The 72,089-nt window shown below is 43.8% G+C and overlaps 1 long non-coding RNA gene across 1 annotated transcript; it reads right to left on the reverse strand.

The window, feature by feature from the left end:
• Positions 1 to 22,130: 22,130 nt before the first annotated feature.
• Positions 22,131 to 43,863, reverse strand: LOC128424375 (uncharacterized). Its single transcript, XR_008332998.1, has 4 exons — positions 43,744 to 43,863; positions 28,311 to 28,450; positions 25,295 to 25,518; positions 22,131 to 22,523 (listed from the first exon to the last, which is right to left on the reverse strand). It is a non-coding gene; the product is annotated as an uncharacterized LOC128424375 (long non-coding RNA).
• Positions 43,864 to 72,089: the final 28,226 nt, after the last annotated feature.

The following is a 72,089-nucleotide window of genomic DNA, read 5'->3' on the forward strand; positions in this document are numbered from 1 at the left end:
GAAATTAAGAGAAATCTGGGGATCTGAGTAGTTTGAAATTACCCCTATGGGGACGGATATCAATGATTAAAATGAATGCCCTGCCAAAAATGCTCTTCCTTTTCTGATCCATCCCAATCTATGTAATTGGCAAAAGGACATATCCAAATTTATCTGGCAAGAACGAAAGCCTAGAATAAAACACACTTTGTCAATTGACATTAAAGAAAGGGGGGCGGGATTCAGACTACCAGATCTAAAACTTTACTATGCAGCAGCCAGTTTCACATGGATTAGGGAGTGGTGTTTACTCCAGAATTCGGATTTGCTGGACTTGGAGGGGCATGACAACCAATTTGGGAAGACTAAGATACATAAGGGCTTCCTTAACCATATTGTAAGAAAAGCGTTATACATGACATGGGTTAAATATAAAGATTTAATTGAACCAAAAACAGCGTGGTGGATATCACATTTGGAAGTAAAGGCGGTTAAGAAAAAGAATATGAGAGGAGGTTGGCTGATGTATAAATCACTGTTGAAAGAGGAAGGGAATCAATTAAAGTTAAAGAACTATGAGGATATCAAAGAACATCTCGCAGGATGGCTACAGGACCATCAACTTAATGAGACCTTTAAACAAGATTTAAAAAAAAACAGCTTTGCCACAGAGCCCTCAAAACTGGAAAGAGATTTGCTAAATAACAAAACCAAGCTACTTTCCAAAATTTACTGACTCCTCCTTGACTGGGACTTTGCACACAGCATTCTGATGAGCAATTGGGAGAACCTTTGGAAAGTAAATATGATATTTACTGCCTGTTATGCCATCAAGGAAAACCTCATGAAGATGCAGTATAGATGGTATTTCATGCTGTCAAAGTTATCTAAGATGTACAAAAATATTTCAAACAAATGTTGGCAGTGCAGGGAATCTGAAGGCAACATGCTCCACATGTGGTGGACATGGACATGTAAAAAAAAAATCAAAGAGTTTTGGAATGTTATATATGACAAACTGATTTTTTTTTTTAAAAAAAGTAACATTTCCCCAAAAACCCAGAGGCCTTCTTAGTTGGAATCATAGGCAGAGAGATACAAAAAAACCTAAAATAATTTTTTTTGTATGCAACTGCAGCCGCAAGAATTCTGATTGCAATGAACTGTAAGGGGAAGAGGGTTCCTACAAAACCAGATTGGCAGAATAAATTATTAGAGTTTGCTGAAATGGCTCATATGACAAATAGGCTGAGAGGCAATATAAATCAAAATTTTATTCAAAAATGGGACAAGTTTAAGAAATATTTAATGAAATACAATAGTGGTGTGGTGTCTATGGTAGCTTTTGAATGATTTCTGTGTATATGAATAATAAAAAGTCAAAAGGGTGCAAAACTTGTAAGAAATTATGAGATATTTTAAATAGAATAAAGTAATAGTTATTTGTATAATTGGAAAATAAAAATGGTAAATACATTGGGGGTGTCAGGAAGTCGTATGTAGTCAAGTATGACTGTATGGTGAATTGTATTGTATACGAATGAATTGACTTTTATTTGTAATTTTTTGAAATACCATATATAAGAATGTTTTGTTATCAATTAAATTCAATTAAAAAAGAGAAAAAGAAAGTGGTTTCAACTAAATGAAGTTAAAGGAGTTCAAGGTCACCAATATCCAGATAACTTCTTATTGCTTTGCTTATCCAAACTCGTTTCTTTTTAGGAGCTTTGATTCTGTGTACACACTGTTCATCAATGAAATCCTAAAGATTTTATTGTCCCCGCAAATGGGACATGAAACCATATGGCTTCTAACTTAACGCTCCAAGCCGTGCTCCATCAACCAAGCGTTAATGGCTTCAAAGTTTGCCAAAAGTTTAATTTAGATCAGTCTGTTCCAGTTGTGTTAATATACCTGAAAAATTCACCTCAGTGACATTGTGAAATATTCAGCTCCAGTGGCATTTAGAAAATAAAAAATACCTTAAATAATAGCTGCTTCAGATTCATTCTTATGTCATTATGTCACTGAAATTTCCTGCTCCAATTATAGCCTTATAATTATAGCCTGATAATATATGCTTACCATATATTCATTATTTTAAAATTCTCATTCAAATTATTAAGGTTCTAGTTCCTGAAGGCATCTAACGTGACAGAGATATATGCAATGTTTAATGAGGCCTGTTTAGCTTGTCACTAGATAAGGTAAAGACTCCTCCTTTAGCTAGTCCATAACTATGGTATTCTTATACCTTACCTGAAACTACATCCCCAGTGAACATAGTGGGACTTGGAAGTGGCTTACAGATAGACCTCTTATGGAGTGGCTTACAGATTGTTTCAAACAAGACAGTCCTTGTCCCCAGGCTTACAACTGAAAAACACAAAATACAAAGGGAGAACGGGCCAAGAAGGGGAGGAACTAAGCAACACAAGTTGGGATCGGGAGAAACCTGGTTCAGTTTGCATTGGAAGGAAGCCCACAAAGGGACTTCCACTAACACAATGGGGATTCCCCCCTCTCTTAGACTTGTGACCCCTTTCCTGGGCTCAGACATTTCTTGGGGTCCTGATTTCAAGGTCATTCAGATCCAGCTACTGGAGCTCATCAAGATCTGACCATCTCCCCCATGACATCTCCATGTAACTCATGCCATAGGCAGAGGAGCCCAAAGCTGCTGATCTCTTAGCTGTGTTTTTCTTTCCCTCCTCTACCACAGGCTGATGGAATAGCTGTTGCCAGGTGACAGCTGGTGAAGGGAGGAGCCTGGATTCTGTTACTTCAGTTTCTGTTGCTTCAGTTTCTTAATCACTTCAGTGTTACAGCTTAATACTTTGGTTCTTTGGTACTTTGGTACTATCTGTCACTTGCCCAACCTTTTAACAATCACACTCCTGAGGTACTTCAAATCATGTAACAGACCCAGGGGATCACTACACCCCTTTTAACTGGTTTGGGGGTCTTCTCTATCTAGAAGAACAGTCTTCTCCTGACAGGAATGAGACGCAAGTAGATGGTATCCTCACAGCTTCTACTTCTCCTTGCTCAAACTCGGCCCTCCAATTAACTCCTGTTTCAATACTCTCACAGGACGCTACACATTGTCCTTCCTACCTAAGCTCAGAGACTCTCTAGCTTTAGATATTCTCCTCAGAGTGAATGCTATACACACAAAACCTGTAACTCTCCTTCCCAAAACCATCTGTCCCCCTCAAACTCCCTTAGAAACTGCTCCTTTTATTCTCCCTCCCAAAGTGCTGGCTCCATCCCCCCTGTGACTGTCTTGGTAGCCAATCAGAGAGAGTTTCCAGCCCTTTGGTGGAATTTTGAGGCACTGCACCACCAGACTCTGGTCTGGCTCAGCTGTTCATCAGAAATACACAATACATCTAGGATGTTTGTGGATTGCATTGAAAAATAAGTATTCAGTCTCCATCGGTTCTAAATTAATATGTTGTGAGTATGCAGCCCATGCCTTTTGAACTGCGGTATTTGCAATGGCTTTGTGGCATAGCAGAATTAGTCTTGTAATAGATCCAGGAGGAAGAAGAACCTGCTAAAAGCCTGGCAAGCTACCGAGTCACCATTTATAAAATGCAGGAAATTGTTGAAGCCTAACTTCCTCTTAGGAAGCAGTTTCAAGAGTAGGTCCTGTGCCCTATGCATGGATGCAGTACAGCCGACGATGGAGCCGGTGGATGACAGGGACTAGTAGGAGCTGTCTGGGTGTAGCATGATATACTGCTGCTATTAAATATATTAATGCACTCTCCATCTGAGGAGCATAATAAAAAAGCTAATAAGATCTGTACTTCTCTGGTCTCTCTTTTTCTTTAAAATCCAGCAAGCAACAATGCGGTTATTATTAAGCAGCTCTGTTGGGCCACACCAGAAACACTAATAATAATAATAATAATAATAATAATAATAATAATAATAATAATTTATTTATACCCTGCCCTCCCAATAATAATAAATAATAATAATAATAATAATAATAATAATAATAATAATAATAATTTTTTATTTATACCCTTGCCGCAGAGTAAGTCTTGTTGAACTCAATGGGGTTTACTTCTGAGTAGACATGTCCAAGTGTCCCTATTTTCCAGGGACAGTCCTGGATTTACAGAAGACATCCCAGTTTCAGATTCACACCTTCCAACATTACTCTGATGAAAATAGGGACGTCTCATTCCATAACGATAATTTACTATTTATACCCCACACATCTGACTGAGTTGCCTAAGCCACTCTGGGTGTTTTCCAACATATATAAAAAAACCAAACATTTAAAAAACTTCACGATAAAGAGCTGCCTTCAGATGTCTTCTAAAGGTTGTGTAGTTACTTATCTCCTTGGCTCAGGGGTTGGGCAACTCCATACCTGCCATTGTTTCTCTGATGGACATAGGAATGTCCTAATGAAAAGTGGGACATTTCAGGATCAAATCAGAAACCCTGGATGGCTTTGGTAAATCTGAGAAAATAGGGAAACTTGGAGAGTCTGCAAGAGGAGCTCCACAATATCCCAGGGGCGGTTAATGCACAACTTCACAGCCCCTTTCAACAGAGTTTGCCTTTTCACACATAACATGTGCAGTGGGTTTGGGGCACACCAGACAGTTGAGAAGGCTCTCAAGAATAGAATGGGATAGGACAAAGGTAAGAAACCCTTTTCAGCCTGAGGGCTGCCTTCACTGCTGAGGACAACAGGTCTGAGGGTTGTGAGGCCATAGGCAAAAGTAAGCAGAGTGATTAATGAGTCTCTTACCTTAGGCCGTAGGCTAATTTCTACACACATCTTATCTTTTATCTCTCTGAACAAGCAAGAGGTTTGGTCGGAGATCAAGCGCACATTCCGGCCAGGCCAAAGCACTCCAGGTGTGGGTCTTTGGGAGATGGTTGGGCTGGGAAGAGTTCTGAGGGCCAGATAGAGAGGGCCACATTCTGGCCCCCGGGCCTCAGGTTCTCTAGTCCAGGATTACAATGGATATTTGTCTGTAATCCTATCCACCAGAGCCTGGACTCGCTGTATTCAAGCAATTATTGCAGTTCAGTTCAGTTTTATCTGGGCATTAGAACAAATTTCTCTTAAATGGAAGAATGCCTCCTTGCTTTGATGATTAAATAAATAACCTTTATATTATTATTATTATTGTTATTCACTCCAGCTACTCAGGGCTTACGATCTCATTAGCAATTGGTATTTGATAAGTGTGGTGGCCATCAAGAGCCTCTAAATTAAAACATTTCAGAAGAAGAACATCTTGTTAGGGAGTTCTCTTTTAATCAAAAGCAAAACAATTTCTCCTTCCATTCTTTACCATTTACCTTCTGGTTTATTGGTTAATGTTTAATGCTCAGATGAAAACTTAATGATCTCAGAATGTCATGTAGTGTGCTGTCCTGATATGCTCCCAGCCTGGTTCCTTCTGTCTGCCATGTGAAATTCCTGAGCAAAGGTTGATACCTTAAAATCTCTCCCTCAGCCATTGTTCAAAACTCCTCAGAGTGACTGGACAATAAATTTTGGAAGCCAATGTCTACCTGAATGAAAGTCATAATGATCAGTTGCTTCCGTGACCATAAGAGAAGATTGCTCAATAAAATGTTTCCCTTTAATTCAACTTGTGGGGCGGGGTGGTTGGTTTTTTTGAAAAGAATCATTTGGCACTATAATCTTTATTGTCGTCTGAGAAATCTGTCTCACTCCAGATCCTTTAATTGTTGTTAAAATGATGACGATAATTTGACTTAAATACTGCACTTTCTCCTGAAGGAGCCCTGGGTGGCAGATACAACAATGCTCAAAACTGTTTACAACTTTTTCTCAACCAGAGATTGTCAGGAACATTGTCTTTTAGCCATCAAATGCCCGTGTAATAAAGAAGATGGCCCTTGATTTCAATAAATCAATAAACCAAACACTTTCTTCCCATTTCTGGAGTAGAATTCCCACCCCCCACCCCGGTTCAGACAAGAAAGCATACAAATGAGAATTATTGTATGTAACGTTGATGTAATCAAACTATCAGGTAATGCCAGGTCTGCTCCTGCGGACCTCGCATTTGTTCCACTAAAGGAGACTACAGGTGCCTTTACGACAGAAATTCTTTTTGGACAGCTTGAGCAAATGGGACTACCAGTTGAGAATCTGTGTAGTCAAGGTTATGATAATAGGAATAACATGAAAGGCGAAGAAAACAGAGTACAGTGGTACTTCGGGTTACATACGCTTCAGGTTACATTTGCTTCAGGTTACAGACTCCGCTAACCCAGAAATAGTACCTCGGGTTGAGAACTTTGCTTCAGGATGAGAACAGAAATCGTGCTCTGGCGGCGCGACGGCAGCGGGAGGCCCCATTAGCTAAAGTGGTGCTTCAGGTGAAGAACAGTTTCAGTTTAAGAACGGACCTCCGGAATGAATTAAGTTCTTAAGCCGAGGTACCACTGTACAAAGAGAATCCTGGACATAAACCACATGGCTTTTTGTGCATTTCAGTGTACACTCTTTAAACTTGATAGTCAATGAAGCTGGCAAGTATTGTCTGGAAGAAACTAGTTTCTTCAGTTTGTCTCAACAGATCTATCATTGATAATTTCTCTCTATAATTATTTCTCTGCATCGACTCAGCATTGGCAAATTCTAACTAGCCATGTATCAGACTTAGGCACGACCGTTAAGCCTTTGAACAAAACAAGATGGGAGGGTTGGATCAATGCTTTGAAACCACTGAGATGTCATTTTGATAGTATGATGCTTTAATAGACATCTTTGATGACACCAGCTGAAAAGGTTTATCTGGATATGCTTTCCAGATTGAAGTTAAGGTCCTTGCTAATACAATTTGTAAGTTCAGATTTGTGGTATCCATTGTTACACGGCACAACATCCTTGTCAATCATACAAGCAAGCTACTACAAAATAAGGAAGGGTTGTGAGGATGAACTGCAGAGGAGGAGAACTATGCACATCATATTGAATTCCTTGGAATAAAAGGTGCTATTAAAATATACTAATACTAAATTCAGCTACAAGCCTATTGCAAGTGACGAAGAAATAGCTTGTGGGCTGCAAATGTGATAAGGGTTTTCAACAAGTTTTGATAGTTGCTACTGAGATTGCAAAGGAGCTAGAAATACTAGCAGACTTTGAGAAAGAACAAATTAGAAAAAGGAGAACAAAACAGAAGTTTGAGTATGAGGCCCAAGAAGAGGTACTGCAAGATCCAAAACAGAAATTCAGAGGAGATTTCTAATATGCTGTAATAGACATGGCCATTCAGTCTGTTGAAGACCGACAGCAACAACAATATTTGGCTTTCTTTGGTTGATATACAGTATCAACCAAAAATCTACTGAATAAAGTCCTGCAAAAATTTGGAAAAATCATTGATGCGCAATGGAAACAAAGATATTGATGCTGGAGTTCTGTGCTGTTAACTTGTGAGTCGAGGACCTGCTACCCTCTTGGGGATAAATAAGACACATGCATTTTAGGTTAATGGGCTAAATAAGGCCACAACTTTATTGGTTACAGCATGTGAGAGGTATTGGCTTAGGCATTGGATCAAACAATCTATGTATGACCCCACCCCGCGCAGCGGGGAGTCATTTGAAGGTTAACACCCAGTGGGAGGAGCTTGTTGATGCAAATACAACTGGAAGCTTCCCCTGATGTCACTGGGCGTCGTGCCATGGCCCTAGCCACCAGCAGGGCATCGGACAGGATCCACGACTGCCGGATTCCTTTAACGGAATACCCAACAAGGGGAGGGGTAGGTGATGGCCACAACCTGCCCTCCAACACACAACACATATTCCAATGCCTAACCACCAATACCTGGAAAGTTGTGACGATTTGTTTTGAGGTAGGCAAAGGCACTAGACAGCAGAGTCTAGTGGCTGCTTGAATGTGGCTTGACCCCGCCCCCAAGCCAGCCCTATTGGCTGGCCTGATGGGCGGGGCACGGCAGCCGGGACAGTGATGTAGGGGGCCGAATATGCCCCCCCTGCTGAATCGGGACCAGCTCCCACTCACAACACCTCCCCTCTGGGAGGAGGAGTGGCCTTGTAGCAATAGCTTGAAGACTTCCAAAGTCTATGCCACCACAAGGAGTGCTTCTCTTCATATCCCTGGATAAACAAAAACTCCTGGATAATGGGCCCAATGTTTCTGTTGCGCTGGTGGCATGTGGTGGACACAGTTTCTCGAAGCTCAAACTTCTCAAAACTTGCGTACGCTTGACAATGTTGCAAAAGAGACTGGTTGGCTTGGCGGTTATATCAACTGAACGTGCCCAAGCATCAGCACTAGGGCTGTGCGATAAATCACCATATCGTTGACTACCGTATTGAAATAACATCGTGATAAGTGTTTCAACAAGGCAATATACCAGTGAACAAAAGGTGGAGACTTAACAGCTTCCCAGGGGGTAGCTCAGCTAAACGGATACTTTGCAGATACTTTGCAGGCAGCATTGTTAGCCTTCCCTCCTCCCTTCTAACCAATAAGAAATGACTGTAAGCCCTCACACAAACCAGCAAACTCTTTCAGCTTTACTGGTATCTTTCCACTTAGGTAAAGGGACCCCTGACCATTAGGTCCAGTCATGGATGACTCTGGGGTTGCGGCGCTCATCTCGCTTTACTGGTCGAGGGAGCCGGTGCTTGTCCGCAGACAGCTTTCAGGTCATGTGTCCAGCATGACTAAGCCGCTTCTGGTGAACCAGAGCAGCACACAGAAACACCGTTTACCTCCCGCCGGAGTGGTACCTATTTATCTACTTGCACTTTGCCGTGCTTTTGAACTGCTAGGTTGGCAGGAACTGGAACTGAGCAACGGGAGCTCACCCCATTCGAACCGCTGACCTGATCGGCAAGCCCTAGGCTCTGTGGTTTAGACCACAGTGCCACCTGTGTCCCTATCTTTCCACTTAGAGCTCAGGTAATTAAGCAGAGCTTGCTAACAATCCAGGAGGGACCACCCACGGCTAGGCAATCAAAGAGGCAAAGAAAACAAAGAACCCGAAAGCACTTTTTTCGTCCCTCAGCAGTGAAAAAAAAAGAGGGTGAAGAGTTTTATTTTTTATTTTTTATTTTATCTTATGTTGTTGGTTGCCCCTAAATAGCTTCCCTCCATATTAAAAAAGAAGGGTGTGGTCTTCTTTTTTAATTTAAAGGGGACTATCTTTTTGCTTGCTTGCCGTCCCGCCCTCCCTTTGATAAAAAGGGAGAGATTGGTGGGATGAGGGCTTTTTGGGTTGAGTTGGGTTTTGTTCTGGGGTGAAGATTTAACTGACTGCCTTATGCGGAAATGGGAGGTTGGGTACTGTGTGGAAATGATGCGGCGGGTGTTTTTCAGTAAGCAGTGAAAGCAAATGTATGTCTACTCACAAGCAAGCCCTTCCGAATTACAGTAAATGGGGCTTACTCCCAGGAAGATAGAAGCAAGTTGAGTTAAACTCAGTGGCGCTTATGCATGCACAGATTCCACTTAGGCCTCTGAGTGGGGAAGCAGATGCAACTTAAACTACTCATAAATTAGTTTAAAATATATTAAATATAATATATGGAAGTTTAGTTCATATTTTTATTAAACCTACTCTTTCCTTACATTTTAAGGCCCTCCATCACTGCATGGAGCCTCGCCAAGGCCCTCTGCTGCAACAGGGAAGTGTGGTACACCCTCTGCCACTGTGGGGAGGTATAGTGGATTCCTCTGCCACCACAGGGAGGCCCGGCAAGGCCATGTGCTGCTGTGGGGAAGCATGGCACACCCATTGCCACTACAGCGAGGTATGGTGGGACCCTCTGCCTGCATGGGGAGGCCCAGCAAAGCCCTCCGCCGCCACAGATGTATATCGTGATATAGTGAGATATCGCGATATTTAGCTGGTGATATATCGTGATGTTGAAAACCAGATATCGCCCAGCCCTAATCAGCACTTGGCCTGAAGGAAACGATAGCAAAGTTTGCAAAGGAAAAGGCAGGCAAAGTAAGAAAGATCTTGATGTGCCTGCAATGGAAACTTAAGAGACTTAAATTTTAACACCACAAATCATGAGATTATTCAAAATGGTTTGTGTGCTAAAACATTCTCTTTTGTATTTGAGAAAGATTAGCAAAGATTGTTGTGTTACTTAGTCTTGCCATTTAAAATAAATTTAGCAGTTTTGAGCTTTTCATTTTTTTCTACAAGACATCTGCTTCTGAAAATTGAAGTTAGCAATTTTTGTTAGTGTGGGGTGCATGTAGTTAGCCTTGCCTAGGGTGCAGAATAGCCTGGTACTGGCACTGCCCCAATGCCCCCCGTCCCACCCCATAGAATGAGAGATACTTTGACAAATGGATCTCTTCTCAGGCCTTGCAGGGCTCTTCTTATGCTAATATCCTTTTATTTTCTTCTTCATTTAAAGAAAGCTTGTTGTGACGGAAAAGCTAGCCTTATTCTTTACAACTTAAATTATACATATTTAATCTGAGAAGAAAATAAAGACAAGCTGCTATTAAGATACTATGGGGGGGAGGGAAATGGGCTGAAATTGTGTTTTATCTTTTTTGTGGTTTGTGTTCTTTTTGTCTTTTCCATGCATAGGGATAGCCGAGATGCATAACCATAAACCACAGAAAGAAATACTGGTACACAGGTGCAAGGCTGTTGCTGCTCTAACAGCGATGGTGTGGCTTTTGAGGCAGTTGCTATAGCAACAAGATCATTTATAGAACATGAGCCCATTAAGAGAGAAAAACCATATTTTTAAAACTAAACTAATTGTGCAGGGATATTTTCTGTGTAATCAAACTTGTGTCTGTTTTGTCAGGTTTTGTTTTTCTTCTTTTTCTTCCTTTCTTTTTGTTGTTGTTGCTCAGAACAAATAGGTGAACAGCTTGCCATACATTGTGACACACAGAAAGAAAGCAGGCATACTATTAGATGTATTGTTGTAGAGATTTACAGATTCCGCAGGCATGGCATTGTTAATTTAGGAGTGGAAATGCCACCAAATTGCCTCCAATCAAAACTTAGTCCAGACTCTCTGTTCTTTGTTGCAACATACCAGTTTCCAGGAACAGGAACAGGCCTTGCCGAATTTTGTCAGATTCCAGGTATGTGAGGTGCTGATGATCCTGTACTGCAGGATGGAGAACATGTGCCCTTCAAATGTTGGCCTACAACTACCAAACACTTGAATATACTGGAACAGAGACCTCCTTCAACTATGCACAGAAAGACCTACTGAAGGCCATGGGCTTCAGCATGTATGTTCAGATGAAGTTCCAGGCTCCAAAATTATGCACCCAAGAGTCCAGACTGCACCCCAGAATCTGATTATGATTGGTGAATTGAAGCCAATTTGTTTGATGGTCTCCTAAAACAATCCAGAGGCGAAGTGGGGAGATCTGTACATTCTTATTGAGAACCTCTGGCTAGCAATCTTCTAGGAGTCCTATTTAATGACAGAGGGCTGATAGCACAGGAGCATAGTGCAAAATCAGCTACATAGTCCATATAAATGTAATCACGTACATATTACATATAAATGGCAGATATGTTACATATAACTGTCTACTAGATGTCCACACAATGACATGGGCATCTCCTGGTCAACTCAAACAAAACTTAGGTTTCCACACTCTTGTGAAAAGTCATGTTCTTGAATGTTGTGAAACTTAACCATGAATTGCGATGTGGTCTACATCTCGTAACATAAACCCAATTTAATTATTGCTAGCACACGCTAAGCTGTTGTGAATATTTGCAATCTCTATATAGATTCAATCTGGTAGGCATTTAAACTTTTGTGCAGTGTACAGATAACTTTGTACTGACTACAGGATGAAGGGCATTTCAAAACCTCTAGGTATCTTTTGTCTATGTATGGTACATCAGGGATCAAGGTCTTATTATTGTAAATCTGTATGTGCTATGAAAGTGTAGACTCACACCTGCCTTCTCAGCCCCCCTCCTTTTCCCTACCTTTATGAAACCTAATCTGTGAACCCAGGGGATGCTCATTAAAAAGCAGGCATGAAACTGCATAGCTTGCAAAGAAAATCAGAATGGTTTCCCCTCCCTCCTTCCCTCTTTCTCTCCTTCCACGGAGTTTATTAAAGTACTCAGTTTTCATCCATTCATCTTGCGATGCACGTTCCCCTGCACAGTATTATATCTGCTTTATTAAAGCATTAAAAGTTCCTTAAGCATAATCATTTTAATTTATAAACTTCCAGGATCATTAGTGATTAATTACTGACCACATTAAAAGAGAAGTCATTATGCGTTACGCTAGCATGGGAACTTTGGCAATGCAACGACCACAACAGGTCTGTTTAGAAAGAGGTTCTGGCTCATAGCAGTCTTGCCTGTGGTGGCTGGCTGGTTCCTTTGTTTTGGTTTTGTAGTGTAACAGTGGCAAGAGCTGCCTGCTCAGGGTAAACAGGTCACCTGATCCCACAAATGCACAAACTGTAGATGTGTCCAGTATATCTGAAGGAGCATCTCCACCCCCATCGTTCTGCCCGGATACTGAGGTCCAGCACCAAGGGCCTTCTGGCGGTTCTCTCACTGCGAGAAGCCAAGTTACAGGGAACCAGGCAGAGGGCCTTCTTGGTAGTGGTGCCCGCCCTGTGGAACGCCCTCCCACCAGATGTCAAAGAGAACAACAACTCCCAGACTTTTAGAAGACATCTGAAGGCAGCCCTGTTTAGGGAAGCTTTTAATGTTTGATGCATTACGGTATTTTAATATTTTGTTGGAAGCCACCCAGAGTGGCTAGGGAAGCCCAGCCAGATGGGTGGGGGGTATATATATATATATATATATATATATATATATATATATATATGTATGTATGTATGTATTTCAAGAGTTCAAATGCCAAAAAGAAAAGAGGAAAATAAACCCTAAGGGATAAAGGAAAAATCCCAAACAGTACAATAGGGACTGAGCATGCTCAGTGGACATAGAACGTTAACAGAGCATTGAGGTCAGAAAACCGGGAATGGAATGGTATGAAGTTGTTGGAACAGTCAGCACACCACACCGCAACATTCCCCACTCCCGACCAAAATTCACAATGTGCCAGTCTCAGCCCCCTCTGGCACCTGCAGTTTAGGAAGAATAATACTGTCCTTCTGGAGCCCCAATCCCTTAATCAGTATATGTGGAATGCGTTGAACTCTAGAAAGTGTCATACAGGTGCTAAGCATGAAAGATGAAACATCGCTGAGGAAAGCACAGGAGGATAAGGAGAAGCCTGGCTTTCGTTCTGCTCCCCTACTTTGCAAATAGCATCCATCTTCTCAATAAATATATTTGGTTGTGAACCACATATTTGTTTGTGATGATTTCTCAGGAAATGTAATCTAAGTGTGACTGACTGGAGATTTTTTTAAAAGAACTAATCTGATAATTATGGTATCTCAGGCTTTTCTTTTCTTTTTCCAATAAAAGGGAATTCACATTTTTGAACCTGTTAGGTGCATTCATCCACAGTTTCAAAACATTTCTGCCTTAAATAATTATACAATCTTTCTAGCTTATTTACTCCCTTGAAATTTATTTGCTTCCTCAAATAATCTAATCAGCCATATCCCTGGTCTGCTTCTGTTGCTACTCCCAAAGTTTTTATTTGATCTAAAAGCTGCTATTTTTCTAACTTGGTTTTCTTTCTTATTTTCTTCCTTTAAAAATAAAATAAAATAAAATAAAAACACTCCTGATAGATCATTTCACAGCTATTCTAGATTACTGGGCAACTGACATTTTGCATCATGCCCATGGGGAAATATTCACTTAAGATTTGATGAATGACATTTACCACCTTTTCTGCAACACAAACCAAAAATACAGCCAATGGCCTTTTTTTGCTCAGAGGCAACATATCTCTGAGTACCAGACATTGGGGACAAAGCAATAGGAAATGGGTATCTTGGGCGGTACTCAACTAAATTTTACTCAGGGGAGACCCATTGAAATGAATGAACATGACTGTGGTCTATTATTTCAGCAGGTCTACTCTCATTAATACAGTTAGCTTAGTTGATTGGAGAGTGGTGCTCATAAGGCAAAGGTCATGAGTTTGATCTCCTGACGGGCTGCCTATATATTCTTCCATTGCAGGGGGTTGGACTAGATGACCCTCAAGGTCTCTTCCCACTCTTCCCACTCTGTAAGCTGCTTGGGACATGACTGGGTGGAAAGCCAGAATACAAATAAACAAAACAAAACAAGCAAAAGGTGACCTTGATATGATCCAGGAAGGTGAAAAGAAGGAAGACAAGAAGTTGCCTTCTACTGAGTCAGACCATTGATCCAACTAGCTTAGGGTTGTCTGCAATGACTGATAGTGGCTTTCCAGGCTATCAGTCAGGAAGCATTCCCAGTCCTACCTGGAGATACAAAGAACTGAACCTGGAATCATTTGCATACCTGGAATCATTTGCATGCGATATACATGCACTATGGCCCTTCCCCATCATGTTCTTACCCAGGATGATCCGAATATGCATGCTGTCCTTCGTTAGCATGTGTCAGAGCTGCCCAAGGTCCCAGCTCACAAAGGACCAACGCCGCTTCGTTGTTAAGTATAAAAGTCTTTATTGAAGTTCAGTTTCACTTCCACAGCCGCAGCGCCCAGCCCTACGTCTCAAACTCTAGACCGCCGAAGCTCCATCTGAATCTCCTCCCCCCTGACACCAGTTTAAGATTCTAGCCTTGCTCCACCTCTTCCTTTGTTCTTTCCTCCTCTGGGTCCGCCTGTCCGTCGGGGTCTCGCCCTTCCTAGACTCTTCTGACGCTGAGTCCCCTGAATCTTCCCCCTCCCTCCGGCGGGCTTTAGGACCTGGTTCCCAATCCGGGTTTCCTGCTGTCCCACGCGCCTGTACATTTGAACTTGGCGCGCGCGCCCAGCCTCCCACCTTCCTTCTGACCGTTACACTGCTGCTGTCACTGCTCCCCCCTTCGGGGACGCTAGCTGGAACTGACCTCCCCTCCGTTTCCCCACTTTCCGATGGAGGCGTGGTCAGCCCTGACTCGTCTTCTCTCCCCGCTGGAGGAGACGCTGGTCCTGACACATGTGACTCTTCCCCCCCACTACGCTCTGGTGGGGAAGCTGGTCCTGATCCCCCGCTGCTGCTTTGGGAGTCCCCGCTGGCCCCTTGCTTCTGGTGCGTCCCCCCTGGAACCCCCCTTGCCCTGACCATCGACGCCCCCTTCTGGGAATCTTCTGATTCGCTGGAGAAGCTCATGGAATCTCTCGGGTCACTGTCATATTCCCCTACGCTGCCCTCGGATTCCTCCCCTTCGCTCTCCATTTCCTCTCTTCCCTGTGCTTCTGCTCCTGAGCCCCTGACAGCATGCAACAAATTAGCAACCATGTTTGAAGAATATCATCCTCACTGTGTATCTTGATGTAATATTTGCCACAGTAGGTCAAAGGACACGATGTTTGCTTGAGCATTAACAAAGCCCATAGAGGCTATTCTTCCTTTGGTCTTTGGAAAGGCTGTATGAGCGTCTGACCAATAAGTGAATGTAGCTTGATCTCTCAACCTTGACCACAGTTTTGAAATTTGACCTTCACCAAAAGAACATTTAGGAGACAGGGGAACAGCTTTTCTTGATCATCTTTCCATGTCTATCATAATAACTGAATTGGTCTAAACGGATTACATATCCATTTATATCTCTTTGGAATGCAGTCATTCCCTGGCTAAATGAACATTGTCAGCTCATATTCTCCAGCCAGTGATTTGACAGGTTATGACAGCCAGCTGGATAGTCATTTTATTGTTGTTTTTATTGTTATTATAGGCTTACAACTTAGCTACAAAAATGAACCATGGTTACAATCCCAGTGAGGCTGCGTATGCGAATGTGCTGAACAATCGAAGAAGCAAACTTCAACGATTCTCTTCATCAAACAGCGTGAGAAATGGGGAGCTGGGTATTTTATGTACAGCCGTTGCGGGCTGGTTGTTTTTGATTTTGCCTCTGGCTTTTCTAAATGCAAACAAAATGGACACTTTCCTTTCCATTTTTGTCATCTACCTTTAAATTCTAGAGCTACCTCTTTTAAAGGAACAGAGGAAGCACTTCAGATTGCACGGCTGCCAGCCATCATTTCTCCGTGCTTTTTTCATTTGGAATTGCTAGCCTCTAAGAAACTTCAAGATAAAGGAGAGCAAAGATCCATTTGCAGAAGGCAATGGCAGAATGAAGGACATGCAGAGGTAGGTGAAGAACATTTAAGATACAACCCACTTATATTGAAGAGGGCAGCAACATTCCCTTGGAATTGAATAGCTTGTTATTGGGCCCCATGAAAGCAGAAGCTGGCAAAAATGTGAATTCTCTTTAAAGTTATCCTTCTGAAAATAGTTCAGTGCAGTGAAAAAAGCATACACACACTAACCGAACAGTATATACAAAAAGAGAGACCAAACCCTGGGTAAAAATGCTTACAAATAATACGAATGTTGCAAAACATCGATATCCTATTGCAATCCAAACTATTGCAATATTTTGCATAAAGTAACGTTATGTTGCAACATGGGTGAAATCCAGAAACTTGTAAGGCTGACTTGTGATAATCAAGAGCCGCTTCAGGGGAAACATGCGGAGTCTGTAACCTGAAGCGTCGGTAGCCCAAGGTACCACTGTATAAAAATACTGCAAATAAATAAATAACTCTTTTGAGATGGTCTTTCATGAACCCTAGAAGCGTGTTTGGGCAAACCTTGCCAGAGGTATCAATCCTGATATCTCATCCTGGATGAAATTCCTTGTTGTTGTTTAGTCGTTTAGTCGTGTCCGACTCTTCGTGACCCCATGGACCAGAGCACGCCAGGCACTCCTGTCTTCCACTGCCTCTAGCAGTTTGGTCAAACTCATGTTTGTAGTATCGAGATGAAATTCCTAGATGACCTTTTAAGTAGATTTCTTGTAGCCAATATAAATACTTAACTAACTGAGGTTCTGCCCACCCCAACATAAATCCTGGCTACCCCCATGATAGAATAACAGAATTGTAGAGTTGGAAGAAACCTCAAGAGCCATCTACTCCAACCCCCTGCAGAAATTAAAGCTAAACAATCTCCAACAGATAGCCATCCAGCCTCTGTTTAAAGATATCCTATCAAAGTCCATCACCTTGTGAGGCAGTCTGCTCCACAGTCAAACAGCTCTTATCATCAGAAACTTCTTCCTACTGTTTAGTTAGAATATTCATTCTTGTCCTTTGAATCCAGTGGTTCAGGTTCTACCCTCTGGAGCACCAGAATGCAAGCTCAGTCCCTTCCAATATTTGAAGCTGGTTATCCCATCACCTCTCTGTCTTCTCTTCTCTAGGCAAAACATACTCAAATTCCCTCAGTTGTTCCTCATAACACGTGCTTTCCAGACCCTTTATCATCTTGGTCTCTGTCCTCTGCACATGTTCTAGGTTGTCAATATTCTTCTTAAGCTGTGGTGTCCAGAACTGGACACAGGACTCCAGGTGGGGTCTGACCAGTGCAGAATAGAGTGCTACTATTATTTCCTTTGATCTGGACACTCCCATTGATGCTGTCAAATTGCATTAGCTTTTTTTGCTGCTGCATCACACTGTTGTCTCGTGTTAAGTTTGCAGTCTACTAAAACCCCTAGATTCTTTTCACATATACTGCTGGCCAGCCAGGTGTCCACCACCCTATGCTTGTGCATCTGATTATTCATGCCTAAATGCAGAAGCTTGCATTTGTCCTTATTAAAATTCATTCTCTTAGTTTGGACTCAGGTCTGCATTTCGTTAAGGTTCAATCCCCACATTAGGCAAAAAGATTCCTGCATTGCCTGGGAATTAGACTAGATGACCCCAATTCTGTGATTGCATGCACGCTGTCACTGGGTTCTTATGACCCCTGAAGGTAACCAAGAAGTATACCTTCGATCAGGACCCTGCTGATGTGTACGTTAAAATAAAATTTCTTTCCTTTTTATTTTTTTTAATTTTTATTGCAAAGTAAATACATCAATGCCAAACCATACATAAAGAATAATATAAAGAAAGAAAAAATAGAGAAGAAAAAGAAGAAATGCAAAGAAAAGTAGCCAGTAAAAGAATAAAGAAAAGTATAATGTTTCAATACAATAAACACTATTTTACAAAATAATAGTAATAATAGACTTCCATCACTCTCACAATACTTCCTTTCACATTTCACATTTTATCTGTATTTTGGTATTATTTTCATCTTAATATATAGATATGAATATATGTATATTTTCCCTTTTCCATTCACGAGGTCATTCTAGACACAGCCAAAGTTGTACATTAGAACCTTGTCTTTCTAAATAATCATTTGTGCACTTTCATTCCTTCTTGACTGTATTCATTGGCTTTAGTCTTATTATATCCGTTAATTTGGCCAGTTCCAAATATTCACATAATTTACGTAGCCATTCCTCTTTCATCAGTACCTGGTTACCCTTCCAGTATTTAGCCACCAGGATTCTCGCTGCTGATGTCACATACAAAAACTAATTTCATAACACACAGCGATGTGTTCTCTGGCCATTTATATCTTTTCCAAAACAAATCACATTTAATTTTTGCAAGCAGCAAAGAAAGCCCTCTGCTCTTGGAGTTCTTGTTTTTTAAAAGTATGATTGGGAAAGGTGACAATCATTCAGAAAATGTATCTGTGCACACACTGGGGTCTACTAATGTCTGAAACAGTCCACTTGTTTCTGCTTGCCTTCGTTGCTGCCTTCATCCAAAAATCTGGGAAGAGAGAACCTCTCACAGAAGATTTCTCAAGTCTGGTGCAGATCTGAAAAGACAGGGTAACCTATGACTACATTCACTGCTGGGTCTCAAAAGGGCAGTGTCTGATGTTGTGCAAGCAGCCACTGAGCAGAACAATTAGTCATGACAGTCCCTGCACTACCAGGTGCATTCAACAGAGAAGATTGCCAGACTTTAGCAGTCCAAAGACTATGGGGATGTGGAAGTTACTCTCTGACAAGCAATGATGCACTGATGTGGCATTCTGGGGGATTGCTGCAGGATGACTTATGCAGAAGCAGTTTTAAGGCTTCGTTTGTTTGTTTAATGGCACTGTTCTGCCAATAACTACAAGGACAACTAAACAACAAGGGATGCGGGTGGCGCTGTGGTCTAAACCACAGAGCCTAGGGCTTGCTTATCAGAAGGTCGGTGGTTCGAATCCCTGCGACGGGGTGAGCTCCCATTGTTTGGTCCCAGCTCCTGCCCACCTAGCAGTTCAAAAGCACGTCAAAGTGCAAGTAGATAAATAGGTACCACTCCAGTGGGAAGGTAAACAGTGTTTCCTTGCGCTGCTCTGGTTCGCCAGAAGCAGCTTAGTCATGCTGGCCACATGACCTGGAAGCTGTCTGCGGACAAACACTGGCTCCCTTGGCCTATAGAATGCAACCCCGTGACTGGACCTAACGGTCAGGGGTCCCTTTACCTTTACCTTGTTTGCTTAATGGCACTGTTCTGCCGACAATGAAACAACATGGAAACCACTTGAATACAAAGCCTCCTTTATATCATATTCGCCTCACAGAGCTACAATCCCAGAGTTCCCTAAGGAAGAGGGATTGGTGGTTAAACTACTGAGAACTGTGGTTCTGTGAGGAAAACAGAGGTTTCCTAGCAACTCTCGGAACCCATAACAAACGACAGTTTTCCAGGATTCTTTGGGGCAGCCATGGCTGTTTAAAGCGGGTCATGCAGCCACTAGAAAAGACTGGATGCAGTAACCAGAGAGATGGAGGTTCCAATCCTATACATTCTTACCTTGGAGTAACTCCCACTGAATTGAACAGAATGTACTGTTAAGTAGACATACCTAGGATTCTGCCGCTGCAGTGCATGCTCCTTGGCTCCCAATATTATTGGGGATTTCGTCGATCTCTGTTCAGAATTGGGGTAGTAACATCCCCACCATGTCTGGGGCTACTTAAGAAAGACCTGCACGGAGCGAAGGCAGAAGGTAGATCCTGAAGTTGGCCTGAGAAGGTTTTGTACCACTTTGTTTGTGTTATTATTTTAAATTGTGAACTGCCCCGAGATCTACGGATGAAGGGTGGTATACAAATTTAATTAATTAATTAAAATAATAATATTAATATAAAGTGATTAATTAATTAGTTAATATTATAAAGTGATAGGCTACTGCTTTAAGTCTACAGTGCAGATGGAGCCTAAGATATAAAAACCATAAAGAAATTGTCTGCAACAATGAAAACAAAAACCACTCGGCCACCCCCAAATGAAAGCACTGGCTTAAAAACAGAATGGCCCAGATTACATACACCTGGGTGCATAGGATGGTCTTCACCTGGTTCCTCTGAATACCAGTTGCCAGTAATCACAAAGTCGGACAAGTGCTGCTGTGCTGAGGTCATATTTGCAGGCATCCCATAGTCATCTAGTCGACCACTGTGAGAACAGGATTGTGGATTAGATGGGGCCACTGATCTGACCTGGCAAGGTTCTTCTAATCTTCTTCATTAACACTGACAGCTCTGTATATCCACCATGTCAGTATGTGATGGATGGTGCTGGCTGGTTGAGACAGACTGGTGTCAATCCACGATATTTTTGGATTTGGGATATTTTTGGAGTGTATCTTCACTATAAATATCCAGTTCTCTATCTGCTAAACTCTGCCATCCAGCTGATGCTGAGATAAATCTACAGTGGGTGTGTTCTTGATAGCTTGACAAGCTGTGGGGGAAATTGGGAGCCCAAGCAGCCTTTGTTCTTTAGTGGGCAGGGCATATGACTTGAACCAAGGATGTATGGATTCCAATCCCCACTTACAGTGCAATCCAAACTTTGTGCACTCAGAAGTAAGTCCTACGGAATTCAAGGTGGCTTCCTCCGAGATAGCTAGGGTTAGGCTTACAGCCTTAGTCATGAAGCTCTGGTGTGAGCACACAAGCATCCTCAGATTGCCATTGATGGTCAGCGGTTGCTGGTGCAGGGATTGGGCTGGGGCTGGGGGTGGGAGAAAGAGTGTGCAGATTGAACGGGGTGGGTGGGTGTGTCCCGCTTTCCCATCCTAAAATGTTGGACAGTGTGTGAGTCACTTTTTCTATCCTTAGATAACCCCCCTGACCCAGGCACCCATTGGATGATGCAAACCTTTCCTGACTTTTTCAGGATTTCGGAATTCAAGCTCTTTATTGTTAATATCCATTTTCCTGGGGATTAAAATCCTAACTGTAGCCACTTAGAAAACACACAAACACACACACCACACACACACTACTGATATATGAAGTAAAGGCAATCACTGTCATCTCTTAAGTACCCATTAATCTTTAAAGAGATGCCTTTTGTTTTATACATCGATTTTCTCAAAGTACACAAATGAAAAACACCAGCCACCGCAGCAACCTCAGCTGCAAGCCAACAGTTTCGGTAGGGATTGTGGCTGCTTAAACAAGACTAACAGAATTTCAGAACCAAAGTTGTGTCTCCTATGTGTGATACAGCAGCAGAATAAGAGGGGTGGGTGAAGTCGTTCTTTCTCTAGAGGTTGGAAGCTCAGTAGACATAGTGCAAGCTCCTTGTCTCGTCAGCTCAGCTCCTTGTCCCGTCATCCACCCAGGCCCTAAAGAGAGCTTGAATATTTTACAGAGGAGGTCAAAGGTTTGCTTAGCCTCCACTGCATTTTGGTGCACAAGAGGGCTTGCCCGGTTTTAACCTGCTGTTCCCAGCTCCAAATATTTGTGATGTGAGTCACCGCAACTGAATCAATTGATCGATAAATGCAGAACTGCATCCTTCCCATCTCCTTCCCTCTGACTCTCCCTTCCCATTAGATAAGGGGGTGGACTAGCCACTGTACCTTTTGCTTCCCTCCCCATTCTTCTTTTCCTTTCAGATTGTGTCAATTCGATGATGAGTCTGTGACCAGGGGACGCTTTATTTTATTTTTTTAATGCCACTACAGCACTCATAAGGGTTTAGGCACTTTAGAAGTGTTCCAAACAACAACTTACTGGCACAGCATGAATTCTATTGCCAGAAATTCTCTCAAGCCTCCTGCCCCCCCTCTCTTTCTCTCTCTTCCATTTCTATATTTGAGAGGCAACTGAGAAAGGATTTAAAGCCATATGTGAGTAGAATTCATTTTCATGGTATCCAAATGTTGATATCTTCCACCCAAGTCACAGAGAGTTCATTTTAAGGATACAGCTTTACAAGAAAAAAACAACCACCTCTGGTTCAAAGCAAATAAACAGCAGAGCTGCATTTTTGAGACTAAATCGTCTCTAGCAAACCCAGCCATGTGTAGCACTAAAGTATATGGAGGATGTATGCAGGGAATAACAGTTAGTGGGCTCCTCTTCCTCCGTATCAGTGTCTAGATGTGGAATTCTTTTCAAAGGTCTACTATGGCAGTCTAGAACCCAACGTTGAAAGTTGAGAAGCAGGGCCATTATCTGCATTGCTGAGAAGTCAGACTCCTCTCGCTGTGAACTGTCCTCAGGCATAGCCATTCCACCAGGCTGTAAAAGATGGAGAAGAGGGAAGCAGTGTCGCTCCAATGGTACCTCTAGGGTACCAGTTCCATCAGCCTTCTCCCTCTAACAGCTGACACACAGCATTCCTTCCATCAAGCTACAACAGAGGGAAAGATGGAAAGCAGTGCTCGCCTCTTTCAGCTGCTTCGATCCAAGCTGGTTGTTCTGTAACTATTATTACCACTACTACAATTAATGTATTAATCAACTCCTAAACTGCCGTCTCAAGTACTAAGTTGCCTGAGGTTGCTCTTCCCCTCTTCCTTCCAGACGTCCTTTCCTTTTATGACATGCCTCTCAGATTGTAAGCATGAGGACAGGGGCTGTCTCATCATTCATCTTTGTCAGCTGTATGAGTCAGGGACTGGGCAGAGGAGGAATGGTGGAGACCACCTTCCAATCCTGACCCTTCCAGGGAGGAGGAAGACAGTATAGATTTACAACAGGGGGTTGGGGGAGGTGGCAGCTCAGAGGCATATGAGGGGGAAAGTTGGGAAATTGTGGGAGAGCCAGAACAGCACCCGGCTGACATGTTGTCATTAGAAAGCATTCCAGACCCTCCATCTGAAAGAACCTGGCGAGCCTTGAAAGTAGGAAAGCAAAGAGCTCAAAAACAGAGGGCACATAGCAGCACCCGTACAGGAGATTATGAGAATGACAAATGAGGAAGTGGGAGAGACGGGGTGGTGGTGGAGATTCACTCGGGGCAACGCCATTATCCAAGAGGCTGGATTCTATACCCTCTCTCTGTAAAGATTGAAATAAAAAAGGACTGTAAGAAACTTTTCCTTGTCTTTATACTTTCCAGGCAACCAGCTGGGAGCCAATGACAGCATCCTGACATCCTGGCTAGGGTAAAAATACTTCAAAAAATGAGCAGCACATCAGAATTCTCAGATAGTACAGTTGGATTTTTAAAAATCATATTTAAGGAAGATGATCTACGTCTAACAAAGGCACCAGCCAAACTTTTTAGTTTTACTTTAGTCATTGTCAGGGCCTGTTTAAATATTTTCTCAGCAGTGAAGCTGTTCTGAAAATAACTTCCATCTCGTTGGGCTCCGTGTAGCTGTGAGAAGAGAACATTTGAATCTCCTTCCCCCATGGATCTGCCAGATTGTGTGGGAAGGTGTCCGTGCCAATGCAGCTTCTCCCTATGTGGGAAAGAGAATTCAAACATTCTTGTAGCCACATGGAGTCCTGACCGTGTCGAAGCCATTTTCAACAGCTGCCATGCTAGCGAGAGAAAGTTTGAATCGGGGGCTCAGTTAGATCTTGCCTCAGGTGTAGCTCAGAGCTACGCAGGGAAGCAAAGGGTGTCAGTTTTTAAAATAAATATTCCAGCCTAACTAATTCATGAATTTATGAATATGGTTTCTACCAATATTCTAAATGCCACCTGAAATGCTAGAGAATGAGCTTGCTTCCAGGGTAGACCCTGTAACATACAATGCCAGCCAGTCAAGGCTCCCCACAGCAAGTCTGATCCAGGGGTATATAAAGGCCTTGCCTTTACCACAAGAGAGATACAGTGGTGCCTCGCAAGACAAAAAGAATCCGTTCCGCGATTCTCTTCGTCTAGCGGTTTTTTCGTCTTGCGAAGCAACCCCATTAGCGTCTAAGCGGATTAGCGCTATTAGCGATTTAGCGGCTTAGCGGCTATTAAAGGCTTAGCGGCTAAGCTGTTAAAAGGCTATTAACGGCTTAGCGCCTTTGAAAAGGGGGGGGGAGCGGGGGGGGAATGGCGAGACTCGCAAGACGTTTTCTTCTTGCGAAGCAAGCCCATAGGGAAATTCGTCTTGCGAAGCGCCTCCGCAACGGAAAACCCTTTCGTCTTGCGGGTTTTCCGTCTTGCGAGGCATTCGTCTTGCGGGGCACCACTGTAAATTAGTTCCTCCTCTGCATGATGCGCAAGAAGCACGCAAGGAGGAAATGGAAGCCACAGTTGGTTTGAGGTCACTCCACACCACACATTTAAAGCACTCCTGTACCACTTTAAGAGCCATGGCTCCCCTCAAAGGATCCTGGGAACTGTAGGTTGTTAAGGGTGCTAAGATCCTTCACAAACTACAACTTCCAAGATTCTTTGGGGAGGGGGTAACCGTGACTCTTAAAGTGGTATAAGAGAGCTTTAAACATGTGGTGTGGATGTGACAATGCCTGAAGGCATTAACAGAGGTGAACAAATCTATTGCCAGTTGGCATGTTTTTACCTACAATTCTGTTCCATTCCATTTCTGCATTGATCTGATTTTTTAAAAAATCTAAATCAGTCAGTGGCAGCAGCCAGATTCTCACTCCCTACAATTCTTCTGGGAACAATTCTAAATTATGGGGTAGTAGTGTTCCAAATAGGGACGTGGGTGGTGCTGTGGGTTAAACCACAGAGCCTAGGACTTGCCGATCAGAAGGTTGGCAGTTCGAATCCCCGCAACGGGGTCAGCTCCCATTGCTCGGTCCCTGCTCCTGCCAACCTAGCAGTTCGAAAGCACATCAAAGTGCAAGTAGATAAATAGGTACCGCTCTGGTGGGAAGGTAAATGGTGTTTCCGTGTGCTGCTCTGGTTCGCCAGAAGCGGCTTAGTCATGCTGGCCACATGACCTGGAAGCTGTACACCGGCTCCCTCAGCCAATAAAGCGAGATGAGCGCTGCAACCCCAGAGTTGTCTGCGACTGGACCTCATGGTCAGGGGTCCCTTTACCTTTATTGTTCCAAATGGGAAATTTTATAGTTAAAGAACAGGGTGGGCTACTGACTGGAGGATTTTCTCCACTTGAGGCTGTTTGGGGAAATGCTGTCGTTCAACTGCTTTGCATGCAAAAGGTCCTAGCCTCAAACCCCAGCAACTCCAGCTTGGGCTGGAAAAGACTCTTGCCTGAAACCCTGGCGATCTGTTGCTGATCAGTGGTGACGATGGTGAGCCAGATGACCTGAACTGGCACAAGGCAGCTCCTTCTGTTTCTAAGTAGCGGCACCAAAGCTGTTTGCAAAAATGAAGGGGGGGAAATGACTTAAACCCTCTGCTGCCTCATATGTCCCCAGTAAAAAAATCACTATAATTAACAAACACCACGATATCTATGAAAATGACTCTATATAAAGTGTGTGTGTATTTTCAGTGGAGCCTGGTTACAAAGTCAGCCCAGAGCCACACTATATATTTTAAGTTGTATGATGCCTCTTTAGAAAGTCATGGCTTCCCCCACAGAATTCTGGGAGCTGTAGTTTGTTAAACATGTTGAGAGTTCTTAGTAGACCCCCATTCCCGCCCCTTAACAGAGCTACAATTACCCAAACTTTTAATGTGTTAGTGTTATGTAGTGTTTTTGTATTGTATTGTATTGTATTGTATTGTATTGTTCTTTTTTTTTTTGTAGTGTTTAAATTGTTGGAAAAGTAATAAATATTATTTTCAAAAAAAAAAAATACAATTAGCAAAACTCCCTGTGAAGAAGGATTGACTGCAAACTGTTACTTGGTGAGCGGAATGGGGTCTCCTAGCAACTCTCAGAACTCTTAACTACATCTCCCAGAATTCTTTGGGGGAACCTATGACTGTTTAAAATGGTGTCATAGGGTTTTAAATGTATGGTGGGAATGTGGTCATGTCTCCAGCACTCTCTCCTTCAGGAAATGTGCTACAGTGGTGCCTCGCAAGACGAAATTAATTCGTTCTGCGAGTTTTGTCGTCTTGCGATTTTTTTCGTCTTGTGAAGCACGGTGTCGGGAAAGTTTTGGAAAAGCTTCAAAAATCACCAAAGTCTTTAAAAACCTCAAAAAAGGCTACCACACCGCGTTCTATGAGTTGCTCCTCGAAGTCAAGTCACAACTGTATTAACGGTGTTAAGAAAAAGGAAACAAACTTGCAAGACGTTTCCGTCTTGCGAAGCAAGCCCATAGGGAAAATCGTCTTGCGAAGCAGCTCAAAAAACAAAAAACCCTTTCGTCTAGCGAGTTTTTTGTCTTGCGAGGCATTCGTCTTGCGGGGTACCACTGTATATACAAGTTGTCCTTAACTTCCCACTATTTTGACAAAAGAGGAGCACAAAAGAAAGTAATGAGGGCCTTTTAATTTGTTTGTTCATTTGTTTTATATATTAAAAACCCCCTATTACGAACCTATTACAAATAAGTTCCATGTAGCTGTTATATACAGTACCGGTATGTGCATTTATTATATCTTTGTATGTTTCTTTGGAATTTGTGTAGCTATTATATTACAAAGTGTCTATGTTTATATGATTTAGAACTACGCACAGCTGATGAAGCCCCTTCGGGCGAAACAGGGGGATATTCAGGAAACCTTGTCTTGTTTGCCTGTGCCAGCATCTACCAGTGCCAGTTTCTTTTGTCTACCAACTTTATCATCTTCATTGGACACTTAGAAGATTATTTCATATCACTCTTCTAAGGAATACGTCAGACAGAAAAATACAAGAGAAGATTAAGAAATTAGAAATGAATGTATTACGGCACTGACAAATAGGATTTGTATTTTGTACATACTAGATTTGGTTGTCAGCCGAATAAGCTACATTTCAATATATTATGTCACGATGTTGATTTTGACGCTATGAGAAGCGGTATCTAATTTTCGAGAAGTAGTTTCTAGTAAATAACTTTGCAATTGTTATCATGTAGCCTATTATGTCTATGTGTTTTTTCAACTGGATTTGCGTAATATAGGCATTCTGGTGTCTTTGTTTTTCTTTGTTTTATATGGCAACATAGTGATCTGGCTCCCATATAGTGACATTTGAAGTAAATTTGGGAGGTTCTTCTTTGGGCAGCACATCTGATTGGCTTTGACAGGAGGGAAAGATCAATAAGACCAGCAAATTTTCTTGAGGGGAAAGGGAGTGTTTGTTCACAACCAGCGGCTAACATCACAGGCCACCCATAACATGAGCAAAATAAACATCTCCAGTGACACTCTGGACTGTCACATTTCCCCCTGCAGAATAGCAATCCAACATGGCTGCTCTTCTACCTTCTGCTCAGAATGTTATCAGCAAGTTATTTTTGGATTGCCACCGAGGTTACTCTTTGTCTGCATGACTTGTCCATGCAACATCGTTCAAAACAATATTTATTATTCATACGGCAAACGTATCTCCCACGAAATGGGCAGTTTTCATTGCAATGGAAGCTTTTTAAGGCTTATAGAGAATGATAACAAAGAATGTCACTTGGAAATGCATGTGAGGTGAGGAAGAGGAATGGACCTGGCACACGTTTCTCTCACATTTTACATTTATGCACTTCTCCCTTCCCTTCTCTTTTACTCTATCTTCATACGTTTTGCTTTGGCCTTCAGTGCCAGGAACTGCCTCACAGTCCCTTAAGTTTCTTCTTGCCCATCCTAGAGATGAGTGAATCTGTCAATTTCAGTTTCTCTCATTTTCCCAGTCTTCAATTTGGTGCTGCACATTTCCACATCAGTTTGCTTTTCCTTTCTTTTTTTAAAAAGTCATTGTTGAATATTTCTGGCATTTTAGTGCAAATCCCTTAGCTGAGTGAAGTTCACACACTAAAAACATGCCAAAACTTCAAATCAACAAACAGAGTTAAAAGCCACCCCTATAATCAGTATACAGAAGCAAAATCAAGCACTTCAAAGTAATCCATGAGCAGTGTCCCAAATGGCCATGCTGATTCACCAAACTCCCCCCAAGGCCTATGTGAACTGAAGGCTCTTTTGTATTTCCACTTCTGGAAGCTGTTTCATGCCCCAAATATTGGAAGTACAAAGCTGTAGCACATGGACCTCACCTGCTAGCAAATTCCTACATGAGCATTGCTTCCAGGCGCTACGGATCTGAAAGTTGGTGAGAGCCGAGGGCTAATCCTTCACTTGCTAGCCTTCCCCAGGGATATTGACACATTAGTACTGTAGCTCCGATACAGAGGACCTGGGAAAAGAAAATACCGTGTGTGTTGGCTGTGAATCACTTGTGTTGGCGGCCAGCTTCGAAGCAGAACTGACAGTGATTCCTCAGCTTTTATAGCTGAAGCCTTGCTCATCGCCATTCTGCTGGAAAGAGTCAGGCGCCCAGTGAAGAACATGACCTGCAGCGATCCCAAAGGCTACAATTTCCCAAGCAGGTACATTCTGCAGCATGTCCTTAATGCAATAATGGTGTGTTAGTTCGACACCCCATTCCACTTTCTTAGTTGTTCCACAATGCTTCCCCAAAGTTAGGGTGCCTAGAAGAGCAGAAATGGCTTCTTACACAGTCTGGGGTGGGTGGCGGTTCATTATCATCATCATCATCATTTTATTTGTATGCAGCCTTTCATAGATAAAGCAATGCTCAAGGCGGCTTACAACATGACAAGATTTACCGTATTTTTTGCTCTTTAAGACTCCCTTTTTCCCTCCTAAAAAGTAAGGGGAAATGTGTGTGCTTCTTATGGAGCGAATGCAGGCTGCGCAGCTTTCCCAGAAGCCGGAACAGCAAGAGGGATTGATGCTTTCACTGCGCAGCGATCCCTCTTGCTGTTCTGGCTTCTGAGATTCAGAATATTTTTTTCCTTCTTTTCCTCCTCCAAAAACTAGGTGCATCTTGTGGTCTGGTGCGTCTTATAGAGCAAAAAACACGGTACATAATTATCCACATAACAAAAGTCATAAACAATAAATAAAACACACCAAAAAGCTACACAACCAAATGGAAAACAATTTCCACATCAATAATAAAACCTAAAACTAAAAAGGCAACATTAATATCAATTACAATTTTAAATGACATAGATAAAAAATATAAACAATTTGAAAAAGAAGCCCTCTCTGTTGAGAAGCAGTCATTGTGGAGACTGGCAGGCCGCACCCCAAGCCAGGTGGAGAGAGGCAGGGCAGCGCCCTTCAGGCTCCCAGCAAGTTGCAGCCCATCGCATCCAGCCCCACAACCCCTTGGAACAACCTGTATTATGTGGCTGACAGTTGGAAATCCCTGGGTTGGCCTCAAGGCACTGTGGGGGTTCCCGCTGAACTCCCCTTCTGAATTTGTCCAACCTGGCTAGGCCTAGGCGGCAAGGCTGGGAGCAGACTGGACTACAGCGGTTTTCACCCCAGCCCACATCCACACCATAAAAGCCCACACCCGCACTGCATTCGGCCATGGAGCAACAGAAGAGGATCAACACTGAAGACAGAAGACAGGAAAATGTTCAAGATAACTTTTGTCAAAAACCCAGAAGCTTTCTTATTAGGAATAATAAGAGATGAAATAGCAAAGGGCTTGAAAAGACTGTTTATGTATGCATCGACAGCCGCAAGAATGCTTTTTGCCCAGAAATAGAAGGAAGAGAAAAAGCCAACCAAGGAAGAACGGATGACCAAGATGATGGACTATCCCGAAATAGCAAAAATGACTGTGAAGATTAGACACCAAGAGGATAAGAAATTTAGTAAAGAGTGGGGAAAATGTATAACGTACCTTAAAGATCACTGTCAATATATAAAAACATTAGCAGGGCTGTTATAACACTTATAATGTAATAAGACTAAAGTTAAAAATGGATATACTGTAAAACGAATTTGAGAAATGTAATTAGATGCATTAAAAGAGTAGATAAATATTGGAAACTGGAGTGGGGGGGTGGGGAGTCCAGGGATTCAAGGAATCTCAGATGTGTAAAAAATTGAAAATGATTTAAATGTATAAGAACACTATTTAAAAAATGAAAAATGATTTTTTTTAAAAAAAGACAGAAGACAAGAAGAGTGCCAGGATAGAAGAGCAGAGCGAACAACACCAGTGCAGCAGAACAGAAAAAACACACCATGAGGGGCGCTCTTCCAAAAAGAGCTGAAAGCACCAGGACACAGAAATACACTATAGTGCAATAAAAGTGGGATGGCAAAACCAAGCAAAATGGAACATCTGAGGCAGAAGAAGTTGTAGGATTCCAGCAGTAAGTTTTGGGACAAGCACTGACCGGAAACAAACCACCATATTTCTCATCCCCCAAAATTGCAGGGGCAAACTGTATTGAAAGCCAGCGCCAACCCAACCATGAGCACAAATAATTATGAATGCACGATAAACAGGATATCTGGAGGAGACCTCATTTGCACCAAAGAGCATGGCCCCTGCTTCTCATCTTGCAGATTGATCTTTTGCCCAAACGTTCTCAATCTTTTTCTATCGAAACTGGTAAAAAAGCTCTTTGCCGTCACTTTCGTCAAGCTTCCCCCCTTACTGTTTCTGCCAACGAAGTGCTTCCTTGAAACTTCCCTGTGAGAGAAATGCGATCATACCCTGAGCAAACATGACATACCAACCCAGCAGTGTACGCTGACAATGGAAAGGCCTGTCAGGCCAAGTTGAGGGAAGAGTTGCTCCACATGGTGTGTGAGGGAATTAAAGGGGGCTTGCGATATAAAATATTAAATAGTGGTTTTAATCAGCAGCGAGATATGTAAGTTAGCTTAATTAGAAGTACATATTATTATTTGACTTTAAGGCGGCCAATAAAATATTAAAGCAATCTTTGAGGATATGTAATCAGTGAGGAATAATATGTTGGAAAATGAGTCTGATGTTGTAATTGGTGTATGCAATTAAAATGAATTAATTGGAGTTGGGACGTATGCATACAAATACGAAATCAACCAATTTCCAATATTAAACTCATAATTATAGAGGCTCTAGTAGAAGAGCTTTAAGAGACAGCGGCATTGACTTTCAGAAGTGAGCTTGGTGTTCAAGTTGGAAGGTGTTTGCATGCAAAACCTGAGACTCTGTGCCATGAGAATGAAGGCAGGGCTAGAGTACACACTTTGCATGTAGAAGCTCCCAAGTCCAGCTTCTGATAACTTGAGTTATAAATCAACAACCTCAGATATGCAGATGACACAACCTTGATGGCAGAAAGTGAGGAGGAATTAAAGAACCTTTTAATGAGGGTGAAAGAGGAGAGCGCAAAATATGGGCTGAAGCACAACATCAAAAAAACGAAGATCATGGCCACTGGGCCCATCACCTCCTGGCAAATAGAAGGGGAAGAAATGGAGGCAGTGAGAGATTTTACTTTCTTGGGCTCCATGATCACTGCAGATGGTGACAGCAGGCACGAAATTAAAAGATGCCTGCTTCTTGGGAGAAAAGTGATGACAAACCTAGACAGCATCTTAAAAAGCAGAGACATCACCTTGCCGACAAAGGTCCGTATAGTAAAAGCTATGGTTTTCCCCGTAGTGATGTATGGAAGTGACAGCTGGACCAGAAAGAAGGCTGATTGCCTCTTCAATCGCTGAAGAATGGTTGCCAGCCAGAGTAGATCATTGGTTCCTAAAAAGAGGACATTAAGTTCCCTAGGTCAACTCTACTATTAGTCAGAGTGAGGTTTCTGAATGTCAGGGACTGGCTGGATGAGGAAGAGTGGTGGGAGCCTTCTGACCAAGACCCTCCTCACTGGAAAGCACAGAGGGAGAGGGGTTGGATTATGGATCGTGGTGGTGGAAAACCAGACACACCCCAGAGGAATGGAAGAGCTGGGAAGTACTGGAGGCTGGGAGCTTAGAGGATGGTGGAGGAAACAGGCAGGTGCCCCAGCACAGAGCAGAGACAGGAATCGGACATAGCAGCTTCAGTATAGAGCCACCCGGACAGCTTCTCTGCGGACAGTATGCAGCCGCAGCCACCCCCCGCTCCCAGAACAAGCTGTCTATTGCATGTTACAGAACAGAGAGTCAGGCAGAAACAGTGAGGGTGTAAGAATGGGGTCTGGGGGGATTTTTGTCAAAATGTCAGGGGAAACCCAGATGTATGTCAATGTGATGGGGAAAGCAGTGGAAACAGCACCAAAAGCTTAAAAATCACAATTTTGGTGGGTTTCTAAAAAAACAACAACACCTCAATGATTTTGGTGATTTCCTAAAAAAAAAACACCTCTCAACAATTTTAGGGTCTTCCTAAATATGGCAACCCTATTTGGGGCTCACAGTAGACAGATGGAGGGGTCTGACACAGAGGGCTAGGGAGTGAAGGGGGAGGTATAAAGCAGTCCAAGCAACAGCTTCATCTAGACAGGAGGAACCCTTAGATGTCTCTGTGTGTTCTCTGTTCTGCCTCTTTAATGAAGAAACTAGCTGTAAGTTGCCAGTGTTTCCCTGTCTTTCTCTGATCTGTGAAACCCTGTTCTCCTTGTCAGCTCTCTGACACTGAATACCAATTGCGGGGAAACATGAAGGGGTCTTTGCTATTGCCCTCATGTCCTGGGGGGGGGGCTTCCCATGGACACCTGGTTGGCCACTGTGAGAGCAGAATGCTGGATTAGACAAGACTTTGATCTGATGCACCAAAACTCTTCCTATGTTCTTGTTAAACCAAATCCCTCTGCCCCCTTGGAAAGGATTTCTTGGTCCATCTGAGGCTACAGGTATTTTTTTTTTTGGCAATGTCTGAACAGCACAGATGAATGAGAGTTTCAAAGTTTCTTGCATGACATTAGCCCCCAAAGAACAGTGTGTTGCCAGACACCATGAAATATATATCGGGTTTTTCTTTTCACAGTTCCCACTTCAACGCAATATGTACTTGTCTCAATTTGATGTAAGATTTTCAATAATTCCATATTTTAAACAAATCAATAACAATTACCCGTCCCACATTTGAAAGAAAAACAGCTGGAAATGGAATGGCAATTCTGCAACTAAAATGCACATCTCAGCAGTCCATTGAAATCAGGTCAAAGTTTTCTGCAGCTCTCCTCAAGGCACAGACATCCTGGCTTGTTTCTATGATTCTCCAAACATATCCTAGTTAGTACATCTCTTCTATTCTGATGGATTGTGGAGGGCAATTTTCATAGGCACAGAAGGCTATTATTGAATTAGTTCGGGGCATACTTCTATTTATTTGCCTATTATTTAGTACACCCACACCTAGAAATAAAGAAGTGATGAACCTGATTGTGGGTTAACTAGAGCTACAGCTTGATTAACTTTCACTGTAGATCTACAATGGATCTAACTGCACTGGTATTTGTCAATGCAAATCACCCTGGACCTCATCTGTGTTATCCTACAAATCTGAGCTTGGAGACTATTGGTTGCTGAAGATTCTAAGAGGAGACCAAATCCAATGGGGTATCCATTGGAGCCCTTTGCTTCGCCGTTTTACCCACCTGCTCAGCTGTGTTACTCATCAAAATCTATATATCATAAGTACTAAAGCTTTATTTATGAACAGGGTTGCCATGTTCACATTTGAAAAAGAGGCCCTATGTCTTTAAGAGCCTGGCTGTGTGGCTGCTCCTCCCATCTTTGACTACTACTGAACAGCTGTTGAGGAAGGAGATACAATTCATGCTGTAGTGGCCTGGTTAACTGCACACTTGATTTATTTATATCACTGATATCTCTTACATTTCCTCCAGGGGTTCAGGGCAGAACACATTGTGGTTCTCTCTTTCACCCCATTTTATCATTACAACAACCCTACAAAGTAGGGTTTGCAGAGAGGTAGCGACATGTCCAAGGTTGCTCAAGGAGAATGTGCAGTGGAGAATGTCTTGTTGAAGTATGATGCAAGTGTGGTGTAGCAAGAGTCTGTGTGATGGAGTGGTAAGAATGTCCTACTAGGACCTGGCAGGCCAGAGTTCAAATCCCAGTTAGCCATGGACCAGTTTCTGTCTCTCAGTCTAACCTATCTTCCAAGGTTGTTGTGAGGGTAAACCAACTTGAGCTCCTTGGAGGCAAGTAGGATATAAATGCAACAAATGAATAAGTAAATGCTAGACCAGTGGGCTCTACATGGAATAATGGGGCGCCATTTGTCTTTGCAGTGAAATGTCCTGGGCCAGCCCTGGCACGGGTACAGCATCTGGGCAGGATGAACCAGGTTCTTCCTTTCGCCCAACCTCCTCTCCCATTCTGAGGAAGGGCCTTCAAGGTATGGAGGTTCATTTGCATCAAAAGGTGGCATGGCAGAGAGGTGCAGGCATACATACTGTACTCTGTTTTGAAAACATCGCCTCAGATTACCTCAGGGCCTAACCTATTCCTGATTAGCTCATTCATTACCCAGGCAGGGCTTGTCAAGACACAAAGGTCAGGAGGGAAAGGGGCTCCAATTGCTTGCTTCAATCCCGTCTTCTTCTCCCTTTGTAGCTGCAAATGTCTTTGACATTTATGGTTTACTCTGCTGACATTCATTTTGCCTTGTTAACATGTATTCTGCATTATGGATTAAATGCAAATGAACATCATCATTGAGAGAGAGAGCGCGTGTCTGGGGGTGAGAGAAGAGAAATGCCTGTTAAATACCATCCCGACACAATTTCGGTTCAATGTATGCTGGTTTCAAAATGGCAGCGTCCTTTGATGCCAGGCCATGAAACACAACCCGTTTCTCTGAGCCTTGCAACTTTTATCCACCCTGTGCACAACAGCACCGGGGATCAAAGCCGCTAACTTTCCCATCATCTCCAGGACAAAGATGGCTATTCAGACTTCAAGGGCTGTGTGCACACAATCACACCCCTGGCGGCGGCAAAGGCACCAGAAAGAAGCTTCCACAAAGAAGAGAGAGAGGCGTCAGCCTGCAAAGAAGAAAAAAGCAGACCGAGAAGGTGAAAGGGAAATAGGAGTGAGGGGAGAAGAACAGGGTTTTTTTGGCAGGATGCGGGCTGGAGAGGTAATTCAAAGGTCTGTAAGTAGAAGGACAAATTCAGTGAGACACTTGAAATGAAGGCAAGAGGAACTCTGAAACATTTCAAAAGCCAAGGGGGCTATCACATAGGTCCAGACAAAAAGCCCAAATTTAATTAAGAGGACATGAAAGAAGCAAAGGGAAATGGCAGTCTGTCCCATGATGCTGTTTCGCACAATGGGACTGCAGAGACCCCTTTGGTTTCCGTGTTAATTCATCAATGGGGGGGGGAAAGACGTCAGAATTCATACAAATCTTGGCCACCCTAGCATTTTGGAACATGTCATTGTGTCATTGCAGGGAATCAGGTGATTGATGCAGGTAGATTGGCAGGCACATTTCAGCACTTAATACTACTGTTATGGAATAATATCTTCAACAGCCAACCAATGGCCGTTTGGTAGAGCCTGGTATGGTCCTCACTGGATAGCGAAGGCAAAGCTGGGATATTCTGTACCTAATTTTGTCACTGCATTAATGAAGATTCTTCCCTTCCACAACCGCTCCTCCCCAGGGACCAAATTAGGAGAAAATCCATATTAATTTTTGCAAACCAATCCAACTATAGGTAGACTCTGAAAAGGATACTGTTCACTTAATGATTGCATTAATGCCATAGACGTACTTAACCGTTTGCCTGAGCACACACAGGGTTAAAGTGGTGTTAGCAGAAGGCAGGCAGGCAGGCAGGCAGGCAGGCAGGCTCCACCCCCAGCGTCGCCAGGCACAATTAACGAGGAGATCTGAAGAGTTTTTAAATGTTTCAATTAAACACTCATAGAAATTATTCCTATGAATGGAAACTCTAGCAAGCCAGGGTTGCCACTCACAAGGAAGTGTCTAAGTACATTTAGTTTTAATGTGATTTAAAACTCTCTTCAGATCTTCGCACTCATTGAAAATTTTAAGAGCAGCTGGCGTGCCTGGTGACACTGGGGGTATGGCATGCATCCTGCCCCCAGTTTAATCCTTTACATATTCATACAAATGCCTAAACGCAGCTCATCATGACCTGAGATCTGAGTTTTTCATCACCTGGTAACTTAGTTTAATTTCTGTGAGAAGAGATCCTCTGAACCAACTTGTAGGAGAATTTGCTTTAAGATGCACACCCCAAACTCCACCATATACGAATCCCTTCTTGTTTAGAGATGCTTCAAACCAAACCCTAGCATTTGAAGCTTTCTCGGTTTTGTAACTAAGGTCAGCAAAAACATGTTTGATATCCACCTGACAGAGGAGGAAAACTTGAGAATGTACCCATATACAGAGGATTAAATCCTATAAAATATGATGTGTCTCACTTCAGTGCAAAGTTACACAGAATCAGGCAGCTAATGTTGGCTATAGAGTTGCCAACTTTTCCACTGGCCCCTGCTCCTGTTTCTCTCTCACAGTAGATTGAGGGGCAGACATTAGCAGGTGATGACCTAGTTAGCTCATGTCATAAAAGCTTCAGCTACTAATTTCTTCTGATCAGGTTTTGTCAAAGGCACAGGAACAGGCCACCAAGGCAGTTAACCACCACAAGATGAAGCAATAGTCACTAGGATAGAACTGAACTGGATATTATATCAGCAGATGTGTCAGCCGAAGCTACTAGGTGCATAGAGACAGTGGAGCTCTTCTGAGGAAGAATGGTTGGTGGTGGGGTGGGGAAGAGAGAAGAAGAAGTATGCATAACCCCTAGTGTGCCCCCATATTGTCTCATACAAATCCATGTGCAGTTCTGGAGCTGAACTGGGGAGAAAAAGCGAGAACTTCCCAGAGTGTCATTGGCAGAGCAGAGGCAGAGTTAGGGCAGTGTGACCAGTTCCATCACACTGCCTAAGCCTCCTCCTTCTCTAGGTCCTTTCCAAGCAATCTGAGACTATGCCAGTGTGCTTGTCTTTGCTCCTCCCACTTCATTCCTCTTCTGGTCCTGGGAGATCGGGGAGCTGGTTGTAGCAGAAGGGGAAGACACTTTGGTTTCTTCACCATCCTGCCTCTTGGCCTCCTTCCTCTCCAGCTTCCACTTCCGCTTCTGATTCTGGACTTCTCTCTGCCACAGACTCTCCCTGCTCACTAAACCCTGTTACCTCTTCAGCTTCCGATACCTCCTCTTCCCAATCTTCTCCCTCTGACCACTCATCGTCCCCGGGCTCTGAGCTTTCTTCCCCTTGGGGTTCTCCACCTGGTGTCTCCCAAGATTCCTCTGTGTCCAGCCAGTCCATGACATTGCACCTCTAAAATTCTTTGAAAATGGACTGGACAAATCCATGGAAGATGGCTCTATCAAGGGTACTAGATGTGAAAGCTAAATGGAGCCTTCTTGTTCAGAAGCAATCTATTGCTGAATAATAGGTGTTTGGGGGACTACCACATTTCTTTCCTGGGTGTTATCCTTCCAGACGCATCTGATTGGCCACAGTGAGAAACAGAATACTGGACTACATGGACCTTTGGTCTGATCCAGTGGGCTTCTCCTTATGCAATTCCTGATAGCTGGTTTGACTCTCATAGCTTGTATAGATGTGTTTGCTTCGAACCCACAATCTTGGTCCAGTCATACCATCCAGTTTTATACCATTTCTTCTCAATCAAGGATGCTTTGCAATTCACCTTAAACCCCCCTTTTAGTCAACAACTGTTGTTGGTAACTGTAGTAAAAACAAATCCCAAAGTGTGAAAATAACATGCTCTGTTTGTTGTTCAACATGGGGCGATTAAAGAAGCAAGTGTGATAATTATTTAATTTTGCTCATTTTAAGCAAATCAGTAATTACTTCATCTGTCCCTTCTCCCTATTGCTCTAAGGAACACTTCTTGGAAAATTTATCTTTGTTTCAGAAGTAGTATGTTCTGGAGAATACCTACACAGAGGGGGCAAGGCATGGTTTTAAGGTTTCTAAAGCAAAAGAGAAGCTAGGCCATCCACACAGTTAAACATGATAACATTAGAAGAACCAACTATACAAAAAGCCACAAAGAAGAATAACATACATGTTAGTTTCATAGCTAGTTGGCTTCCATCTCCGGACAAGGGTCAGTAAAGGACATTCTAAGAACAGGAGAAAAATGTGATTCAGTTCACATTTGAAGGTTGAATTTATAAAATCCACAGTTTCTGAAACAGGATGAGCACTGAAACACAATCATCATTTTTGAAATATGCACATCTCAAAATTTTGCAATGTTTACACAAATGCATATATATGGGGGAAAGTATGATTAATGGGATGCAGGTGGCGCTGTGGGTTAAACCACAGAGCCTAGGACTTGCCGATCAGAAGGTCAGAGGTTCGAATCCCTGCGATGGCGTGAGCTCCCGTTGCTCAGTCCCTGCTCCTGCCAACCTAGCAGTTCGAAAGCACGTCAAAGTGCAAGTAGATAAATAGGTACGGCTCCGGCGGAAAGGTAAACGGCATTTCCGTGCACTGCTCTGGTTCACCAGAAGCAGCTTAGTCATGCTGGCCACATGACCTGGAAGCTGTACGCCGGCTCCCTTGGCCAATAAAGCGAGATGAGCACTGCAACCCCAGAGTCGGCCACGACTGGACCTAATGGTCAGGGGTCCAGCTTTACCTTTATGCTTAATATATTAATTATGCTTATAATTATGCTTAATATATTAGTGAAAATAGCATACAAAATGCTTGGGAAAATTACTGCATGCACAAATGTGCTTATTTGGAGAAATTTGCTTTAACATGCCAGTGAATAGTTTTGGTGAAGAGCTTTCTGTTGTATCCAGTGTTCGAAACTCCCATTGTTCTAGGCGCATTTTGCAACAGAGAATTTCATTAGAGTGAGCAGTTTCTGAGCTCTGGGCGCAGTGCTGCACCTAAGATTTCAGATTAAAACTGCAGAGTGGAAGGAAAAGAGGACCTTTTTCTGCCTTCCCACTTCCAGCCACTCTCTGAAGACTGGTGAAGAGACCCTCTTAAGAATATTAGAGAGGTGGGCATGGGAAGGTCTAGACCATGTGGGAAATGAACATAATATTTTTGCTGCAGTTCATTCATTTTCAGCTTTGTATTCTTGCTATAAAAACCACACCTAGGCATTCTGTTGTTGTGCCCATAACCTAGGCTTAAGGTACCATTTAGCAGCTCCTAGCTTTCATATCTCAGTTTCTAACGCTGGTTGCATCTCCCGGGGCACACGCCTTCTGTGCATCAGGGTAATGCTCCCTGATGTGCTGCTCCTGCCGATTCCCTACCAAAGTTGACAGGATCACATGCTTGTGTGCAGGATACAGCTCATGAGGTGAGGAGCTCAGCTGGCCCATTAAACCCAACATGGCATATTGTTCCGTTCAACAAAAACACATGGTTTCCTCCCCTTCCGATTTAGTCTGAAAGCACTTTTCAAAGATGGCCGGGTGTGGATGTGTTCCTGATCTCAGAGTCAATGTTAATTGACTTTTAACAAGTGAAACAAAAGCAGGAAGAACAACCTGCCTTGCCTCTTGCATTCGGTTGCATCCTCCACTGTCTGTGCTCAACGATTGCTTACCAAAAGTGAATGAGAGGCTCCTTTCAATGAAGCCTGTGTGGAACACATTACATTCATTCAGTTATAGATTGTGTACGTGCGGCTATTATCCTGATGAATGGGTCTCCCCATTTCAGACTTGTACAAAGGACCCATCTCCACAGGTGGTGCTGAACGGCACTCTCATTAGCAGCCCCCTCGATAGAATCCGATCTTCGAGAAACAAGTAAATATAACCAGCCCCCTCACTCATTGAAACGCTGTTGCCGGGTCAAGGTTGAGACCACAATGGAGCGCCAAATCTCCAGAAAGCGCACATATTATACCAGTGTGTGTTTTTAAACAGTGAAACGTGCCACTAATGGATTACCTCCTTCAGACATGATGTTTCCTGGAAATGGGAACAAATTGTATTAATGTAGCAGTATTTAGCCTTTCCTTAATCATGCTCCCTTGAAGCTGAAATGCCCTTTTGCAAGAAACACTTCCAGAGAGTGAATTGGAAGAGATGGGGGGGGGAGGTGGGGGGAGGTGGAACGCAGGAGGGCAGATTACTGTAAGAGGAGGGATTAGCCATTGTTAGGAGAATTGCATTCACAGTGCCTGTAGCCTTTTAAGAGCTTTATGCTACGCCTGCTGCTCCAAAGCTCTTGTTGCACAGAGACGCCAGGGCCCTAAATATATCGAGCTGATTTTCTAAATTCAGCCTCGAAGGGGACAGGCATTGTTCCGATGTGTCTCTGTGCACAGAGTGGGGCAATAATTCTTTCAGCTGGAGAGAGAGAGAGAGAGAGAGAGAGAGAGAGAGAGAGAGAGAGAGAGAGAGAGAGAGAGAGAGAGCTTAGTTTGATACTCAGAGACTGGAGGGAGAAAGGGGGCTCTCTCTGGAACACTCTTCTATTCATTTGGTTGGCACAGTTTGAGACCTGCTTTAAGAGACATTTCCTGCGGGTAGCGAATGAATCACCAGAGATCAGCAGCATTCCACCCTGTCCCCATTCGGAAAGGTATACCGTATGCTCATCTGTGAAAACCACCTTCCCAGTCTCATATGCGAAATACCAGTCTTCTGGTGGTTCCAGAATTGAAATGGTTAAACTCAGTATAGATTTCATTGGTTAATGCTGTAAGCTGAAATGAGTAAGAGAGTATATGTTGCAGCAATCTATAGCCAAAGTCTCTTGTCTGTATACGTATAAGCCAGGGGTTCCCAATCTATGGTCTATAGACCACCAGTGGTTCGCAAGCTTCAGTCAGGTAGTCTACAGTGTGTCTGTGGATTTCTGGTTGATGACAGGAGATGGCACTTCCATCCCATTAAATACTGATACTGATTTTAATAGTATTTCACTGCTCCTTTCCTTTCTTATACTGTATTACAATTTTAATTCCATGGGATACAATAAAATGCAGCGCACTAGAAATAAGATAAGCAATTAAAATGCAATTAAAATCATGCCACATCTAGGGCAGTGCAACAGGCAGAAAAATCATTAAGTGGTCTGCCAAGAACCTTAGCAATTTTCAAGTGGTCTTCTGGGGGGGAATTTGGGGAACAATGCTCTATGCCACTGTTCTGGAAGTTCCTTTACCCATAGAAATCACGCAAATGCTCCTTGCAGATTTTTTGACCAAGCATTTAGGTTCCATATGTTGCGTAATAAATGGATGCATTTCTGAACCTATTTTATCCCAAAACATTCATTTTGGTCCCTTTTTTGAGCTGGCAACTCTCACACTATTTGGAGAAGGGGAAAATTCTGAAGAATATGTATGTTCTGACCTGCATATTAGCCTGGTATATGTGAATTAGGTTGATTGGTTTAAAAATACAAAATTATCTTCCATCCCCAAGTGACACATGTGTGTTGTGGTTTTTATAGGCATGTATAGGCTCTTTCAAAAGTTTTGGAGGACGGATGGCGGCTAACAGATTGAGGTTGAATCCTGGCAAGACAGAAGTACTGTTTTGGGGGGACAGGAGGCGGGCAGGTGTGGAGGACTCCCTGGTCCTGAATGGGGTAACTGTGCCCCTGAAGGACCAGGTGCACAGCCTGGGAGTCATACTGGACTCACAGCTGTCCATGGAGGCGCAGGTCAATTCTGTGTCCAGGGCAGCTGTTTATCAGCTCCATCTGGTACGCAAGCTGAGACCCTACCTGCCCGCATACTGTCTTGCCAGAGTGGTGCATGCTCTAGTTATCTCTCGCTTGGACTACTGCAATACGCTCTACGTGGGGCTACCTTTGAAGGTGACCCAGAAACTACAAGTAATCCAGAGTGTGGCAGCTAGACTGGTGACTGGGAGCGGCCGCCAAGACCATATAACACCAGTCTTGAAAGACCTACACAGGCTCCCAGTACGTTTCCGAGCACAATTCAAAGTGTTGGTGCAGACCTTTAAAGCCCTAAATGGCCTTGGTCCAGTATATCTGAAGGAGTGTGTCCACCTCCATCATTCTGCCCGGACACTGAGGTCCAGCGCTGAGGGCCTTCTGGAGGTTCCCTCGCTATGAGAAGCCAAGTTACAGGGAACCAGGCAGAGGGCCTTTTTGGTAGTGGCACCCGCCCTGTGGAACGCCCTCCCACCAGATGTCAAAGAGAAAAATAACTACCAAACTTTTAGAAGACATCTGAAGGCAGCCCTGTTTAGGAAAGCTCTTGATGTTTAATAGGTTGTTGTATTTTAGTGTTCTGTTGGAAGCTGCCTAGAGCGGCTGGGGAAACCCAGCCAGATGGGCGGGGTATAAATAATAAAATAATAAAATGTTTCTACCTCTTGATTTAGGAGGGTAGTTGAAGTTTGGTGGACACCCAGGTAGAAAAGTCAATCTTCCTGGAATTTTTTGCAGCAGAATTTGAACAAAAGATTGCTTGCCTCTAAACAAGGCTTAGGAGCCCATTCCCTGAAGACATTTAAACTGACAGAGAAGCCAAACATTTTATTATAGATTGACAATTCTTCTGGTATAATGTTTCCCAGGCCTTTGGATTGGGGAGATAATTAATATGTGGCAATATTTCAGCTGCTGAAAGAGAGCTAGTACAAACCCAAGGACAGGTGGCCCTAATAGATGCCAGAGATATTTCCACCTTTGCATCCTTAATTTGCTACATTCAAGGGTGTTGGTTAGAATGTGAGTGTTGAACGTATCAGTTAACATTTTAATAGGGAGAGGGCAGGACAGTCATAATTCTGGCTTTCTGTGGAGTTGGCAGAGTTCAATATGGAAGGCACAGAGGCTTGCAGAAATGGGTCAGCATTTTGGAAACAGCCCAAAGTGTTTGTAGCTCTGTTGAATAAATGCCACCAGAGTCTCCACTCTGCAATCGGCTTCCTTTGCTCCAGTGTCTCCATTCCCACCCACAGACTTGCTACCATCACCTTACCTGGTGCTTTTGAACTATCATGGCCAGACTCTCGGGCGCTCAGATACAAATTCCTGTCAAATGCCTGGAGCAGACAGGTGGCAGATTGGACAAGGCAGAAGGTTAGCCTGGTGCTCCTCCTTCAGTGAAGGGATGCCCAGAAAGAGTGCAGCAGGTATGTAGGAAGCTGCTTTTTACTAGTGCTTCGCTGAGAATTATGGGACGTGGGTGGCACTGTGGGTTAAACCACAGAGCCTAGGGCTTGCCGATCGGATGGTCGGTGGTTCGAATCCCCGCAACGGGGTGAGCTCCTGTTACTCGGTCCCTGCTCCTGCCAACCTAGCAGTTTGAAAGCACGTCAAAGTGCAAGTAGATAAATAGGTACCGCTCCGGTGGGAAGGTAAACGGCGTTTCCGTGCGCTGCTCTGGTTCACCAGAAGCGGCTTAGTCATGCTGGCCACATGACCCGGAAGCTGTACGCCGGCTCCCTCAGCCAATAAAGTGTGATGAGCGCCGCAACCCCAGAGTCGGTCACGACTGGACCTAATGGTCAGGGGTCCCTTTGCTGATAATTTATTCTGTGTTTTGACCACTCTCTGTCAATTAATGACAAAAGGAATTACATTCAAAAATGATCAAAGGAGAGGGAATAAATCAGCAAAATTCTCATTGGTGGGGTGTGAGAGTTTCTTTATGCTTACCTTATTTTGAAGTGGCCAAGGGGTTTTGTAGGTGTCCTTTCTTCTGGTCTTCAAGGCATCTCTCTGGTCACCTTCTGCAGCCTCCCTGGGTGCCATACTTCCTGACATTCTCCATTACACTTTCCTGTAATTGAAGGACAGCAGGGAGTCTTCCTACCATGCACCCAGCAGCTGTTCATTGTTAAAATTAAAAAGTGAAGTCTTTTGGCTTTGAAAGAAATTAACAGTTTTTTAAAAAGAGGAAAAAGGAAAAAGCTTTCTTCAAAAACAGAACCGGCAAGCATGTAGATCTCAGCTTCCCAAGCTTCAGTTAAAGCCCAGGAGAGACATTTTGAAGGAACTCTTTCCACGGGACTTTTTCAGATGCAGGGAGGGTGCAGGGCACTCGAGAAATGTTTAAAGGAAAGAGAAAATCGCACACTGTCCTCAGCCATCTCACAGCGATAAAGTAAACTGAACCCTATGCCCACTCAAACCACTACGAAATTCTAAAGAAATTCTGATGCACCTTGTGAAAGAGATGGGGAGGGACGGGACCCAGAAACCTCATGCACCAAAGAAGCAAGCTTTCAAGAGCACTGACTCCTAGATTACTTGGATCACCAGGGCCAGGTTTTACTGTTCCTGACAAAATGGCCTGCAGTTATTAATAATGTTAATATTCATAATAATATCTTGTTATGCCATCCTTTCTCGAAGGGTGACATACCGTATTTTTCGCTCCATAAGACGCACTTTTTCCCTCCTAAGAAGTAAGGGGAAATGTGTGTGCGTCTTATGGAGCAAATGCAGGGGGGAGGCAGGCAGGCAGGAAAAGCCTCCAAGAGCCACACACAAGCTCCGCGCAGCTCTTGCGAGCTTTTCCCCAGGAGGGAGAAGGGACTGACCCGGCCAGTCAGTCCCTTCTCCCTCCTCGTAGAAAAGCCCGCAGGAGCCGAGCGCTCCTTAAAGGGTACACGGCTCCTGTGGGGTTTTGCGGGAGGTGGGGGTATTGCCATAGCAATGGATGGATCCCGCTCGCTGTTTTGGCTTCCTCTTTAGCCGCACGCAACCTCTCCAGCCGGGAGAAGAGGATTTTCTTTTCTTGATTTCCCCCTCTAAAAACTAGGTGCGTCTTATGGTCCGGTGCACCTTATGGAGCAAAAAATACGGTACATGAATCCTCCATTTTAAGCTTTACAACAACCCTGCAAGTTATGTGCACCTAACAGGTAGTGACTGGCCCAAGGTCATCACTGGGGATGAACAGGGCAGATGATCAGGGTTTTTAAACCAATGTTTTCCCCAGCTAAGTCCCATCATGCATGGTGTGCAGGGCAGTTCTGGGTTCAAGCCCCACTGTGCCCGATAAAGCCTTGTTTCATCTTGACAACGGTGGCTATGAAAGGGTCTTTTTCTGCCTTGAAAGCTCAGAGGGCTCATGACTGCAGCATTCTCTGGACTAGAAATATGAGGCAGAAGTTGGCACTGGCATAGCCACACCCATTCAGAGCGTGTTTTGTGGGAAAGTTAAGGATACAGTGGTACCTCAGGTTAAGTACTTAATTCGTTCCGGAGGTCCGTACTTAACCTGAAACTGTTCTTAACCTGAAGCACCACTTTAGTTAATGGGGCCTCCTGCTGCTGCCGCACCGCTGGAGCATGATTTCTGTTCTCATCCTGAAGCAAAGTTCTTAACCCGAGGTATTATTTCTGGGTTAGCGGAGTCTGTAACCTGAAGTGTATGTAACCTGAAGCGTATGTAACCCGAGGTACCACTGTAGTAGCAAAAGATATATTGAATAAGTATTATCCTTTCTTCACTCATGCTAGTAAGTGATGTAGCAGAGAAGATTCCCCTCAATATAGCTGGAAGCTAGTTTGCAGATTCATTTGAATCTCTGAATTAAGATTATTTCCTCGTGTCCTCTTAAAAAAACAAAGACACAAGAGTCTTTCTGAGTAAAGAAACCAAAGGTTTATTCACATTTCAGTTCATAATTTGATCCCTGAAAAGCAGGCTTTACTTAGTATTTACACAGTAAACAGTGAGTTCATCTCATATGGAGACTGAACTCATGTGCTGCTGGCTGAGAACCAGCAGACAGCAAAATTTACATTAAGACAAAAATGGCTGTAGGAGAGCAGCAACAAGACAGCAAGAATCAAGACAAGTGAAGGCAGAACTAGAGACTGCGACTTGAAAATGGCTGCATGACTCGGCTCTTTTACGGAGTCAGCCAGAGCCACGCCCATCTCCCAGATCACATGCACGGAGAGGAAGCTCCAGACCAGTGGAACAGGAAGTTATACAGACTGGATGTCCCCCTGCTTGTGCCCACTCTAGGAAAATAAGGAATGTTGCATTTGACTGCACCAATGGATTACATCCCACATATTTGGTCAAACAGGGTATGCAAACTCCAATACAACTTCAGGGAGTATATTGTTGTCATTGCTGTGGAGAATAACAGTCCAAAAAGAAACTTAGTAGTGCTTACTCCAAGTGTGTAGAGCAGGCACCCCCAACCTACGGCCCTCCAGATGTTTTGGCCTACAATTCCCATGATCCCTAGCTAATCAGACCAGTGGTCAGGGATGAAGGGAACTGTAGTCCAAAACATCTGGAGGGACAAAGGTTGGGGATGCCTGGTGTAGAGGATTGTAGCCTTAGCAGGACCAGTTCCAAGGAGGAGGAGGAGGAGGAGGCCTGGAGCAAAGTCCTCTCCAATGGACCTCCTCTCCTATTGGTAGGTCTTACTAGGTTCATGTGGTATTGGCAGGGAGAAAATGTGCTCCAAGAAGTGCCAGACCACTGGGCCTAACATCCATTTTGATTCCCCCAAATCTTCCAAATCATCATTAGGTAGGGGCAATGTGGGAAATTTAGGTAAAGGTAAAGGTACCCCTGCCCATACGGGCCAGTCTTGACAGACTCTGGGGTTGTGCGCCCATCTCACTCTATAGGCCGGGAGCCAGCGCTGTCCGCAGACACTTCCGGGTCACGTGGCCAGTGTGACATCGCTGCTCTGGCGAGCCAGCGCAGCACACGGAACGCCGTTTACCTTCCCGCTGGTAAGCGGTCCCTATTTATCTACTTGCCCCCCGGGGCTGCTTTCGAACTGCTAGGTTGGCAGGCGCTGGGACCAGACGACGGGAGCGCACCCCGCCGCGGGGATTCGAACCACCGACCTTTCGATCGGCAAGCCCTAGGCGCTGAGGCTTTAACCCACAGCGTCACCCGCGTCCCATGTGGGAAATTTAAATGGGTGACTAAACCCAGCTGCCTGGTGATGCTCAGAGATCCAGGATGGAGATAATCTGTTCAAAGGGGGGACTCAGAGTGACCATCAGTGATGGACCATGCCTCAGAATGTCCCAACACGCTGAGCCTTCATCTTAAAGCTTTATTGAATCGGGTTCTACTTGCATGGATCTCATTTGGAATGGAATCCAGGATTGATCTTGGAATGTTCAAGAGTGAGGTACTGTTTCTCCCCCTATTTATCTGTAGCTTGGAGAGCTGAGCTACATATTATATTTTTAGGTGTGCAGCTATGTTTTTTCAATGTGCACCTCAGAGGCAATCTTTGACTAAGACAGTTGTGTATTTGAAAGCACAGGTAGGCACCAGAGAATGAAGATTGGCTGAAACTGCTTGTTGAGTTGATACTCTGGCAAACCCTGGATTCCTGCCATGGAATGTGTGGAATGACTTTGGGACATAGAGAAATCGTAAAAAGAAGGGGGTGAAATCAAACCTGGGGGGGGGGGAAGCAACAGAAAGGGTTTGCATTTACTTCAAACTAGAGGGAAGAGGGGGACGCAGGTGGCACTGTGGGTTAAACCACAGAGCCTAGGACTTGCCAATCAGAAGTTCGAATCCCCGCAACGGGGTGAGCTCCTGTTGCTTGGTCCCTGCTCCTGCCAACCTAGCAGTTTAAAAGCATGTCAAAGTGCAAGTAGATAAATAGGTACCGCTCCGGCGGGAAGGTAAACGGAGTTTCCGTGCACTGCTCTGGTTCGCCAGAAGCGGCTTAGTCATGCCAGCCACATGACCTGGAAGCAGAACGCCAGCTCCCTCGGCCAATAAAGCGAGATGAGCGCCGCAACCCCAGAGTTGGCCACGACTAGACCTAATGGTCAGGGGTCCCTTTACCTTTACCTTAGAGGGAAGAGGAGACAGGAGGATAGCCTGATGTTTGGACAGGTGGTGCCTCTGTGTGTTTTTTTGTGTGATTTTTTAAAAAAAAGATTTAGTATTTCCACCTACAGACATATAGAGGGAATGGCCACCTCAGCAAGACAGCAGTGTCAATAATCCTCCTAAGAACATGGCTTTAGGGTTGAGAGGCAGGAGGCAAGGAGCAAATAGCCCACACTATTGTGCCTTGCAGCTTGAGGATATAAATAGCTGGATGCTTTTGTTGAGATTTCTGCATTGCAGGGGGTTGGACTAGATGACCCCCGGGGTCCCTTCCAGCTCTACAATTCTATGAACCTTTGTGAGCAGGCGCTCCTGATATGCCTTTGTAGCTTGTAGAGTGTAGAATAATCCTCGATCGATAGAAAATAACAGCCAACATACGTACAAAAACTCGCCTCGAACCTGCCTGGTGTTGTTGCTCTTTTGTTAATCTGTCCTGATGCTTAGGCCTTGATTCTATTCAGCGGGACTGCTGATTTATTTTAATAGCACTCACCAAAGCACATATAGTTTTCTGTCATCAAAAGGACGTGCCCTGCTTTTAATGCTGTGAACAGTCTCTCTCTCTCTCTCTCTCTCTCTCTCTCTCTCTCTCTCTCTCACACACACACACACACACACACACACACACAAACTGCTTTGTTCATTTGAAAAGAAAAGAAACGGGATGATTTAAGTGTCTTATTGTCAGCTGAAGGTTAATTGGGGTTTTCTACAGGGCATTCATCCTAAGGCAGCCGTGCCAGGTGAGACTATAAAAAAGCACCACTTTGAAGACACTGACCTGGTAAAACAATGGCCTTTTGATTGGGCTGAGGATCTCAGCCTCATTTTCATACTCCTTTGGAACAAAGGGAGACAGATCCACCCCCCAACCAACTGCAATGCAGATTTCCTTCCCATGTCTCAGCCCGAGCTCAGAGCTCTCCCTTTGCACCACTGTGTCCATTTATCACCACAGATCGGATCACTGCAGGCACTGGGGGTCTTAAATCTGATAGAGCTGACACAAGATGCTTCTGCATATACCATCAGAAAGGCAGTATTCCATATGCTCTCTAATTGCTCCGAATTTATCCTATTATTTCAACATTTAAAATGTTGCGGAATGTAATTTAGATGTGTCAGACTCATAAAGTGCGGGCCCTAGTGGGAGTTCATTATTGAAAAAAGATACGTCCACCAAGGCTTCCATTGGCAGGATGCCCAAACCCTCTTCATTTTGCTTACCTCACGCCTGCCTTTTATGGGTTAGCAATACTCCCACTCCTACAGCAGCCTCCTCTCGGTTACGTTACTTTTGTTTCCAATCAGTCCTTTATTATTTCCCCCCATTCGGATTATGCAGATGTTTTCCCCCTTAAAAAAGAAAGAGAGAAAGAAAAAGATCTCCCAAAAATATAAAAACACTGATCGGGTTAAGAGAAATGAAACCCCCGACGTGAAGATTTCTGGAAGGCAGAGTGGTTTTTTGGAAGCTGATCGTTCTGTTGCCTGGCTGGATAACATAACAAAACCCAATAATTAGTCTTCTCCTAACAGAATGGCCTTGGCAATGCCAAATTAATAGAGGCTTACAAGAGACAAGCAGCCCTCCCATTAGAACACTTGATCTTGGGTTTTTCAAAGGGATGAAAGCTTTTCTGTTACTTACATTTTGGCCTTTATTGTGCTGGTTGTGGGAGTTTTAAAATGGCCAAGCCTGTTCCAAGGAGCATTAATGCTGTGTGTTTGTGTGTACATACATACATACATACATGGATGCATACAGACAGAAGAAGAAGAAGAGTTTGGATTTGATATCCAGCTTCATCACTACCCGAAGGAGTCTCAAAGCAGCTAACAATCTCCTTTCCCTTTCCTCCCCCACAACAAACACTCTGTGAGGTGAGTGAAGCTGAGAGACTTCAGAGAAGTGTGACTGGCCCAAGGTCACCCAGCAGTTGCACGTGGAGGAGCGGGGAAGCGAACCCGGTTCACCAGATTACGAGTCCACTGCTCTTAACCACTCCACCACACTGGCTCTCACACACCTCATTAGAATGCTCAGTGCACCTCAGCATTCGTTGTCCATCTCACAATCCTTAAGGGTAGGTGAGTGACGATATCCCCATGCTATAGATACAGCTTGCCTAAGTTCACCTAGCTATGGCCGTCATTTGAAACACAAAGGACCAAATTAAGTCATTAGTTCATCTACCCAGTGGCATAGCATGGGTTGCCATTGCCTGGGGCTGCGTGGAGGGAAACAGACTGAGTACACATGCACATTTGACTGTCTAACAGTGTCTGCTTCACAGGGGAGATTGCAGCTGCAGGGATAAGGAGAGAAGATGTCATTCTGTTGTCTGGAGAGGTCCCTTCCTGGTTTGCCTGGAAATGCTGTTTTCAACTGAGTGCACAGCTGTATTGAGGCAGCAGTGGGAGCCAAAGCCGGGCTCAGGGTGGCCAACACCAATAAAAGTACAATAAAACATAATGGGGGGGGGACAAACAAACAAACAAAAACCAGTTTATTAAAATACGGGTTAAAATACAATTTAAAATGCAGCCTCATTTTAATGTTGTTGTTGTTGTTTAGTCGTTTAGTCGTGTCCGACTCTTCGTGACCCCATGGACCAGAGAACGCCAGGCACCTCTGTCCTCCACTGCCTCCCGCAGTTTGGTCAAACTCATGCTGGTAACCTCGAAAACACTGTCTAACCATCTCTTCCTCTGTCATCCCCTTCTCCTTGTGCCCTCCATCTTTCCCAACATCAGGGTCTTCTCCAGGGAGTCTTCTCTTCTCATGAGGTGGCCAAAGTACTGGAGCCTCAGCTTCACAATCTGTCCTTCCAGTGAGCACTCAGGGCTGATTTCCTTCAGAATGGAGAGGTTTGATCTTCTTGCAGTCCATGGGACTCTCAAGAGTCTCCTCCAGCACCATAATTCAAAAGCATCAATTCTTCGGCGATCAGCCTTCTTTATGGTCCAGCTCTCACTTCCATACATCACTACTGGGAAAACCATAGCTTTAACTATACGAACCTTTGTTGGCAAGGTGATGTCTCTACTTCTCAAGATGCTGTCTAGGCCTGTCATTGCCCTTCTCCCAAGAAGCAGGCGTCTTTTAATTTCGTGACTGCTGTCACCATCTGCAGTGATCATGGAGCCCAAGAAAGTAAAATCTCTCACTGCCTCCATTTCTTCCCCTTCTATTTGCCAGGAGGTGATGGGACCAGTGGCCATGATCTTAATAGTAGCCCATAAATCAAAACCGTTAGGGGAGGGAAACATAAGGGTCAGACTGAGTCCAACCAAAGGCCAGGTGGAATAGTTCTGTCTTGCAGGCCCTGTGAACCACAGCATGTATTTTATTAGGACACGTGATTTACATTCCAGTACACTGTAGATCTGAGCTCCTGGCTGTCTTGCCTTGCCCTCAGAAATGAAAACTGGAGTTTCATTTCCATACAACACTGCATTTCCCCCCTTTCTGTCTGCAGTCATACCCTCCAACGCTTCAAAAACAAAGCAGAAAGATGATGGCAACAACCCAGCACTCCTGCCAAGCCCCCCATCCTGCTCTTTTTTTTTTTAATGATATTTATTAAGATTTTTCCATTATAATACATCAAAAAATAAAAAAAAACGAAACAAAAAATTTAAAAACACATAGAATTCAACGTCCTTATTTTCAATGACATATTTCCCTGACTTCCCCATACCTCCCCCTCTTGTATTCCAATTCAGATTGTTGGTTCAACAAGTTCTTGTCCCCAATTTTTAACCTTTTTATATTTAATTCATTTTAGAAAAACCAATTTTAACTTATAAACATCAATATTTAAACAACAGTTCAACAAGTTCTTGTCCCTAATTTTTAACCTTTTTATGTTTTATATTTTATATTTAGTTCATTTTGAAAAACCAGTTTTGCCTTATAAACATCAATAATTATACATCCGTGCTTATTCTTAAAACCTTTTCCTAAAGTCGACCTAAATTCCCTTCCACGATTTCCTCAATTCTCATACAAATAACAAAACAAAATAAAAGCAAAACAAATTATAATTATACACCCTTTGGATTCCCAAACTCCACCCCCCCTTTCCCGGTTCCAATCCCCAATAATCGTCCATCAATCAATCTACTCTCAGCCTGGAGACCTCACGTCCGAGGCTCTTAATTCTCTCTCAATTCCTCTCTGCCGGCTTTTTGGATAGTCCTTAGCCCCCCACCCTGCTCTTGCGCATTGTTGAAGGCTCTACCCTGTCTGATGCATGCTTATTGACTAATTTATGTACTTTGTAAAAGTCAATTGTTCACCAATTTAAAAGAGATTGACTGGTGTTACTACTTTCTCCTTCCTAGACAGTAGAAACAAAACTAATTGACTTCCTGGATTAGTGAAACGCAAATGTAAACATTTTAAGTGAATGTAAGAGAGATATTTTTTAAAAACAGTTAAGTATCTTGGCACATATTATATTTGATTTATCAGAGGTTTTGAAGCCTTTATGAATAATCATGGGATTTTTATTTATTTAAAGTTCATGCTAGAAGATAGGAAATCAATTAAATTATTGTGGACTGAGAGGATTGCTTTGGTTAAAATGAATATTCTAAAATTATTATTGGATTTAATGCCATTTCAATTTATTTATTTAGTTTCCTAAATAAAGATTAGGAACAAATTAAGAACGAAAGATCAAAAATTACTGTATAAGAGAGGGGAAAAGAAAATCCACAGCAAGTGTCAAATACTTTATTAGAGGGCGAAATATGATGGTATGAGGCTGTACAATTTTCAAAGGTTGTCATGGATAAAGATTATCTGAATTTTGATTTAGAGCACGATTCTGTTTCAACTCCTTTAAATAATTCCTTATGGACGGTTACAAGATATTGGAAAATAGCAGAGAAAGTGAAGGTAGTAACACCAGGACAATTTTTGATAAGCTGGGAGAAATATCAAAGAAGCATTAGTCTTGATGTGTTGAATTATAACCTATCCAGCTTTGTCACACTAAGAGCAGACCCATTTAAGTCCATAGACTTATGTTAACAGACTGTACTTAAGTCCATTGATTTCAGTGGGCCTACCATGAATATGGGGACACGGGTGGCGCTGTGGGTTAAATCACAGAGCCTAGGACTTGCCGATCAGAAGGTCGGCGGTTCGAATCCCCGCGACGGGGTGAGCTCCCGTTGCTCGGTCCCTGCTCCTGCCAACCTAGCAGTTCGAAAGCACGTCAAAGCGCAAGTAGATAAATAGGTACCACTCTGGTGGGAAGGTAAATGGCGTTTCCGTGTGCTGCTCTGGTTCGCCAGAAGCGGCTTAGTCATGCTGACCACATGACCCAGAAGCTGTACGCCGGCTCCCTCGGCCAGTAAAGCGAGATGAGCGCTGCAACCCCAGAGTCGGTCACAACTGGACCTAATGGTCAGGGGTCCCTTTACCTTTACCATGAATATGACTGAAGTCCCACCGGGACGATACATTCGGGTCGCCGTGGAGCCCAACCCGAAAATGCTCAACCTGAAGCAACTTCAATCCGAGGTATGACTGTAGTGGCTTAAAAGCAATTTCCTCTTTCAAGAGAACACTGGAAATTATAGTTTTGTGAATAATAACTCAGCCCACTTAACCTATAGTTCCCAGGATACATTGGGGGAAGGTGTGCTTGCTTACAGTGGTTTGATACTCCTTTAAATATATTGTGTCAATGTGGCCTTAGTTGGACAACACCCATCTAAAAACGTAGTAGAAACACCGACAACTGGGAAACACTGGCCTGCGAGCGCTCCAATTGGAGAGCAGCCTTTACCAAAGGTGTCATGGGCTTTGAAAACCCTTGAACTGAGGACGGAAGAGAGAAATGTGCTAAGAGGAAGGCATGTTTGGCAAACCCTCACCGTGATCAGCTCCTGCCCGGAAACCTATGTCCCCAATGTGGAAGGACGTATGGATCCAGAATTGGCCTCCACAGTCACTTACGGACTCACTGTTAAAACCGTGTTTATGCAAGACAATCTTACTCGGCTATGAGAGATCTCCAAAGAAGAAGAAGAGTTGGACAACACCCATAGAGTTGGAGTAGGCCTGGTAGACCACCCAGTATAACCCCCTGCTTAATGCAGGAAACTCAGAGATCCCAGACACATGACATTGAAGATGAAGAGCAGCCAAAAGGTCTACAGTGACTTCTGCCTCTTTTTACTTGAAGCCAGTCATCCTCACAACGTGGCTATCCATGACAGACAGAAGATTTCTCTGAAACCTTTGTGCTTTGGTTTGGCTAGGGGACTCCTTAGCATGAGAAGCAGGAAAGGAAAAGAGGTACTACTTGCATGGTTCCTCTCCCTAGTCATCCACACAACACATTTAAAGCATTCTCATACCACTTTGTGCTTCCCCACAAAGAATCCTGGGAAACTGCAGTCTGTTGGTGGTCTCCTAACAACTCCCAGCACCCTTAACCAGCCACAGTTCCCAGGATTCTTTGGGGGAAATCATGTGTGTTAAAGTGGTATGAGAGTGCTTTAAATCTATGGTATGGATGTGACTCCTGTAACCAACAGTGCATACACAGAGTCCTTTTTTAAATACAGTGGTACCTCAGGTTAAGAACTTAATTCATTCTGGAGGTCCGTTCTTAACCTGAAACTGTTCTTAACCTGAGGTACCACTTTAGCTAATGGGGCCTCCCGCTGCCGCCGCGCGATTTCTGTTCTCATCCTGAAGCAAAGTTCTTAACCCGAGGTACTATTTCTGGGTTAGCGGAGTCTGTAACCTGAAGTGTCTGTAACCTGAAGCGTCTGTAAACTGAGGTACCACTGTAGTGAAAATGATGTTTTGGGCAAAGGAAGCTGGTGGCTGGATTTAGTTCCCTTTGTGCTTTGTGACATGCACCTCTGTCTCCTACAGATACAATCTGTGAAACTGGAGCCTTTAAGAAAAAGTGTAGGTAATAACAAGAACAGTGGCTCCATCCCTTTAGGTCTTTAAGCCAAAAAAATTGCCCACATCTCTGCATATCTTTTCTTTTAAAATAGCAAGCAGATTTGTTTCTAAAGACTATAATGTAGGTGGCAACATCAAACACTTTCAAATTTGGAAATGTCATATTTATAATTGTATGTGCGTCTATATTCAGTTGAGCGTACATGTTATGAAACAGAGAACGGTTAGAATGTTTGATTACTTACATAGCTATAAATTCCGACTACTTTTTCTCGTGTTTCTATCTATGAGCAAACTTCATGTCGTCATACAGATTTTATTTTTACTTTCTATGCCGCACTGCATTTTTTTTTTGAGCAGCAAAACAAGAAAGAGGAAAGTGATGTCCTCCTAGCCCATAACCTGAGGACAGTGGTGAGTTTGCTCCAACACTTAATGAGGGATGGATCATGAAGTATCAAAACCCAGCTGCTTTCATCCCAAGAAGGATGATGATGTGGGCTGCCTTAAAAGGCAGGTCTTGTCTCTTCTCACCAAGGTTTCTTTACTCAGCTACATACCTGCCCAATGTGTCATTCTCGCTCGCCCCCCTACCCAGATGCTAATACAGCAGTGGCGAAGTACCATTATTTTAGGGATGTCTTTATAATTAGCAAATGGAAGCACCATTTTCCTAGCTACTTCATGCTGTAGTATTTCAGGAGTGAGGAGAGATGGAGCGAGCAGTACAGTAATTTAGCAGCTTAGCAGAGGACACTGATTCATCGCAGCTTTGAGGCTCAGCATGGTGATGAAGGGATGTGGATGTGACCCTGAGGCATCTTCATTCAACCAGCCTCTCAGCCGGCCAACGTGAAGAGCTCTGGAAAGGGAAACCCACTTGGGCCTGGCAGTTTCACACTGAAGCTGCCCAAGTCAGTGTGATACAGGCTGGTTGGAGGCCTCCATAGCATACCTTTAAGGTGAGCAGGTGTGAGCAAGCATGGATCACTTGACTGGCAGATCTGGTGCTTAGAGCCAGGATGAAGTCACACAGGAAAGGTAGACTGTGTGTGTGAGAGAGTCTCAGGCACAAGGCCTTGTGTGCTTTTATTTAAAATGCATCTCTGGGTTATTTGTGGGGCATAGGAATTCGTTCATTTTTTCCATTCAAAATATAGTCTGGCCCCCCACAAGGTCTGAGGGACAGTGGACCAGGCCGCTGCTGAAAAAGTTTGCTGACCCCTGATCTAGTTGCTCCTTCCTCTTCTCAGTTTTTCACAGCATGTTCTTTTCATGGATATCCAAAACTATAGAGCAGGGATAGCAGGCATAATATTCTCCCAATGTGGTGGACTACAGTTCCCATAATATTGATAATTGGCCATGCTGGCTGGGGCTAATGGGAGTTGTGCTCCAACAACATTAGAAGGGCCCCATATTTTCTGCTCCTGTCATTGAATATTCTGTAAGAGTCTTAAGTTGCAGTCTTCAAGTACATCCCTATGTAGAATGAATTGTCATGTTGGGGCTTCTGCCAAGGAAAATCGCAGTTTCTTGGCAAGCCATAAGTAGGCCAAGGTGAACCACAGACATAATTGTGATGGGGACGCAAGTACTGTTTAAAGTTCCCATAACTCTAATATGATTCTGAATGCTTGTCCTAAAGATAGTGTCATAAGCATTGCCCCTTTTAGAAATAAATCAGGCAAGGGAAGAGTCTGTTGTTATGTGGCTATAAATGAACAGATGAATTAAACATGGATCAGAGATGAAGGTTTTGCATTCCTTCATTTTACACTCATGTCAATAAGCTGCGGTTCCCAAATCATAACGCTTTTGACTAAGGAATTCACGTATACATTAATGAGGTCTCCAGAGAGTGATCATTATATTGAGGAGCCTTTTCTGCCTGGAAGGAGCTTGACACAAGGTTACATCCCTGGTTGGTGTAAATCAATGCATCTCTGCTGGCTTGAATGTTTTGCCTACTCCCTGATCACAGGCCTGAGGCTCTGCTTAACATCACATTGGCTGTGATAGAGCTAAATCCATTGCACACCAACAATGGCAGACATAACCTTTAGTTGAAGATCAGTAACGAAACTGATTTGGTCAAGAGTTAACAGTCCACTGAAAAGTGTGGGACACAGCGATTTCCATTGGGAGAGAGAGAGAGAGAGAGAGAGAGAGAGAGAGAGAGAGAGAAGAGCATTATGCATTATGAATTATTGCCTGGTAATGATGTAATGCTACCAAATTACCTAACCAAGCCATCATATATTGCAACAAAGGTGGTGCTCAACTAACTCTGCTAACATCGTACTGTTATAAGATAGCCACTTCCCTAAGTGCACCAACCTGTTTGTTAGCGTCCACAGCAGAATGGGCTCTTAGCTGCCTGACATTTGTCTCCTCAGCCTGCCCGGCGGGCTTGTGTAATTGAACACAAAGAGTGGCGAAGTGGATTTTGTGCAGCCAACTGACCCTTGGCCGGTGCCACTCACTACCTGATACTTGCTTAACTAGAGGGCTGTCTGAGAGGTCAGGCTGGCTCCCTTCAGAAAGTCTGCTGATGAGCTGGCACCAATTACAGATAAACTGGCTGGAGTTCTCCTGCCACTTCTGGATTGACAGTTGAGGAAGCCCCTGCTTCTTTCAGCCGAGCGTCAATCTGTTCACTCTCCCAGCCCCTGCGACTGGAGCGGCCTGGTCCCTTTCTGTCCCATACCAGGGCTCTGTCTCTTTGCTTTCTAGCCTTTCTCCCCACGGTAGTGACATTTGGAAAGCACTGGCTCTCTCGCACCATCTGGCTCCTCGAGCTCTGCTGCTGCCTGTGACAGCAGGGTATGCGCATGAATACAGATTTCCTCTGAAACTGCTGCGGCTGCTACTTTTCACCCAGCACTGCCCTTCTTAGAAACAGAAATCAGAGTTGCAGGTGACTTTTCAAGAACAGTGATGGTTGGTGCCAGTGCTTCTAAGGATGAGCGCTGGGGATAGATGATTTCCATTCTGTGGCAGTTTTGCACATGTTCATTCCTAAGTCCCCTTGCTGCATAAATCTGTGATTTATTTTAATTTATTTAATTTTTAAAAATTCCATAGAAAAATTGTACAATGGTACCTCGGGTTACAGACGCTTCAGGTTACATACGCTTCAGGTTACAGACTCCGCTAACCCAGAAATAGTACCTTGGGTTAAGAACTTTGCTTCAGGATGAGAACAGAAATCGCGCGCCGGCAGTGGGAGACCCCATTAGCTAAAGTGGTACCTCAGGTTAAGAACAGTTTCAGGTTAAGAACGGACCTCCGGAACAAATTAAGTTCTTAACTACAAAACACTTTCTTAATGTATGCCTTTCCAAACATGAATGCATTTGCAGTTTGCTTGCTTTTTAGCTGACAATTGCATTCCAATCCATGTATTAGAGGTGTGAAATAAATTGGCTTTGCTTAAAAATCTGGACTGGATAAAATTTTAGCAGTACAAATCAGACAAAACAGAGAGAGAGAGTGGCTCTCCAAGCTTCACACAGCAGCAAACCTGTCTGGGAGAGTCGTGAGGGTGTTCAGAGCAGAAAGGAAGAACATAGAAGCTGGGATTGCTTCATCTTGCTCAGTACCGTCCACACTGAGAGCCATTACCTCTCCAGAATTTCAAACAATGGCTCACTAAGCCACGGGTTCAGCACCAGATTTAGGGCTATGCGAGCGGTTCCCCCACATAGGGCGCCAAGCTGAGGCGGCGCCAAATTGAGAAGATCCATAAATGGGAAGATTCATTTGGGAGCACAAAGTTTTGGGCTAGCACAGGGTGCCACATTATGAAAGATTATGAAAGCCTACCCCGAGAGGTTCCCCAGCCCTGTAATAAATAAACATGAAAGAATATTCATTTGTTAAAAATTGGGGGAGCTATTAAAAATTATTTGGAAAAGAAAGAAAATAGCTCTCATTTGCCAGTCACATACAGTGTGGTTTTCAGCTAAGTTTTACTCAGAGTAGACTGGATTTAGCTATGTTCATTAATTTCAGTGGGCCCACACTGAATAAATTTTAGTTGACTACTACCCATAGGGCCTGGAAGGAATTGTGTTCAAAGCACCCTATGCGTTCTTTATATACCTTCAGTACAGAAAACTGAAATTGAGCTCTGCATTAACAAGTGAACGTAGATAACATTGTGGATTAAGCATGGATTAAGTTACCTCCATGCCCTAAAGGAAGAACTGGAAGTTTCGTCGGCTACTCAATTTCCTCATGATTGAATTTCCTTGTACCATTAGGCACAGCGAGAGCTGATTTACGCAGCATGGCTGTGTGGTGGTTCAGTATTACTCATTAATGAATTAATTATTCAGTCCCTTAAATATTTCTCAAGACTTTGGGATGAGTTCCAGAGATCCGGGCCTCTTAGTCAACCAGCGGGTTATGAGAAACATTATCATGTGGCTGCTCATCTGGTGGCATTGTTAGGCAAACTGTGAAGTACTGGAATGTGTGAGGCATCTCAGATAACCCATAATGATGGGCACGATCCATCGCTTGCTCTGCATGCAGTTCTGGAAGGAACCTCATAGAGCGGAGGGGAGTCCTGCCTCTGCCCCTTCTTCATCCCACTGTCTGCAGAAGGACACGTATCATGCCAGACTCACTTTAATCCATCTGCTAATTACCATATTGGCCTGAATATGAGCCTCAATTTCTTTCCAAATTCTGACCGTGAAAAGTTAAAGTGCGGCTTAAATTCGCGACCTTACAAAAATTGGCTGTTACGATATGGCTGCTGAAACAGACCTACGGTAAAACGGAACGGGTGTGAGTGCCTGCAGAATTTTAAGGGAGTGGCTTATATTTGGGTATTGTCTTTTTTTCTCTCTCCTCCCCCCCCCCCCGAATTTTAAAGGTGCGGTTTATATTTGGTGCAGCTTATATTCGGGCCAATACGGTACTGTCAAAATGAGGACCACATGAACCCCCATAATTAGAATCTGATTGTCCTTGTTGTTGTTTAGTCATTTAGTAGTGTCCGACTCTTCGTGACCCCATGGACCAGAGCACGCCAGGCACTCCTGTCTTCCACTGCCTCCTGCAGCTTGGTCAAACTCATGTTCGTAGCTTCAAGAACACTGTCCAACCATCTCGTCCTCTGTTGTCCCCTTCTCCTTGTGCCCTCAATCTTTCCCAGCATCAGGGTCTTCTCCAGGGAGTCTTCTCTTCTCATGATGTGGCCAAAGTATTGGAGCCTCAGCTTCAGGATCTGTCCTTCCAGTGAGCACTCAGGGCTGATTTCCTCTTGAGAGTCCCATGGACTGCAAGAAGATCAAACCGATTCTCCTTAGACATGCTTTATCTCCAGGACTGCAGTTTCACTGGGCATACAAAGAATAAGTCCCTGTTCGCTGGGCTTGCTGACCAGAAGGTCGGCGGTTCGAATCCCCACGACGGGGTGAGCTCCCGTTGCTTGGCCCCAGCTCCTGCCAACCTAGCAGTTCAAAAGCACGTCAAAGTGCAAGTAGATAAATAGGTACCGCTCCGGCGGGAAGGTAAACGGCGTTTCCGTGTGCTGCTCTGGTTCGCCAGAAGTGGCTTAGTCATGCTGGCCACGTGACCCGGAAGCTGTATGCCGGCTCCCTCGGCCAATAAAGCAAGATGAGTGCCGCAACCCCAGAGTCAGACACAACTGGACCTAATGGTCAGGGGTCCCTTTACGTTTAAGGGTAGATTAAGCAATCCAATTCGGTCCCATTTCACTCTCACTGGTCTTCAATCACAAGTCCATTTCACCCCATTTTACACTGGGTTGTTGTTTTTTAAAGAGTGCACATAAAGCATTTAAAATGTGCCATTTTGTGCACCAATGCTTCACTGCAAAATATGAAGCATGTGATCTGACAGAGAGTTGCATTCTAACATGCAGGCAAGTTTGAAAGCATCCGGTGGTGCTGATCCACTGTGAAAAGTGGATCAGACAAATTCCTCCTCCATACCCAGCTCAAAAGTTCTGGACTGACTCCATCATTTCTGAAATCTCATCATCGAAATAAATCCTGAGAGCTTGTTGATGGCTCTCAGAGACTCACTGGCTCTGAAGAAATATATGGAGCTATGGCCTGGGATGAAAAAGAGTATCTGTTCCACATTAATGTCAGGGATACAGCCTCAGGATATTTGGTTTTCTGCTAGAAAAACGTGGAGGTTTTTGCGTAACACAGTACCTCTAGGTCCTTTGATGGAATTGGTGCTGATTAATAAACTATAAACCAACTAGGGACATTGAATGAGAGGCTTTATTTGAACAGCACTGCCTCAAGGAAGAGAAATACATGTACCTCAGGATTTGACATCTGCCATTCTTCAATTATCAAATTATTTCTTTTGGAGCTTTTGGGTAGAGCAGTGTCTTATTCATCTTCATCCTTTCTTTCCTCCTCTGCTCCCAACAGTAGTCTGAAAAGAGTTGTTTGTTTTTTTAATTGCTTTCAGGAAAGGTAGGCACTGTGCGGGGCAGATATTGCTAGATTACTTCAACTCTTCTAATCTCTGACCTTGCTGTCTGGAGCTAATTGTCAGGGATCATGCTGAGGATCCTGAATCTTCCCAGGAGCAGTGGGACAGTATAGATTTGGAACAGTGGTTTGAAGAGGGACATAGTTTGGAGCGCAGTAGTTGGGAAGAACTGGGTGGTGAGCAGCTAAGAGAAGAAGAACTGGAAGAGAGAGAGTTAGCAGACGCTCTCTCATTGGAACGTGTCCATTCGCTCAGCCCAAGATCAACAAGAGCAGATAAGGTGGCAGCACAGAAAGCAAAGTGGTTGCGAGATCAGGTTGCAATTCACAGAAGGGAAGTGGATGACGAGGGGGGAAGTGGGTGGGATCCTTAATTGGGAGCACCTTCGTCCTAGGCCTCGGCCCAGTATACCTGAGGGAGCATCTCCACCCCCATCGTTCTGCCCGGATAGTGAGGTCCAACGCTGAGGGCCTTCTGTGATTTCTCTGTTTTCCTTCCTCATTTCATGTATCCCTTACTATTTCATTTCTGTCCTTCAGCCTCTCTTTAAAAAAACAAAAGCCCACCTAAACAACAAGAACAAAAACAGGATGAGCTCTCTTAGATGAATGATGAACATGTGGGTCTTCTTGGCTAGGAACAGGGGATGGATTCAATTCAGTTGACATTTAATGGTGAACCTGCCTAATTCTCACTTGCCACAAGGCTATGCAAAGTGAAACACAGACATCCTTCAAAATTTGCAGCTCTCTGAATTTTGCGATGCAGCACTCCAGCCAGATACTGTATAGTAAAATGCACACAAAGGTCCGCATATAAATGCACATGTTATTGAAAATAGCATGCAAAAATGTGTTAAATTGCTTTGCAAAAATGTGTGCATTAGGCAGAATTTCATAAAAGCATATTGGGAGAAATTTGCACTAAAATGCTGATACGTTTTCATGAGGGCTCGCTTTTTTAAAGTCACAAACTGATGTGGAAATGTGGAAACCTGAACTTAATAAATAAGGAACTGAGAGAAATTGATATATTTGACATATAGACATATTTGTCTGTATACCGTTGGTGCACCAGTTGAAGGGCAATCATTTCAATGGGGGAGGCAGTTGCACAGAACCAAAACACCACTAAAGGTAAAGGGACCCCTGACCATTAGGTAAAGGTAAAGGGACCTGACCATTAGGTTCAGTTGCTGACGACTCTGGGGTTACAGCGCTCATCTTGCTTTACTGGCCAAGAGAGCCAGTGTACAGCTTCTAGGTCATGTGGCCAGCATGACTAAGTCGCTTCTGGCGAACCAGAGCAGCACACAGAAACACTGTTTACCTTCCCGCCAGAGCGGTACCCATCTATCTACTTGCACTTTGACGTGCTTTCGAACTGCTAGGTTGGCAGGAGCAGGGACCGAGCAACGGGAGCTCTCCCCATCACGGGGGGTCGAACCGCCAACCTTCTGGTCGGCAAGCCCTAGGCTCTGGGGGTTTTGTTTGTTTGTTTTTGCATCCCAGATTCCTCATTTGCAGTTTAGGGCTGCCACATAAAGAAAGCACTCAGGAGCACCAAAAGCAAATAACTGATCTCCAGAGAAACACAAACCACCGACCTTCTAAAGTGCCACAGGTGGCCATAAACAACTTCAGCCCCTCAAGAACTGAGTACTGGGATGGAGAACACATTTGCTGATCTGGCACTGATTTGGTAGGGATTGAGAGAACTTCTGCTAACCTATTTTTCTCAAGATGGTGAATATGAAGCCGGAAAAGCTTTGGGGTTATTTTTATTTTCCAAAATGGGGAAGTGATCAGAACTTCCTGATGTGAAAGCTTGAGAAAAGGTGACCTGGGGAGCTAATTTTCTTGCACTTAAAAAAAGAAGTAAAAAAATCAAAAGCCATCCCAACAACTTTGCGAGCTTTCACTTCCCTTTGTGAGCACAGCAGGTAAAGGAGGTTAATTGTCGCTGCTAAATGTACAGCCTTGGCCTCCGAAACACCGCAAGAGTGAGCACAGAGGCTCTGCTCTGACATGTGCTTTTGAAAGTAGGTTTCAGCAATTAATACTGATTGTTGGAAGTCAAGGGTTCTGGGAGGTAAATAGAGGCCTGCTGGAAAAGTAACGGCTGAAATAATTGTGCACTTGGTAAGCAATGCACTACTTAATACTGCAAAATGACTGACAGTACAATACAAATACGTCGGTTTCAGGTAATGTTAGAAATACATTTCAGGACGCAATTGTGTTTCAGGTATAAGGCAGGGATGGGCAACCCCAGATAGAATGATCCTCTCTCTCCTCCACTGCACACTGTTTTGAAGGTTCTCCAGACCCTACAGAGAAGACCCTATAGAGAAGATTGCTGGAAGCCTTTGTACTGGCTTCTGCTAGCACACCAGGTTAGTTGAATCCAGCTGTTATAGTGGGGTAGGAGAGCTGGGGTGTGTGGAAATCACATCTGTCAACCAATGCATTCCTTTGGTTTCAGATAGTACATGGGTTGACGATTCCATTTTCATGGCCTTCTAGCAGCTATGGTGGCTCTTTACCAGAAGTAATGTATTTAGTGTTAACTCTGGAAGTGTATATTCAATTCTGACCAAACTCAGCCTCCTAGAGGGTAAGTGCTTGTAGAAACAAGCATTCTGTACAGAAGTAAAATATACATTCACTGCTCCACCATGATCATAATCATCATCATTTTATTTGTATGCCGCCTTTCCAATGCTCAACGTGGCTTACAGCATGATTACATAATTACCAACATAACAAAAGTCATAAGCGATAAATAAAAGACATCAAAAAGTACACAAGCAAATGGAATAATAATAATAATAATAATAATAATAATAATAATAATAATAATAATAATTTATTATTTGTACCCCGCCCATCTGGCTGGGTTTCCCCAGCCACTCTGAGCGGCTTCCAACAAAGATGAAAGATACACTAAAATGTCACATATTAAAAACTTCCCTGAACAGGGCTGCCTTCAGATGTCTTCTGAATGTCAGGTAGATGTTTATCGCTTTGACATCTGATGGGAGGGCGTTCCACAGGGCGGGCGCCACTACCGAGAAGGCCCTCTGCCTGGTTCCCTGTAACTTGGCCTCTCGCAGTGAGGGAACCGCCAGAAGGCCCTCGGAGCTGGACCTCAGTGTCCGGGCAGAATGATGGGGGAGGAGATGCTCCTTCAGGTATACTGGACCGAGGCCGTTTAGGGCTTTAAAGGTCAGCACCAACACTTTGAATTGTGCTCGGAAACGTACTGGGAGCCAATGTAGGTCTTTCAAGACCGGTGTTATATGGTCTCGGCAGCCGCTCCCAGTCACCAGTCTAGCTGCCGCATTCTGGATTACTTGTAGTTTCCGGGTCAGCTTCAAAGGTAGCCCCACGTAGAGCGCATTGCAGTAGTCCAAGCGGGAGATAACCAGATGTGGAAAACAATTTCCACATCAATCATAAAATCTAAAACTAAGAATACAGCATTAATATCAACCACAATTTAAAATGACATAGATAAAAAATAAAAGCAATTTTAAAAACAAAAACGGAGCCCTCTCTGTCGAGCAGCAGCCACAGCAGTCCTTTATGGGGCCTGACAGGCCCCGGCCCAAGCCAGGTGGAGAGAGGCCGGGCAAGGCCCTTCAGGCTCCCAGCAGGTTGCAGCCCATCGCTTCCGGCCCCACAACCCCTTGGAGCAAGCTGTATTATGTGGCTGACAGTTGGAAATCCCCAGGTTGGCCTCAAGGCACTGTGGGGGTTCCCGTCTAACTCCCCTTCTGAATTTGTCCAACCTGGCTAGGCCTAGGCGGCAAGGCTTGGGAGCAGACTGGACTTACAGCAGTTTTCACCCCAGCCCACACCCACACCATGAAAGACGGTCGGCCCTCTGCTCAGCACTGCATTCGGCCATGGAGCAACAGAAGAGGCAGCTCCACCCACCTTTGTCTCTGGTCCCACCTCCCACTGGCATGTGGCCCACAGAAGGTTGCCTAGAGGGGAATGCAGCCCTCTGGTTAGTGGGATAACTAGCGTACTATAACCAACATGCTTAAGTCTAATTAGTGCATGAAGGGGTTAAGACCATAGAGTAAGCTGTCCTGCAAGGCTTAGCTCACTTTGAGAGGGACTAGGTAATCAAGCCATTGTTTCCTTCCATTCTACCTGAGAAGCCCAAACTGCATGGCTCTTACAAGCCTCTATTGAATTCCTATACTATACCTATACCTATACTAAAAATTTAGGAATGCTCACCACTGTAATGAAGCCAAGTTATACCGCCTGTGCAACTTTTTATAAATGCACATGAAAAAGCACATGAATCTGACCTTGGGAGAGTTTGAAAGTAAACCATTTTAACTTACCATATGTGTGGTCTTTCTCTGTGCTAGAGGAAGTGGGGAACTTTGGAAGGAACTTGGAAGGGAATATTTTAAAAGTCCAACAGCCTATATTTCCACACTTAACTTTGCTGCATATTTTGTGGTTTTAAATCTCTGCTGGTGTTCTCTCACCAAAGAGTATTTGCCCCAAACCAGGATCTCGGCATCCAGGGAATTCTCTTTCATAAACCTACTTTTTCCTTGCCACCAACATGGTTTTCCAAGGTCCCTCATCCCTGGTATGAGGCATAAGAACGAGGCAGGTTTGCAAGCAAACCCCTTGGATTTCTTAACATTTAGAGTCCTGGGGAACTCAAAAGCTTGTGCACTATTTTATGACATTTTGTTTGGCTAATAAAGGGGTTGCCCTAATATGGATTCTATGTAGATTGTCAGAATAAATTTCATTTATTTATTTTATTTACATTTTAATTCATTCTTTTATTTATATTTTATACATTTATTTACATTTTAAACATTCTACATTATATACATTTATGTACATGGTTCTCTCCCTTCCCATTTTGTCCCCAGAACCACTCTGTGAGCTAGATTAGGCTAAGAAGCAGTGGCTGATCGAAGGTCACCCGATAAGCTTCGTAGCAGAATGGGGATTTGGATGCCGGTCTCCTGGGTCCTAGTCTGATACTCCAACCCCTACACAGCAAAAATGCATTTTTTTGCACACATTTTCTCCAAAATACACATTCTTAGTATATTTTTCTTGCTGTTGGAGAATTGCATAAATGAGAAAAGGAGAACTTTGATTGTGCAGGAGAGCTATGTTTCCATTTATCCATTGTTATGGGAACATTAGGTAGGTTCGCCCTTCCTTGTACAGGGGCAGCACTATATAAAGGAAACATGGAGGAGTGGAAATATGAGTTATGCACAGATAATGTGATGTCCACAATGTCAGCGTTGGTAGAAGCTTCCTTAACTTCAGTACCCATCATGTGTAAGTTGTGGAATGTATGTATTAAGGAAGCACATAAATGGAATCTGAGGGATCAATCATGTTCTGTATAAGCCAACAAAGGCATGTGCTCCTTTCACTCCCTTGTGGCGCAGCCAGCATGCTAGCTGTGTTCCTTGAGACTCGATTAACATTCGTTCGAAGCGCCTATAGACCTTGTTGCATTTAGTAACAGCATCACTTTTTCTATACAGAGCATTTGGGCTGCTTGCATCATATGCCAGATTTAGCATTTGCTGCCCTGTTTCCATGGTAACAGATTGTGCTTAAGTGTAGGTGAGAATGGGGAGTTAATTTTAAATGTGGGGGGGAAGAGGGGGAAACATTACAAAAGCATCCATGGAAATGTACTTTACGGAACTGGGAAGGTGGTGCCAAGTGGGCTTTTGTAAGCAAACTAAAGCAAATCTATCACCTTGAGGCCCTGGTGCCGCTGAAACAGAAATATCACTGTGGTTCTTGCAGGAGTAGTGTCAAGCCTGATGATGCATTGACTTTTCCTGCATACACGTCAGAGCCAATCCAAACATGACATTTCTTAAGGATGCTTCAAGTTCCTTCGCATTCTCTCACCCTCTCACCCCCGTTGCACCCTCATTTTCACCCTGGCTCCCCCTTCTCTTCCACCTTCCTCCTTGCTTTTCTCAACGCTCCCTTGCTCGCAGACCACTCCCATTCTTATGCCTTCTCCTCTCTCCTATTCTGCAGCCCCCTTTCAGTCCATCAGAAGCATAAAAAGGTAAAGGTACCCCTGCCCGTACGGGCCAGTCTTGACAGACTCTGGGGTTGTGCGCCCATCTCACTCAAGAGTCCGGAGACACTTCCAGGTCACGTGGCCAGCGTGACAAAGCTGCATCTGGCGAGCCAGCGCAGCACACGGAAACGCCATTTACCTTCCTGCCAGTAAGCGGCCCCTATTTATCTACTTGCACCCAGGGGTGCTTTCGAACTGCTAGGTTGGCAGGGGCTGGGACCAAGCAGCGGGAGTGCACCCCGCCGCGGGGATTCGAACCGCCGACCTTTTGATCGGCAAGCCCTAGGCGCTGAGGCTTTTACCCACAGCGCCACCTGCGTCCCACCTTTGCACCCATGTTCAGGGCTCATATATGCTACAAGTATTATTAAGATGGCAAAATGGGAGGCTTCTTTCAGTCCATCAGAAGCATACTTAATAATTAAATCTTTATTGCGGTCCAATATAATAATAATAATAATAATAATAATAATAATAATAATAATAATAATAATAATTTATTATTTATACCCCACCCACTCTGGGCGGCTCCCAATCGAGTGTTAAAAACAATACAGCATTAAATCTTAAAAACTTCCCTAAACAGGGTTGCCTTCAGATGTCTTTTAAAAATAGGATAGCTGTTTATTTCCTTGACATCTGATGGGAGGGCGTTCCACAGGGCGGGTGCCACTACTGAGAAGGCCCTCTCTCTGGTTCCCTGTAACCTCACTTCTCACAACGAGGGAACCGCCAGAAGGCCCTCGGTGCTGGATCTCAGTGTCCAGGCTGAACAATGGGGGTGGAGACGCTCCTTCATGTATACAGGACTGAGGCCACTTAGAGCACCAACACTTTGAATTGTGCTCGGAAATGTACTGGGAGCCAATGCAGATCTCTCAGGACCGGTGTTAAATGGTCCCAGCGGCCACTCCCAGTCACCAGTCTAGCTGCTGCATTCTGGATTAATTGCAGTTTCCGGGTCACCTTCAAAGGTAGCCCCATGTAGAGCGCATTGCAGTAGTCCAAGCGGGTCCAAGTCCAAAGACCCATTGAACAATTTCAGAACAAAATACAGTTAAGACAGCCAACCACCAAAGAGAGAAAAACCGAGGCGGTCATTTTGTTTAGTCTCAAGCATGATGATCCTTGTTTCTTTTAACTTCCGAGAGAAAGTTTGCCATGGCCAGTGTAATATCATTAGACCCATCATCCAAAAGATATTTAATATGGGAGGCTCCAGATTTTCCTGGCAGATTTGCCAGTAGAGGTTTGATCAGTTGGTCCCTTGCTTGCTCATACTGCCCACAATGCAGTAAAATATGCTTCATGCAATCAACATCCTGGGAACATAAACAAAGCCTCTTCTGATAAGGGATGCCTCTCAGTCTACCATTTAGCACATCCAATGGAAATACATTTAGTATGGCTCTTGTAAATAAACGCCGATAGGTTGGTACAGACAGAAGCATTCTTTGAAGTCTAAGTTCAGCATCAGAGGTGCCTTTGGCGTGGGAGTCACATTTGACCAGGAAGGAATAATCCCCCTAAAATTGCCCCCAGGCTGCAATTAGGCTTGGGGTAAAACTTTTAATTTGCTACAACAAAAAAGTTTCTTTTGAGCCTAATTTCAGCAGAGGAAGGATGGGACAACCAGGAAAGACCTCTGTGGACACATGTGTGGCCAACATAGCAGCATCTGACTTGGTACTGTTGGAAACAGAATGTTGGGCTGGACTGACCTTGGTCTAATCTAGGAAAACATACTGTTATGATGTTTTGGGAAAAGACAAGCAGCTCCATAGATGCTAGTCACACGAATCAATTGGCAAACTGCTGACAGTACAACACAGCCACGGGTATTAGCAATCTTTGTGAAATCTAATCTATAGGTGGGCGTGCAAGATAACAAATCATTCTGGGAAATTATATATAATGAGTTAGAAAAAATGTTTAAAATAACGTTTGTGAAAAAAGCAGAGACTTTTTTACTAGGAATTTTAGGTGCAGAGATACCAAAGGAGCAGAAACTATTATTTATGTATGTGATGACAGCAGCACGGATACTACTGGCCCAGAGATGGAAAGAAGGTAAAGTCCCAACCAGAGACAAATGGCTGATGATGGACTATGCCAAAATGGCAAAAATGACTGGGAAAATCAAAAGAGAAGAAACTTTAATAAGGAATGGGGGAAATGTACAATGTACTTAAGAGAACACTGTAAAAAACTAAAAACTTTGGCAGGATTGGAGTAACACTTATAATGTATTAAAGACTAAGGTAAAAATGGACTATTTTAGAGAAAATATGTGAGGCAGTTGAAAAAGATTGAAAATGGAAACCATGGAAGGGTGGAGGGGAGTCTAAGGATTCAGGAAAACCTAAATGCTAATGGTGATGTTTAGTGTTAGAGTTTAAATGTGTAGTGTAAAACTGAATAAAAAAGATTGTACAGATTTGGAAAAAAAGGGGGGGGGATCCAATCTATAAACCAGAGACAGGCAGACTTGCAGGATCTACTTAAAAAGCAAAAAACAAAACTAGAACCCTGAGGAACTTTAACTGGAGCCTGGTACAAAGCAGACACACTTAAAATTAAAGAATTCTAAGTTGGAGAATTTGTTCTGAGCCGAATGGAGCCCACAGTCCTTCCACACAAAACCCCATTCCTGGTTACTGCTCTCTCTTCACACTTAGGGATGGGTGACTCTGTCCATTTATGATTCTTGTCTTTCCAATCTTAAGTTCAGTTCTATGCATTTCCATGTCAGTTTGCGATTCCCCCCCCCCCCCATGAAAATCCACCAGAGCTTTAGTGGAAATTTCTCCTTATTAAAAAATGTTAGTATATATTTTTGCCTAATATACACATTTTTGCAATTTGTCCTAATATAATGCAGTTTTGCATGTAATTTTCACAAATATGTGCATTTTTATGTATACATTTTACTCCAGTAAAATGCATAAAAAGGTAAAGGTTAAAGGGGCCCCCTGACCATTAGGTCCAGTCGTGACCAACTCTGGGGTTGTGGCGCTCATCTCGCTTTATTGGCTGAGGGAGCCGGCGTACAGCTTCTGGGTCATGTGGCCAGCATGACTAAGCCGCTTCTGGCGAACCAGAGCAGCGCACGGAAACGCTGTTTACCTTCCCGCCGGAGCGGTACCTATTTATCTACTTGCACTTTGGCATGCTTTCGAACTGTTAGGTTGGCAGGAGCAGGGACCGAGCAACAGGAGCTCACCTTGTCACGGGGATTTGAACCGCCGACCTTTCGATTGGCAAGTCCTAGGCTCTGTAGTTTAACCCACAGCGCCACCCGCGTCTCATAGTATCTGCATACCTGTACACATTATGTGGCTGGACAACTGCACTGCTCAATTTGAAGAAGAACGAATTTCAAAGGGTGGCTGTGTTTCAGATTTTGTATAGGTTTGGAAAATGCAAATCAGGAGGCTATACTTAAATGCAAACTAAATCAAAATTCTACCCCACCTCTATTCCTTCCCCTCATTGCTTCCCCCCCTTTCCAATTTAGCAATATATATTTGGGGGTAGAGATTTTGTTACCACTTTTTGTTAAACAACTGGGAGTCAGACATCCTTGCATAGATTCTTCAAACCACCCAAATATCCACCAGTAGCTCCCATTTTAACTTCTGCTCACCCTGCTTGTACCCTCTTCCATTTCCCTGCAATCATCTGCATTAAAGGGGCCAACTAGCACTTCTTAGCTGCGCTGAATTTACCTAACTGTTCGCTGACACTTGGAAACTTTTTCATGAACTTCTTAAATGTCTGATCGCAGACTCATTGTTTTAAAATAGACATCGCACTGTAATGAAGCTTCCAGCGCTGGAAGCCAAAAATATCTGATAAAAAAGACAATATTTATTATAACCAGTTTCAACAGTTTGCACATAGCCGATTTTCTAAGAATAGGCTCTATATAGTATAAGAAGGCCATTATCCTCTTCAGGATTTGATCCTGAAATCGGAGAGAAACTCTCCAGAGTTTCTTTCCCAGGAGAATAAAAAAACCTCAGTCTGAGTGCTCCTCAACCATCCATCTGAGAATTGAACCTAGAAACTGTTGCATGTAAACTAGGGATGTGTACAAGCAGTGATGGGCCTTGGCATCTCAAATTTCAGTGGCACCCTCTTCAACCCCAAAATCTGGCACCACTCACTTCATGCCTTCCGTTGTATGTCATAGTTGTGATGCCTGCTGTGGCAGCCCGTGCCTGGGGCCACCGCACAGGTTGTGCCCTCCTTTGATACAAGCCCCACAAATCCCCCAGGTGAGTGTCAGGAGTTCAGCCTACACTTGAGTAGGACTCTGGTAGAGACTCATGCCCAACTGGCATGTTCTCTTCCTCCTGGTCAATGGTTTGGGAACTTCAAAAGCTTTCTTCAGCCCGAACATCACAGCGACCAATGCCAAACGACACCGGCACACTTAGGGATCCACAGAGTTTGCGCACTTTGCGTGACAGACCTCAGCAACTCAGCATTTTGGCTAATCTACTTTATTTACATATAAACATACACAGATCACTGCAACATGGCTCCCTCTCTCTAGCATCAGACAGCAAAGAGAAAAAGAACAAAGGACAATAGTCCCACTTCACG

Source organism: Podarcis raffonei, chromosome 12 (genome assembly GCF_027172205.1).
Source record: "Podarcis raffonei isolate rPodRaf1 chromosome 12, rPodRaf1.pri, whole genome shotgun sequence".
NCBI lineage: Eukaryota > Metazoa > Chordata > Lepidosauria > Squamata > Lacertidae > Podarcis > Podarcis raffonei.